Genomic DNA, 61160 nt, shown 5'->3' on the forward strand with positions numbered 1-61160 from the left:
GTATAAACGATTAAATCATCATTGCGATAACAAAAAAGGAAAATAACGCACAATCAAGGCTGCCAACAAAAAAAAAGTATATAACACTGATATTCGCCATCTTGGAGATCCCGAACCAACGGAGGTTTTGGAACTTACCCTAGGACCCTGGTGAAAATAACTTAGTTAATTAGTTAAAGTTTGCCAAAATCTTCAATTTTTGGCAAACATCGGCAAATTTTGACAAAATTCAACTAATTTTGGCAAATTTTGTCAAATTTTTTTTGTCAATATTTGTCAAATTTTGTCAATTTTAATAAATTTTTTCTTTTGATAAATTTTGGAAACATTTGACAAAATTTGTCTAATGTTGACAAATTTTGTCAAATTTTGTCAATCTTAATAAATTTTTTTTTTTGATAAATTTTGTCAAATTTTGTCAATCTTAATAAATTTTTTCTTTTGATAAATTTTGAAAACATTTGACAAAATTTGTCAAATTTTGTCTAATTTTGTCAAATTTTGTCAAATTTTGGCAATATTTGACAAATTTTGTAAATTATAATAATTTTTTTTTTTTGATAAATATTGCCAAAATTTGTCAATATTTGTCAATTATAATAATTTATTTTTTTTTGAAAAATTTTGAATACATTTGACAAAATTTGTCAAAATTAGACAAATTTTCTCAAACTTTGCCAAATTTTTTTTTAAACCGTTAATTTAGAAGAAACTATGAATTTGATAATTTTTTAAAATTTATCTATAAACCGGAAGATATCGTCGAATTGTTACCTTCCTTGCTACTGATGATATTAATTAATTAGAACAAAATAGAAAATAATATATTGATCAATGTTTCTCGCATGCAGGCATGTAATGTTCTGTTAATATATAGAGAAAATCATATATCCATCACTCATATGGTAATATTGAACAGATAGACAGATTTCTATAGATGATGTGTTAAACTTATGAAAATGATATATAACTGTCGGAAATTGGGTACATAATATGATTATGCAGACAACATAACTAGGTTTTTTTTTTTTTTCAATTTAAATAATTTTAGCAAAATTTGACAAAATTAGATTGTCCGTAAATTGAGGAGTCCCAATTTCCTCTCAAAATTTGCCAAATTTTGACTAAATTTGCTAAATTTTGACTAAATTTGCCAAATAATTTTTAACAAATTTTGTCAAATTTTATCAAAATTATTTTCACCAGGGGATGTTTTGGTTATTAAAATGGCTGTTACATGAATACGAAATGCTATCAAATACATGATTTTTTTTCTGTGTTTCTGTCCCGAACGAGCCCCTGGAATTCTAACGTGACCGTCATGTTTTTTTCTGGTCACGTCACAAAAACGTGACAGTAGTTTGACCGTCACTAACAAAATTTTTTTTTTTGTTACAATTTCTTCAATTTATAAAATATTTAGATAGACAGAATCGGGACCATTAGGATTTTCTCGGTCAAAAAACCTATTATTTTTACATATTTTTTGATATACTTTACATATTACTCGATTCATGTAATTATTATTGCTTAATTTATTTATTCAATATTTATACCATAGTATTCTAGAATAAATAAAACAGAAGACTGTGTTTCGTTGTCACTTTTTTATTCGTTTTTAGTAAATGAAACTGGCTGAGGATGTTCACTCACACCATGTTGTATGGGCAGTGATGACAACTGCGGTCCAATTCACGGGACAATTTGTTTACAAGTTAGATATATTTTTTTTACATGAAATTCACATATAAAAGCTTCACAAGCCTCGCCAGTGGAAGAAAAAAGCCCTCAATTGTAAAACCCTGTAAATTAGACTGCCGGGGTAGAGTTCTGCTGGACTTTATCTTCACCACCAATCTGGAGGTCATCAATCAAAGTACCTACTTTGTTAACGAGTGTAAGGAGATCGGTGATAGGCCAACGAAGAACACGCTTTAAGTGGGGAATAAGATTGAGATTTGGTGAGCATCGATGAGCCAATGCTGTCAGATCATCGATACATTCAATTTGAGTAGAGTGGGTATAATCAGAGTGGTGCCAATAGCGGGTTCAGTTCCGCCATATCCTGCTTTTTATATGTAGTTGGTATAGCAGAGTGACATCACTTCTGGGCAGCTTTTCGCCTTTGGCACCACTCGGCTTATACCCACTCTAAATTTGAGCTAACTGTAGTGACCTCAGCGGAGAGCACGTGCAGTTTCCATAAACTACGCAGGGCTGACTGTGCGTTTGAGCACAGTAAGGAAGTTGCTTACATGTTAATTTCTTTAGCTAAATAAATTCTTTATAAATTAACAGATAAGCAACTTCTTTTCCTTAGCTATTTTTCCCATAGCTTTTTTTTTATTGAAATAAATAAAAAGCTACGGAATAAATGGTAGCTAAAGAAAGGATGTTGCCTACCTGTTAATTTCTTTGGCTAAATTAATTCTTTAGAAATTAACAGGTAAGCAACATCCTTTTCTTAATCATTTGTCAGTAGTAATTTAATTTATTATAATAAATTACAAGCATAAAAAATTCATTTTATATAAAAAATATTCTATATCAATTCAAAAAATGCCGAGAAATGAAGGTAGGTAAAATAGTTTAAGAAAAAAGTCGGTCTTGTAGAAAGTATATATCGTCGCGTTTTGTCTTTCTGTCTGTCTCATTTTCTATCTCTTTCTACGACGAAAATTGGTTTTCTGCGCTGAAGCACGGTGCGTCTAGTAATAAATATAAGCCGCCTCCGATTCCTATGTAGTGTTGGCCCTGGTAGAAATATTCCTCCGACTTTTTTCCGACTTTTCTTCAACTTTTTTCCGCCATTTCTCCAACCTGAAATGTAGTCCAACTTTTTTCTAACTTTTTTCCAACCTTTCTTCAACAAAAAATTTACTCCAACTTTTTTCCAACTGCTTTCTAACTTTTCTCCAACCATGGGTCATTTTCGTAAAAGGGTGGAGAAAGTTGGAAAAAAGGTGGAGAAAGTTGGAAAAAGTGAGAAATATTTTTACCAGGGGGGGGGGGCTGGTTTGAGACTGAGATGGGAAAAAAGATCGCATTTTTCCCAGCAAAGTTAAACACCGCGGGCGAAATCGAGGACGCGGTGACATTCTTACAAGACGCAATGATTAAAGCGTACAAAAACGACGTTTCATGAACGTGATAAGGGATGTGAGTGAATGGTGGTGTAGTAATTTACAAATACTGAGAACCGAGGTCCGAAGGGCCTTGAACGAAGTACTCAAGACCGGAAAGCCTGGCGTGGGTGAGTGATATAAGGCTCTACAAAAAAGGTTTCATGGTGGATTCTCTGGCGATTTTTTAACTCCACTAGGTGTCCCTTCTTTTTTTTACCCCTTCTTTGAGCGTTTGAGCATAACTAGTTAAGAAGGGGAGCTCAAACGCTAGGAGAGGTGGAAATCCGCCAGAAAATCCGCCGTGAAAGAATACACCTAAAGAATTGAAGCGAGCTGTGTAGGCGGCTAAAAATAGGTGTATTCTTTCACGGCGGATTTTCTGGCGGATTTCCACCTCCACTAGATATCCCTTCTTTTTTTTACCCTTATTTTTTTTTTGTCATTTTTTCGTCACATTTCTCCGTCACAAATGGTATTTTTTTTAAATCTCCAAAATAGTTGTAAAAAAGACTGCACAAAATATTTTGTCATTTTTCGTCACATTTTCACCGTAACATGTGGTATTTTTTTTTTTAATCTTCAGAATAGTTGTAAAAAAGACTGTCACAAAATATTTTGTCATTTTTTCGTCACAAAATTTTCTTTTAAAAAAGCTAGATAAGAAAATTTCTTAGAGAAATGCATATTATTAAAAAAAAAACACATAAAATTGAAATTATTTTTTTTCTATCAAATCAAGTCAAAAATTTAATATACGAGAACCACCGGGCGCGCTTCGCGCGCCTGTTTTTTTTATAACGATGAGAAAATAGTTTTTTAAAAATAATTATCACAATCATACTCTCTCTTGTTGTCATTTTTCATTGAGCTTTTTTGTAAAAATAGTAACTCACATTTATTCAATTATTTTCATGGTTTTTTAGTAATAATTTTCAAAAAAAAACAACACTGTTCACACGAATAAAAGACAATTTCTAAAAAAGATAGAGTTGAAACAAAACTCACTTTTTTATGACATTTTTGTGGATGTTTAGTTTGAATATTTTTTATTTTACTATTTAGTTTTTCATGGCTGAGTATTTTCGATAACTTAATCATTCAGTTACAAAAAGAGCAAACTATAATTATGTTTTCTTGTGTCTTTTAAAAAACCCTTCTCACAATTTACCCATAATACTTCATTCATCAAAGTCTCGATCACTTTATTTTCAATTCTTTTATTTCTGTAATGCAATTGCAAATCAATTAATTGAATATTTCATTTCAAAATTACTCATGTTCATAATGAAATATTTCTAAATAGAATTTTCCCGAAATCATGATTCTTATACTCAAAAAACACTTCATGAAAAAAACTACAAAAAAAAAAAAAATGTAAATTTTATGAATTAATATGGTTAAGCTTGTGTGCCTATTTCAAAATCTTCTTTTTCAATTATTTTTTATTAATGTTGATTATTAATTTTCAAAAAAATTTCGACATCATATTTTCACGAATAACAGATAATTTATAAAACAATAAAATTTTCGGCAACCTTTGTTGAATAAAAATTCATTTCTTTGTAACATTTTTGTGCTTACTTCAAACATTTTTCATTTTACTATTCCGTTTTCAGGGGTATGTATATTTTTGATGAATTAATCATTCATTCTCACATAGAGCAAATTATTATGTTCTTATGTATTTCAAAAAAACCCTTCTTTATACATATGATCCCGAGTGAAAATCTGGTCAGGCTAGCCTGATTTGACTTCAAGTCTTGATCAAGATGTTCTCTTAACACGGGAATCCTGATCAAAATTTGATCAAGATGCTTGATTAAGGATAACTCGATCAAAATTGGATCAAGGAAACCTTAACTCATCCTTATTAAGGCCAGCCTGATCAAGAATTGATCAAGGAAACCTTAACTTATCCTTAATAAGGCCAGCCTGATCAAGAATTGATCAAGGAAACCTTAACTTATCTTTATTAAGGCCAGCCTGATCAAGAATTGATCGATTAATATATATTTCGGTACTTGTATCTTTTTGAAGATCACGATCGAGATTGGATCAAGGAAACCTTAACTTATCCTCAATAAGGCCGATTTGATCCAAACTTGATCAAGAATTGATCAGTTATTATATATTTCGGTACTTGTATTTTTTTATTGTTTAATCCATTAATTGTTACAATTACATTCACTAATTACATTCACATTCTTTCACTAATAAAATGATTTTTTTAATAAAAACGACGCTAAGCATGGCCTAAATATATAAACTCCTTAAAACCATCATGTGTATCGATTCCTTCCGTGGCCGAACGAGCCCCCTTAGTACGTACAATCTAATCTTTGTCCATCTGAAACCCGGTAGGTGCGCTTGTTAGGAAAAAAAAAATTGTCTCTTTAATTACCTCTCTCTCTTTTTTTTTCGCTGGGTAATTAGAAAAAAATGTTATAATTAGAAATAATATTATAATTTTTGTTTTTTGATCATGTAAACATCATCAAGTTTTGATTAAGCATCTTGGTCAAGAATGGATTTGAATTTAATGTTGCCTGATCAAGTTTTGATCAAGACTTGATTTCAATTTCCACTCGGGATATACTTCATTCATCAAACTCTCGATTACTTTATTTTTCAATTTTTCTTAGTTCTGTGATGTAAATAAATATTTTGTCATTTAATTGTTAAAAAAATGTTTGAGAACTTCATCGAAAAAATTGCCTATAGCTTAGATACATGAAAATCTTGTGAGACTAAAATATAATTTAAAAACTATTTTTTGTTCAAGCGATCTGTCAAATCGTGATTTCGAAATATATAAACAAATAAATTTATTGATTACCTTAACGACGAAAAAAAAAAATTGTGTGAGAGTGACTGAGAAAGAAAATTTGTTTATTTATTTTATTAACAACAGACAAAGAAAAAATGACAAATGACATGTGAGTGACAGAGAAAACAAAATAACCAATTAAATATTCGGAAGATCGATGACAACTGTCCTTTTTATATAAGGAATCAATATATATTTTTTATGTTTAACATTTAATATCGTTTTAATTTTTTTCATATTAAATGTAAGTTCATAGAATTGATATTTAATTCTTAAATGTTATTTAATAATTTAGTTGTTAAATTTAATATTTTATGTTAAATGTTTAACATTAAATATTGTTTTTTTTAAATTATATTAATTAAAAACTTATTCAATTGATATTTCATTTATTGTTTAATTAAATAAATTTATATTTGTATGAAAAAAGAAAAACAATAATAAATGTTGAACATTCAACACAAAATAATAAATTTTTACAATTAAATCTCAATTTGATAAATTAGTTGATTAAATAATTTTTTATTATTTTTTAATAGAAAAAAAATTGTTAGATGGCATTCTAGATGTAAAACTGACGGTCAGTCGATAAGTCGTCATAAATTTGGTCACAAAAGTTTGGTCATAAAAATGGTCACGATTTTGACGGCGTCACAAAACGGTCATGTGACGGTCACAAAATTTTTTCACATCCCTAAGTACACCGTTAATAAATTCATTAGTTATCCTAAAGTACTATACAATAAAATATAGTGTCGTTCTTTTAGAGCTGATAGAAACACTGAGAGTTTCAACTGCGTAGTGTATTGTGAAAACATTGGTTTTGAAATTATTGAAAGTATTGTAAAGTTTAAAGTCAACAAGGTCCAATGGATTAGCGGAAACACAATAAATTTATTAGAAAAGTCAAAAAAAGCTTTGCAGACCGATTTCATATTTAATGTTGTCGATGTTAAAAAAAATGTTTTGTCGATTGAGCCATCGCTATCAATTCGATTTTTGCTTTCAGAGCTTTAATGTTAAATAATTGTTGGAAAATTGATTGAATATGTCAGATGTACTGAATGTAAAAGAAGTTTTTTTTTATTCTTTTCATTTTTTTATTCTTTTTATTTTTTTTTTATTCTGCTTATTCGTTAAAAAAACTCATTTCTTCATGCAAAACAAATGGACAATGTCGTAACGTATCAATAAATACACCTATATGTTTTGTAAATTACAAATTGCAACAAATTATATGATATCGATAATTACTAATAAAAATTCTTGATTCCTACATTGGGTATCTACATTATTTTTTTCCAAAATAATCATAAACCCTGCATTTCTGATAACTCATAATTTCATAGTAACCGTTAAATAACCAAAAGATAACCATTACTTAATTGCCGAAAAAATTATCAGTTTGAACGGTTATGGAACCCTGAAATAACCGTTAGAAATTCGTTAAAAAACCGTTTAATAATGGTTACAATCACGCATCATGCATGGTTTATAGAGTTATTCAACAGTTTAATAATGGTTATTAAAGCATTAAATAACCTGAAATGAACCGAACCAACAAATAACCATTAATGAACCAAGAAAAATGTTTGCACCGTTGCGTCAGGGTATTGTTTAAACTTCAAGTTCTCTTTTTGATAAGAATTAAAAATTATATATTTTAGAAATTGGAATGTAAATTGCTAACGTTAAATACTTTTCGCGTTTTTTAATAAATAATAAATTACTATTTTTGAATTGTTCCATAAATAAGCATTCTTATTTTTTAATAAATAGAAATTTTCCATGAAAAGTTTGCCAATGGTAAAAATTAGTTGCCTCGAAGATTTTGAATGTATTTCAATACGAAGGGTTATAAAAGTGACCGGGTATGAATATACTAATGTAAAATGTGGATTATTATTTACACTATAACCCAGGTAGGAGTTCTCGGGCTTGAACAACTGTGCCAGGCTTGTGCGAGGGTCGTGTATCAAGCCTTGGGAGCACAGGCTTGACACAAGCTTGTGCCCATTGTTTTCCCTGGCCTCACACGAGCCTTGTTAACACAGGCTTGACACAAGACTGTCCCCGTTGTTTTTAACCAGCCTCACACAGGCCTCAATAGTCCAAGCCTGTGTCAAGCCTGTTTTTTTTGTTTTCCCGGCCTCACACGAGCCTCGTTAACACAGGCTTGACACAAGACTGTCCCTGTTGTTTTTCCCCGTCTCACACAGGCCTCAATAGTCCAAGCTGGTGTCAAGCCTGTTTTTTTTGTTTTCCCCGGCCTCACACGAGCCTTGTGTCAAGCCCGTTTTACCAAGCCTCACACGGGACTTGACTTGTGCATATATTCAATTAAAAAAAAAAAAAAATAATTAATTAGATCTATAAATTGTGAATAGAAATTTTAAATAAAAATTATTAGGTTTTGACTATTGTGCCAGGCTTTTACAAGGACTGTGTATTGACTCTCGAATAAATTCATTCATATAAAAAATTTTGACTGACTCTTTCATGAATCCCCCGTGGTCAACTCGATAGAGCATTGGAGTTCCACGTAGGAGACCTAGGATCGATCCCCCGTTATGCCGTTTATTTTCGTTCATATAATCATCGTTAATTTGAATTGTATCGCGTAAAAAATAATAATGATAACTTAATAAATTAATAATAATTGTTTATTTATATTTTTTTATAATTTTTTTTGCAAGCCGGTGTCAAGCCTGGGAACACAAGCCTGTGTCAAGCCCGATACACTAGTCCGACACCAGCAAATACATCGTGAACATTCCAGACTTGACACGAGCTTGTGTCTCAGGCCTGACACAGGCCCGAGAGCCGGGTAATCAGGCTTGTCCCAGGCTTGTGCCCGTCGTCACTTCCTACCTGGGGAAGTAAAACTTCTTTAGAATGGATAGTGAGAACAAGTGTTTAAGTTTAATTAAATTTGTTTGATGTATATACATACGTTAGTTATTTGATTCAAATCATGATTTATATTACAATCATATAATTAGTATTGCTTTTGTTGTTGTTTAGTTGTTCTAGCTGTCATTGAGAAACAAAATGGAAAAAAATTACTCCATCAAAATTTTTGTTATGTATATTTATATTTTTCAGGCTTTAACATGTCTGATTATAGAAGGGAGGTAAATGCATTATTCAACAATCTTGGAAGCTTGAGTGATCTGAAGATGATATATCGGAAAAATAGTAAACGTTATCATCGTGATAAAAATCTTTAAGATCCTCAAGCAACTGGAAGGACTCAGTATTTTTTGAACATTTATCAACAATTCGAGAGACATTTTTCGATTGGTAATTTTTTTTTTTTTAAATAATATTATAATTGAAATCGTCCAATACACATTTTATAATATGAATTGCTCTTCTTAAGATATTGCTCAGAGATTTCAGAGACAGTTCAATAAATAGATTCTGAATAAATTAAATTAAAACCACTTACCTCATTTTAGCTATTTTTTTGTTAAAACTTGTAGTTTTTTGGTCGGCCATCAAAAAAGTGCCCTCTAAATGGTCGGCCATTATTATTTTCTTATTTAGGGCATTATTACCAATCGATTGGGCCTATTTTGAATCGTTATGCGATGAGGTAAGTTAACTTACCTCATCCACCTACTTTGACCGTCAGCCACCCCCTGTCGTTCCACCAAAACGGTCAGCCACTGAAGCTGCTTATTGTACTCGTCGAGACACGTCGAATAAACGTATTTCAAATCGTTATGCGATGAGGTAAGAAAAAGCACGATGGGCTACCTAACTATTAATAAAAAAAAAAATAAACGACCAAAAAATTTCAAAAAAATATCGGAGAGTCTACAGATGAAGCGTCGTCGATTGAATCATTGCCGGATCCGATCCGTCAATATTTGAAATTGGGCCCTGTAGAAAAATGGCACTATCACAACTGATAAGGGCCAAAAATTGAAAATAAATATGATGATTGCTTTTGGGAAAAAAAATGGAACCTAATGGGCTTCATAGAAGCCAATTCGATTCATAACTTTTATTTTTATCGCGAAATAACAAAAAGTCACACGAAAAGTGAAAACATAAGTGTCCTACGGAACACTAAATATCCTAGTCATGTTGTCTGCATAATTATAATATGTACCTAATTTCCGACCGTTATATATCATTTTTATAAGTTTATCACATCATCTATGGAAGTCTGTCTATCTCTTCAATATTACCATCTGAGTAATGGATATATGATTTTCTTTATATACTAAATTACTAACAGAACACTACATGCCTGCATGCGAGAAACATGGTTGTAATCAGTTGGCCGACAATTGACGGGCTGACATAAAACTAATGATTGTAATCGATTGTAATCGATTTGTACTTCAATGTAACGTATTTGTAATTATTTGTAACCCCCTTCATTAATTGTAATTAATTAATTAAAATTCTATGTTGCACTTAGCCGACAAATTATAAGGAACAGCTGTAAAAATTAATTTATATGATTGTATTGTATAGGAAATCATTTGTACATTCCAAATATATATTTGTAATGTTTGTCCGAGGTCAACTTTTTTTCTAATTAATTAATAAAATAAATAATAAATTAATTTTTACAGCTGTTCTTATAATTTGTCGGCTAAGTGCAACATAGAATTTTAATTAATTAATTACAATTAATGAGGGGGGTTACAAATAATTACAAATACGTTACATTGAAGTACAAATCGATTACAATCATTAGTTTTATGTCGGCCCGTCAATTGTCGGCTAACTGATTACAACCGAGAAACATTCATCAATATATTATTTTCCATTTTTTTCTGTTTGATTAATATCATCAGTGGCAATGATGGTAACAATTCGACGATATCATCCAGTTTATAGATTAATTTTGAAGAATTAACAAAAACATATGGTTTCTTCTAAATTAACAATTTAAAAAAAAATTTGGCAAAATTTAATGAGATTTGATAAATTTTGTCAAATGTTTTCAAAATTTATCAAAAAAAAAACTTATCAGAATTGACAAAGCTTGAAAAAAATTGCCAAAATTAGACGAAGAAAATTTGTTAAACTTAGCCAAATTTCGTCAAATGTTTCCAAAATTTATAAAAAAAAAAAGACCAAAAATGCATTATTTTTTCATTTATCTAAATTATTAATTTTATAGGCTTCCCGTTAGTTTTCATTTTGGTAAGTTATACCTTAATAAACAAAATATGAAAAAAATGAATTACTTTTGTATATAAAAATTAAGAATTTTTGTTTTGACGTTATTTATTTTAGAGCTTTTTCTAGAGCACAACACTTGGCTGAAAACTAATTGACAATAATAAGCTAATGCATTTCAACACTGCCGTAAAATCATGAAGAATAGAAAACGGGAAGACGAACTCCATAAGCTAAATTGAAAGTTGAAAAATAGTCTCTAAATCTAGCTACTGCTCGTCCTTATCAATTCAATTTGTATAAATAAATGGAATGTATTTTATTTTTTGAATTAATAAAATACTAAGGACGAGCAGTAGCTAGGAAAAAGATGTAAACAAAAAAAATTATATGGTAAAAATTTGAGCTTCTGAGAGATCACGTGGGTTTTATCCATTTTATCCTATTTTATACGTTTTATCCATGGATAATTCTAAACAACTCAAAAACTCACAATATGCCCATCCCTGTCCGTGGCTAAGTTCCAAAACCGCCGTTGGGTTCGGTATTCCAAGTCTTGTGAAATGTTAAAAACAAAAATATTTTTTCCTCAAAATTCTCTTTAATAGTATGAATATACAACTTAGTTAACTAAAAAAGCATAGGTCATTTCAACATTGGCAATAAATTATTTTTGAGTTTGTGACCTCAGTCTACACATAAGATGATGTTTTCCTTCAAAATCCAGCTCATGTTCAATCAATATAAGATCAATTAATTAATATTATTAATATGTTTCATCACTGTTAAAACAGTTTTGTCAAACAAATTCTTGTCAACACTTTCATGATTAATACTGTCTATACAAAACTGGATCGTCACAAGTCCCATTATTAAGAAAATATCCGTGTAGGCTATATTTTGTAATTTTTTGTCGTAGACAAAGTTTAAATACTGAAAATGAACAAACTTAATACAGGTGTTCATAAGGTTGAGTATTAATAAATTATCGAGTGTGGAATCGATGAATATTACAAAAAAATATATGAAGGCGAATTCCGACGAATAGGGCCACAAATTGCTGGATGCCGGTAACCACTACCATTACATTGAAGTGAAGAAATCTTTTAAGAATACTCCACAAGTGGTATTTATTACAAAATTCTTAAATATTAAGGTCTAGTTATAATACAACATCGATAATCGTGAACAATATCTAAGTTAGAAACATAATCAACTTTTAGAAACTATGAATAAAATATGTTATTTTATCCATATACCATAAATTTGCTTTTTCACTTTCACTTTCAATTTTTTAGTAAATTTTTACTTATTCTGGCAGCTTATATGATTTCAACTTTTCTGCTACCAATACTTTTTTTAATGTGCGCCCAATCTGCGAGAATATCAACATCGTTTAGCATGTAGACAATATAAGGGCCAGCAACAGGAATAGCCCGTTTCTTTTCGTTATGGCTTTTTCTTCTTTTGCCACTAGAATTCAACCACAAGTCAGCATGAATATCTACGTTATTGCGATCCTCTTCTAATCGTCTTATTTTTTCTTGAAGATCACTGTGAATTGCATCCCAAACGAGTTCTTTTTCACTTTGAAAATTTTGCAATGCTGCCTGCTCTTCAGCCAAAAACTTATTTTGAATATTTTGTAATCGCAATTGCTTCAACACACCAGCAACTTCAGTTTTTGTTTTCATGTTTTCTTTGAGGCGTTCTAAAGGTACCAAATATTCTTCGGATTTTCCAACTCTTACTTCACCCAGTTTTGTATCAACTTGAGTAATTCGTTCTCGATAAAGCCTAAAAATAAATCAAAAACGATAACTCGTGTTTTTTGTTGTGTAGTAGAAAAAAAAGTCATAACTAGTCATGTGTAAATAGACTGAAAACATGAATATGCATGTTTCACAATATATGATAGGTTAACGTTGCAATGTTGCAGTGTCTTTACAAAGGTACAAATTCGCTGTCATAGAGAATAATTTAAAAAGCTTACTGTTCTTTTAAAAGAGAGAATTGTCTCTCAAGATCGAGAAGATTTTCTATGCATTCATTTTTCCTCCTTTCACATTCATCGTCATCCATCTCAGAAGAATCATCGCTATCACTATGATCTGCACTGCTATCACAGGAACCAGAGCTTTGGTCACTGTTGTTGCTATCATGTGACATTTCTTCGCCATCAGGCTCAGATTCATCTTTAACACTTGGCATCTAAGAGCAAAAGTATTTGCTCACCTAAGAAGAATAAATGTTAAATATTCAAAACGACCAAACTGAATAATCAAGAACGTAACTCTTCTCTGATTAATAAAATTCGATGTTTATCATACATCGTTTTGACGAAAAAACTCAGCATACTACTTAATAACAAACTTTTTTGAACTAGTAATGAAGTAATACTTACCCCTAAAATTGTCTAAATTGCAGTTTACCAAAATTAGTCAAGTAATGGTGCAGTTGTTAAATGTGATCGGTGTTTTCTTTTTATAATTACAATTAACTGCAATTAAAGTGGTCTTGGAAAAGTGGGGTTACACGCTATGTCAAATTTGTAAACAAGAAGACCAGTAGAGTTAACTTCTTGTAGCGGGGGATAGGCTGTACCAGTGATGGGTGATGGTCGATTTTTGAGGTTTCATACATTTACAGTAAGATACTGTAAGATACTGTAAGAAACTGTAAGATACCTCTGACGCCATTTTGAACATTCTTATTGACTGTCGGCTCGACAATTAGTTCTTATTGCTCGATATATATTGGTACATGTAATTTATTTGTTATATGAATATATATAATATCAAGGAAAACCAGTTTTAAGGAATTAATGTTGCTTGAAACATAATTTTTTGGCAACATTAATTCTTTAGCTCTATCTTTTCCTTAGCTACTGCTTTTCCTCGGATATTGTCTATTTATTAAATAAATAATATACATGTCATTTTATTTTTAAAAGATGGAAATGTCTAAGAAAAAGCAGTAGCTAAGGGAAAGACGTAGCTAAGAAATTATTGTTGCCAAAAAAATATGTTTTAAGGAATTAATGTTGCTTTAATTTTAAATAACTAATTTTTTAAATAAATAAAAATCCCAAGGAAAAATAGTAGCTATGGAAAAGATGGAGCTAAGGAATTACAGTTGCCAAAGAAATTCTTTTTGAAGCAACATTAATTCCTTAGCTACATCTTTTCCTTAGCTACTGCTTGTTTTTGGAATTTTTATTTATTTAATAAATGAATTACATGTATTTATCGAATAAAAAAAAATTGTAGCACGAAGGTTCCACTTTTATTCGTAGGAGGCGCTGGGAACGCAATGTAAGATACCTCGATGTATAAAAACGATGATGTAAGATACGGTATCTTACATGGTATTTTACACATGTAAGATACCAAGGTATCTTACCTACCCAACACTGGGCTGTACTGCACCCGTATTCAGAGGATGTTCTCATTAGGGCTTTTTTTTCCGATGGTGGTGCTTGTGAAGCTTTTCTATGTAAAATCTATATAAAAAGTTTACAAGCGAGATGTGAGTCGATACGGTACCGTATTTAATACGGTATTAATTAATTTTTATATACAAAAAATTAATTTAATAATTACCGTATTAATTATTATCTTCCAATAATACTAACTTTTTTTATTTGAAAAAACCTTATTTTTTTAAGGACAAATATTTTTTTTTTTTTATATTTTAATTTTGCTATATAATTTATTTACTGAATTTATTTATTGAATTTATTTATCATCTATAACTTCGTATGTATTTATTTTTATTTATACAATAAAATCAAGTTATGTTCATATATTTTTTATTTTTCAATACCATGAGTAACATCTCTATAGTTGTAAATATGGTAAATTACCGTATCAATACCGTATTTTGTACCGTATTTGGTATCAAAAATAAAATACCGGTATTTGCACATCACTAGTGCTGATAGGTGTGTTCGTTCACTTTTCACACCGAGCGTATGCACGGAGCGTATGCAAGGAAGCGCTAGCGTTTTGCGGTCATTTGAAGAAACTGTAGTAACTAAAATTTACTATTTATTTATTGGTATTCGTTTTTTCCAGTTCTTTCGCTCTCTTTCATTATTATTAATTGGTAATTTGTTCTTGCGTCTGAGAAAAAATTATTAAATTAACAAAATGAACACAATGACTGAAAATAACGAATGTTTTAGTAAATTTTAGTTACTAAAGTTTCTTCAAATGACCGCAAAACTCTAGCGCTTCCTTGCATACGCTCGGTGTGAATAGTGAACGAACACACCTAATCATGATGATGTAGCTGAATACAGGAACAAACTAATTGAATATTATTATAGAGAACTACGCATGCGTAAAAGGAAATAGAAAAAAAAATAAACCCAAAAGAAAGCACTTAGGGTCCGTTCACAAACTCTCTTTTTTCGGATCTTCAAGATGGCAGTGATTCAGCCCAGCAATTTAGATAGGCACTGATGACCGCCATGTTGAAGATCCGTAAAAATCAAATTTCTGAACGGACCCCTAATATGGCAAATTAAGCATGGGCGCGCCGATTTGTAATTTTTTTTCTGCGTACGTACGATTACAAGTGCATTCTTGTCTTTGTCGGTACAGTCACGTGAACTACAGTTGAGTTGAAACTATAATACGATTTACCAAAGTTAGTTTTTAGCCAAGGGAATAAGCTTTCCCGTACTCTTCCTTAAAAACATTTGATGCCGTGTCCCCTTCTCCCAAACTAACTTTGGTAAATTTTGCTTTACTGGAATATAATGTAATTTTTATATAGTTTTGAGTAGTGGGGTATTACTTTGTACATACGCTGACGGTACAATATTTGATGTGCGCAGTAAGAGAAAAATACACCCGTACGTATAAGCGATAGGTGCTTTCTTTTGGGTGTTTATTTTTTTTCCTGTTTATTTTTACGCATGCGCCGTTGAATGCGCAGTCAGCAAGAAGTCACTTTGCAACAGCGTAGGACATAAGGGGCTGGATCAGTCATATTTCAATTTTTATTTTTTAAGAATTATTTGTTCGACGCCACTGTTCTCTTCTTATGTTTGCATAATATGCGCATGTGCATGTTCATGCGCATTATCGTGAAAAAAAATAAATACACAAAAGAAAGCACCTTATCTCTGCAGTCCAATTCACAGGGCATTACAATTTAAGGCTCTTTTCTTCCACTAGCGGCGCTTATGGAGCTTTTGTATGTGAAATCTATATAAAAAAAATTTTACAAGCGCCAATACCGGCAAAAAAAAGCCCTAAATTGTAAAAAATTTGCCCTGTGAATTGGACTGCTGGCAACACGTCCGTGCATTGGGTAAGCATAGAAGTTCACCTTTCAGTTTTATTATATTTCAGTGGGTGAACTCCTATGTTTACTAAATCACGGTCTTGTTGCACTAAGTTAGCGATATACTGTGGTATTCTGACTAGCAGTTTTTTGGCCAAGTTCTGTGCTATAGCCAAGAAGACTACAGACTAGGTCAGAGACTATGTTATGCTGCAGTCCGATTTACAGGGCAAATTTTTTACAATTTAGAGCGTTTTTTTGTCGCTGATCGCGCTTGTAAATTTTTTTTTATATAGATTTTACATACAAAAGCTCCCCAAGCGCCGCGAGTGGAGGAAAAAAGCCCTAAATTGTAAGCCCTGTGAATTGGACTGCTGCCAAAAATTATATAAAATTTGCCCTGTGATTTAGAACTGTTAATTAATCAGTTATTTATTTTTTTTGACGGTTAATAACTGATTTAAAACCAAACGGGGGCGGGGCATCGGCGCGCATGCGCAAGATTTGAAGCTTCATGATAGATCCAAAATCAGAGACTTATTTCAATGTTTGATATAATTATTAATAATAAAAACAATACATTAATATAAATAAATAAATTGCTATAAACAAAAAAAATTCAATATTCATAACCAATAGAAAACTCAAGTTAAAAAAAAAAAATTTTTTAATACATATTGAAAATAAAAATAAATATGAAAAATAATAACGATTGGAAATAATAATATTAACGATAATAACAAGACTTGTAGATTCCATATTATATTTATTAGTAACAATGAATGGAAAAAAATTACGACTAATAATATTTTTAATATTATACAATAATATTGTAACAAGTAGAATCATATAAATTTTAAAATATAACATATTTCAACGTTTTTTATATTGTTGTATTATTAACTGATTAAAAACTAATAAGTCTTTTTTTTGACATTGGATTCGTTTGAATTTTATCCTCATAATTGTGGCATTCTTGTGCTTCTGATTTTACCAGCATTTTAAACATATTTATTGCCACAATATTCACAACTTTTTGTCCTGTATTTTCAGTCAGGATTTTTAACAACACTAAAATGTTAAAATGGTTCCAAACCTTAGATTCAGAACGACCCATTATGAAAATGGGTATCTATAAAATATATGAGCTGTGTTCGATGGGTCGTCTCGGCTCAGCACCCGTATTCAGAGGATGTTCTCATTAGGCCATTTTTTTTCCGATGGTGGCGTTTGTGAAGCTTTTCTATGTGAAATCTATATAAAAAAAACTTTGTCAGGCGCCATCAGCGGAAAAAAAAGGCCCTAATGAGAACAATTTCGCCCCGTGAATACGGGTGCAGTTCCGTCTCACTTGAGGCGCTTTAATTGGACGGTCAATTGGAGAACTAAAAGTATTGCGCTAATCAGTTCTTTCCATTACCCGTAGTTCTCTAATTGACCGTACGACAAAAGCGCCATAAGTAAGACGGAACTGAGCCGAGACGACCCATCGAACACAGGTATTTTTCTTTATATTCAGTAAGTTTTCCCTGATATTTCTCTGATATTTTCCCATATTCATCGGTTTTTTCTTTATATTCAGTAATTTTTTCTTTAGATTTACTGATATTTTCCCATATTTATTGTTTTTTTCCTAATATATTAAAGGAAGGGGAAGGGGGTCCAGAAGAAAAGCGAAAACAATAGGAAATAAAAATTCTCTAAAAAACACTGAATTGTGTTCATTATGTTGTCAGACTGATGGTGATAAACAGTGAAAAACCTGATAAAATTCCATTTTTTTGTGGATAGTTTTTATAATTACAGAGAATCTAATACTATTTGCCACAATAATATTGGTATTAAAAAAACTTGATATTTTTTTTTATAATTCAGTAGTTTTTAGGAAATCTGTAACTCCGTTTAACCACATTTGTTTATGTTCCAAATTATTTAGTAACACTTGCTCTCATAAGAGCCATGTATAACCTCTCTAAAACAGGCTTACTTTAATAATTAATATAAAAAAAACGAATACTATTACCTATAATTCTAAGGGCACATTAAAATTCGTTAATATTTCATTCATCTGATCTCAAAATTTCATAACATCCTCATTCCATCAAGTTTACTAGCGTACTATCAGTCGCAAAAAAAAGCCCCAATGAGAACAAATTTGCCCTGTGAATATGGGTGCAGCATTTTTTCAGAATAGAACTGCTAACTTCACAATAGTTTTTTTCGATACAGCCAACATTAAAAAAATACAACAATCATGTTAGTGTTGTTAATAAATTTGTTTGTTTATAATTTACACATATAGGGTCAGTGATGGGTAATTCGACGATTTTCGGGGTATCATACAATCATACGTATGATACGTATCATACGTATCATACTACATGAAGCGTATGATAGTTGAAAGTGCCCTCTTTTTTTATAAAATGAACTAAATGATTTATTAAACTCTCACTCACACTACTGTACAAAGCTGTCAAACTTTTTTTTTTATTACACGATAAATAATAAATAAATTCATCAACGTGTATAAAAAATTTTATTAGAATTAAAGCATTATACGAGAAAATAATTTAACAGTTAATATTATGACTTCTTTGAAAAATTGGCTCATGAGTTCGCCTGGAATATATTCAAGTATGCTATTATGATGAAAGAGGTCAACTTGGCAAATAGGTCTCCCAGATTCATATAATACGTTTCTCATGAAGAACAACAGGGAAAATATATTTGTGATATTGAGTGATGTTAAATTATCTGTGTGATTATAATCTCATAATTACTGTATTTATTATTTTTTTGTTGCAAGCTAATGAAACTATCTTTTTTCTTGGCATTTCATGATGTTCCTTAGAACTTGTCAAAACCCTCCTTGCCCACATATCATGTCTATTATCTCATTTTTTTATTGTAATTTTTGAGATTATTCAAATAAAATACACACAATCATTTTTCGTTAGTTGATTTATTAATGAATATTAATAAACTCTTGAGATTCCATATTATGTTGGATGTTGACATATTGTTTTTGGGCGCCAAATATGTGTATAATGGCGGATAGGCAAAATGGCGTCAGTAAAATAGTTTAAAAAGTGAAATGTAGAGGCGCTCTTAATGTATGATACATGACGTATGATAATGGAGATGTATCATACTGTATGATACAGTGTATGATACTGCTGTATGATACACCGGTATCATACCTACCCAACACTGTATAGGGTACATATATGTACAGATTGACTATCAAAATATCGAATTGTCAACAAATAAGAGAGGTTATATTTTTATTTATTTTTTATGTGTTTGTAAGGAAGTTGGTAAAGCTGAAAAAATTTCAAAAAACGATTAAAACGCCACCCTATAGCCGTTATACGTGAACTTTTTCTTTCATAGTGCTATGGCATAGAACTTGGTATAAAAACTATGCTAGTGGCCTTAACAAATAATTTTTTTGGCTACATCAATTTTTTAAGGTATAATCAGGGCAAAATTAAAGATAACTGACGGGTGTTTGCTATAAACATTATATATTATTCATGAGTGCGAAAAGAACAAGATATTAGAGAGAGAATATCGTTTCTCACTTCCATTCAAGTATTTAAACAAAGTCAACAATTTATTATCCTCTATTAATCTAAATTAATTATAGGAATCTAGATTCAATTTCGGTGATGTTTGTTCGTAATTTTCAAGTATTATCTGTTAGCTTTAGATAAATATGACACTATTTTTTAAACTATTTCGTTGGGATGTAAGTTGCACTCAAACATGATCTTCCATAAAAGCCTATGTTTAACCTCGAAAACATAGTATCGTTATTTCAATTATCTAGTTATAAAATTCGTAAAATCGACATTATATTTAATTTTCCCTGGTTGTACTTTAAGGTCAAAGACAGGTTGTCCTGTTTTACCGGTAAAGACTGTATGTTTTTCGAAGAAAATTCTATTGAATACTATTATTATTATCTTATTGGTATACCGCACGTCATAAAGACTCTTTTTTTTCGCTCTGCAATACCGGCAAAAATATTTCAGGAATAAACTCTTCTTGAGTGGCAACACCGGGCAGGGTTGCCAGACGTCCAGAATTGTCTGGATTCTTCCAGACATTTTAGTGGCTGTCCAGAATCCAGATTCTGTATCATTTTTTTCCAGATTTTTTAGATTTTTCATTTTATTTATTTATATTTTAATCTTTCGCTAAACTTTTACAGATACCGATAAAAGTTAACAACTAAAAATTACCTACAAATTAATTTGGACCAATCACAATCATTATTATGGTTTCCATGTTTGTAGCGGGATATTAAATGACCAGAAATTTTTGTCGAAAACCATATATTTTATTATTCATATGGTATCTAAAAATTTCAAAGGTTGATTTTGAATTGAAATTTTATAATATATATTCATTTAAATTTCTTATCTAGGATAGCTATAATATGTATGATTCTTTTTTATTAACCTTATCTACTTTACCATGTGGACTATATACTTATATTAAATATTAAGTAGCAATATTAAGGTACAACTAGGGCAAAATTCGAGACATCTGGCGGATGTTTGTTGAAAACACTATAGATTCATGAGTGCGACAAGAACGAGAGATTAGAAAAGGAATACTGTTTCTCACTCCCACTCATGTATTTAGCAAAGACAAAAATTTATTATCCTCTATTAATTAAAATTGAGTATTATAGCCGATATTAAATTTAGGTGAAGTTTTTTCGTCTTTTTTTCTAGTTTTATTCTTTAGTTTTTGGTGAATATGGCATTATTTTTTCAAGTATTTCGATGGGGTATTATGTAAAACCGAACATCGTTTTCCATAAGAGCCTATGTTTAACCTCGAAAAAAAGGACCATCTTTAACAGTTAATTAATCAAAAAAACATCTTATAACAAAAAATCTGATTAAAGAAAAAGGTGTATCGTTATTTCAATTATCTACTCTATAAAATTCGTGAAATCGTCATTATTTTTAATTTTCCCTGGTTGTACCTTAATATAATTCCGTGTTTTACAAAATAAAAAATTTAATAAAATGCTAGGGTTTTTAATTTTTTCTAAGCCATCCAGATAAATCCAGACTTTTGCTCAGCCCCCTCCAGACTTCTCTTTTAGACTGTCTGGCAACCCTGACACCGGCTATCATGTTATTTCGGCAAATACACAGTATACATACATGGATATAGCCTACCTGTGCTTATATTATTTTGACATAAACAAACAATTAGTTATTTTAGAGCATTTATAGAGCAAAATACTTAATGTGTTATCCGAGTAAATTCAAAATAGTTAGAGACCAATATAATTGATAAACGATTCTATATATACAAAAAGGTCCTAGATAACTTTGTTTATTTATAATAAATTATTGTAGTTTCTATTTTTTTCGAAGTTAAACACGGTGAGGATAGAGAGATTTTGTTTTTTTTTTTGTGTTCAACTTAAACTTTCATATAAAACTAAAAGTTTGAGAATTTCCATAAACTATCAGTCTGTAGAGGAAAAAAAGACGAATTTTTGAGTTGAATAATAATTGTCAGACCTAAAATATTTTGTTTATACAATAAAAAAAAACAACATGAAAAAACCATTTTTTTTGTTATTTTTATAAATAGGCTTTGTGACTTGGCAACGTCGATATAATGGCGGAAGGCGCGTAAATTCAAATGCAATATGTGTATGAAGTTTATTATAAGCAACTATTACTGCTCACTCTGTTTAATATGAGCTATCCTTGTCATGCATTCAGTATGACTAAGAAGACTAGAAATCTTTTGTATGTAGTATTTCTAGTCTTTTCGAGTATGACAAACCTAAAAACAGAGTGGTGTTGCCACGATTTTTACCGATTTTCAAAATTATAAATAACAATAAAACAAATATTAAAAAAATTTTGATGGATTCTTGAAGCAATTAAAATTAATATCACGTACAAATTTATTCAATAAACCTTTATTAATGACTGAAAAAATGTGATTAAAATTAAAAAAAATTTTTTTTTCGAATTTGGTAAACCTGACTCCGTTTAAATGTAAAAAGATAGGGCTTAGATTTTAGACCACGCCTCCAAAAAAAACACTCGGGTAACTCGTTAACTACAAACGAATGGACAAAGAGCCATCCGACATGGAAAAGTAAAATAAAGTAAAATATCGATATATTGGTGGAATAGGTTAGAAGACCTTTTCTATATAGAAATTTGATAATCAAGGAAAAAAAAAAAAAACGGCTTGGGGACCTGATCGACTCGGATAACTATTTCATCAATAAACTTTTAAACATATTAAAACATAATTAATAAAGAAAAATTATCGTCATTATATATCGATACTTTACGATACAATACGATAATGTCCACGACCATACGATAATAAAGAATTTTTATCGAACTTTGAGACGATGCGATACGATACGATACGTTAACGGGAATCAGTTTTATCGATACAATACAATAATTGGAAGATTATATCGCGGCATCTCTTATCAAGCGTGAATGAATGTTTAAGAAGGCAAATTTTTTTTGCGTTTGATAATCGCAGCTGCGATAAAGTTGGCATGGCTCTGGGACTCCACGCAGGAAGCATCAAGTTCAAGTCCGAGTGATCTTAATAGTGATGCCGCGATACGATACGATACGATATGAAGCCTCATATCGTATCGTATCGTGATTTTCAAGGGCCATATCGTCTCGTATCGTATCGTCAGGTGGTCATATCGCCTCCATATCGTATCAAAAATTCATCATATCGTATCGTATCGTATTGTCTTCATATCGTATCGTATCGTCATATCGACGATATTGTAAAAAAAAAATTCAGTTTCTGGGGTATTTTTTCGAAATTTTATATATTTTTTTTCTTAGTACAGAAATTCATGTATATGTATTTTATTTTTATTATTTCTACCATGTGTACTTTTTAGAATTTTTTCAATGATCACCAATATATTTTCGAGCAAATACGAAGTTCTCAAAGAGATAGAATTGAGAAACTTTAATCGATCTCAGGGTTAAGCGTTGCAAATTGGTTATCCGGCAGGAAGGCCCATTAAAATATTTTCAAACAATGGTGAAAAAAAGTGAAAAAAGAACCCTCCATTTAGTTCTTCGAGTTTATTTTATTTTATAATTTAAATTTATAATTTTAATAAAATTTGTTAAATATTATAAAAAAATTAATGTCATATCGTCGATATGGACGATATATCGGATATATCGTCTTGACCATATCGTATCGTATCGAGTTTGACGATACGATATGAAACCCCATATCGTATCGGATATCGTCACCTCCAATATCGTATCGTATCGTCATATATGATATATCGTCATATCGCGGCATCACTAGATCTTAATTATTTATCGCGAAAATATATGGTTCTTATAAATCATTTAATCTACAAAAAAAAAAAAAAACGAAATTCTTTAAACAACTGTAAAATACTTTTCATAATCACTTTTATTAAAATAATAATTTAGACCTAATTTCATCTGAAATTATCAAATTAGATCTGCCGATTTTTTTCTGGGTGCAGTTAAAATGAGACCATGCCTAACAACTAACAGTATAAAGAAAAAAGGTACAATTTATTAGTTAAATATCAATCATAAGATCGACAAAATTATTTTTATGCAATATAAAACACTACAAGAAGAAATGTTTTTGCTTAAAAAGTAGGTAACGTACATGTAGACCTCCATGGTAACGTAACATAAGTCATGGATTGCGCGTTAATTCAAATAGAACATTTTTCTTGACACTGCTGACAACAGACACATATCATACTCACTCTCTTCAACATCCACTTTCTTTGTCACGCATTCAGTATGGCTAGCTGAAAAATATTTCATTGCTGCCAAGTTTTTTATGGATTTTGAGTAATATAAAAAACGATTTAAAAAAAAAAAAAATACTGATGCTTCATGCAATGAAAATGAATAATATTAGAACTTATTCAAAAAATATTTACCGTCCATTCTAAAAATATAATTAAAATTTTGTTTTTTTTTTTCGAATTTGGTCATTTCGATTCTGACCAATATTAAAGCATATGGCTTGTATTTCAGCCATGCCAAAAAAAAACTGAGATAATATCTTAAAGTCCTAATTCTCTATCAGAGACCATGTTGAAAGTAGTCAACTTTGATAATCAATAAAAAAATAACGAGCTTCCAGATAATTTCCAGACAGGTATATAAAATAGAAAGATCTTTCAGGAATTGACTGTAAAATTTTAAAAATATTCTCATATTTGGTCAAGTATTGAAGCAGTCTTTGACCTTGAAGACCAAAGTTTCAATATTGCGTAAATTTAGTTTTTTTTTCAACATATTGAATCTTATAAAATGATAATCAACGTACATGTAAAAGATCGTTTAATAAATATAGTAATATATGAAGGAATCATGGTTTCAGGATATATTTATAATGTAGAAATAAAAACAAAAGTTTACTACTTTCTAGTTGAGATGCATTTTAAAAATAAAGTGTTTAAATTACAAACATGAAAAGTAATATGGCAATCCAAAATAGTCCTAATATTCTTAAAACTTACAATAATTTTCTTAAAACAATTTTTTTCTTTAATTAATACTTTCTTCTTATGAGACTAGGTTTTTTTTTGCTTAATATAAACTTTTTGTATTTTTCGAATTTCCATTTACTTGAAATGAAGAATTCTAATTTATAAAAAAATTATTGTTTTGAACAAATAATACAAAATTTTAAAATTGATACAAGTGGACAGAAATCAGTAGTATTCAACTTGGTATGCTAGACAGTTACTGCTCGCAGCAAGGATGAAACTTGTTTTCACGATTTTTTTTTCGTGTTTGTAGGGGATCAACGTAATTGCAGACTGCCAAAATTCTACACGAGGATACAATAAAAACGCGTCTGAACCCAGCATAATTTTTTTCGATAATAAAAGGCACAGTATACGGATGAATTGAATGCACAACATTCGTTAAAAATTTCAGATTCGAACTTAACAAAAACAATTTTTTTTGAACTTGATTGATTTCGGTTTGAGTTTTGAATTATTTTGTCATGTACGTGTGCTATAAAAAAAACCTAATGACAAACACAAGATGGACTGTAGAGTTATTTAATGATTATTAAAGCTCTAATAACATGCGAAATATTTTTTTATAATTCGTTTTTGCATTCTTTAATTTTTATAAACGGCGAAGGTTTCTTTTGCTCTGCTTAGATCCTACGATGAGAGGCGGTGTTCTTCGTTTCGTTGGTGTTGCAAGTTGTAGTGCTTTACAGGGTCCAGAATGTGGGTTTGACGAACAAAATGTGCAGAATTTGATACCACAGCCTTCTCTTGTGCATACTCCTACATTTTTGTCATTGTCAACGTGTGATGCAAATGAACATTTTGGACAAGAGAACAGTCGCTCCCATGGTGCAAGGCTACGTCCCGCCTGAAAATAAAACAATAATATTTTATTAAATCATAACAAATATTTTTTTATATTCATAGCTCATCAGAATCAGGTGGTATATCAAATGCGGCTGAAACTAGCACGAATAAGCTATAGCCCATCTGATTCTAAGGTACTTTCGACTATCGCGAACTAAAATTAGAAACTAATAAATACTAGTAAATTTTAGTTTTGAAAACGATTATCACGTACGCGTCGAAAGTATACCTTACGTATCGGCTGGGTAATAATTTGGTGGCTATAGTTTCAAACGCATCCCTCAAGTATACAGATAAGTTACTACAGTAAATGACTGAAAAAAAAAATAAATAAATAATGAAAAATCATCAAATTTCTATATTTAAAAAACTAAATTAATAAACAAAACATTCGTTATGATTTTTTATTTTTCCAACAAAGATATTTATTATATATTTTTTTTTCTTTGAGAACGGCTTCTTTTTTTTCCTGAAATTTAATGTTTAATCTGGTGGAAAATGAAATCAATTCCATGAAACGGTGTATCAGAGTATACAAATATATCGACAGAGCTGGACACAAAGCATATATCTTTGAAATTTGATATTGTCTGGGAAATCACAAAATCTCTTGATTGGTCTATAAATATATGTATAAATATTGAGTTACGAAAATATTACGAGTTAATTCAACTAGAAGGTTCAACTGAGAGAATAACTTACTAATCTATGTTAAATTCTTTTATAAGATATAGAACTAATAAGAAGGACCTGTCTTTTGAAAATTGTAAACAAAAAACTTAAATTTTAAGAGATGAATCTTTGGACAAAATTCGACTTTTTTTTCTATTGAACTCAGTAAAATAAAAATGTAAAATTCATTGAACATTTCTGAAATGCCGAAATAGGTATAGACTTTTTTAAATATTGAAGTATAATACTTTAAAAATATTGAAAAACTAATACTTAACAGAATATTGACTTAAAAATATATTAAGGAAGTTATTCACCAACCCTATGTTATTTTAAAATATGATGAGAATGGTCTGAAATTTCGCACACAGCTGTTAGATCTTTTAATGCTGAATGTGATAGTATAATTATTTTTTGTGTTAAATTTAAATCGGTTAAATTTTTTATAATTAATTATTAAAAACATCATTCAACATTGGCTCTTATGGAGATTTCAACCATTTTTTTCAGATAGAAAAAACGATGATAAAGCCTTGAAAAAATTACATATGTGAAACCGATTTTTTTTTGATCACGCGAAAAATTTTCATTTGTTGATCGGTCACAATCAATGAGTAATTAATTATAACATCAAAACAAAAATGATATATAACGAAAATTAAAATTTTCAATACTCCGGTGGGTTATGTGCAATTATTAATTAGTGTAATTTTATTTTTTTCAAATAAAACGTCGTTGTTTAGTCACAACACTACGAAATTTTATCATAAACATATGTTCATCTGTGAGAGTGAGACGAACTAAGCAGGGCTGCCAACACTGCGCGTCGAATCTCCACAAAACATGATATTGTTGGGTTCCAATGTAAATCGGGAAAAAAACAGCCACATCAAATTTTTCTATTAGAATTCTAATAACTCCGTGAGTTTTAAAGATATCGTTTTCAAAAGAGCGGCGATTTAAAGATCAAAATAAAAGGAAACTTTTAATTAGTCGGTGCAAATCGATCACGCTTACAGATAAAAAGGTATTTAATATTTAAAAAAAAAAAGAAAAAAAGGTTTTTAACATTTTTGGCACTGGCAACTCTGATAATTATTTGAGAAAAAATCGAAAATATACAAATTAAAGAGATTGAAAACACGCTTCTTTTGGTCCTAACACGAAATGTCTCTGACAATTACTTTGGAAATGAGAGCATTTTTTAATATTCGGTAGACAAATCCAATACGTAGGTGACGCGAAGCGTCCCACCTACGTAAAATTTTTACTTTTTATATACAAAAGTAACTCTTTTTTTTCCTTTTTAATATACAAAATATGTGAAATAAAAAATATGAATAAAAAAAATTAGGTGGTTATATCTTACGATAGTTTGTAAATTTGATTTTGTAATTTTGACACCATTAAGGAGGTTATGCAGCTAACACTTTTTCATTTTGAAGTATAGTGAGAATGTTCTGAAATTTTGTGCACAGTTAGACCTTTTTATTCTGAATACGACGATATAATTATTTTCTTATGTTGATCGGTTGAATTTTTTGTAATGAACAGCTCTCGCGGCGCAGGGATGCATAGGGTGCTAGTGCCCCGTTCCTAAAAATTTGATAATTCTCAACTATTAACACAAAATTTTTGCTTGAGAATACTTTGAGTTGAAACACATGTTTGAAGATTTTACCGATTTTCCCAAGATGGTCCTTGTAGGTGAAAAATCCGGAAAACAATTGATTATAAACCAAGGTTTGTTTTTTCTGAAAAACTTACACTTGCTACCTCTTTATAATGACGCTGAAGCTGGCCGCCAAACGCTGGAGAGTAAGGGACGTATAGGGGCCCCGTGCTTACAATAACGAAAATTGCTTCGTTCTCATGTTTCACTACTTAATCTATTATCTAAATCATAAACGAAGTAGATAAAACCTAGAAATACATTATTTACCCTCAGCATAGCGTTTAAGGGGGTAAAAAAGGGGTGAAAACGCGGATTCTAGACAATTTAATTTTTTTTGCTAATTTAAAATCGAAATTGGGGCATAAAAATATTTTGTAAATTAATAATCGACTAATTCAAAGCAATAAAAAAAATTTCAACCCCCAACATAGCGTTTTAGGGGGTGGTAGGGCGGATTAAAACTTGAATTATTTTTTTTACTAACTTTAAAATGAAAATTGGGGCATAAAATGCTTTCAATTATTACACTTTTAATTTAGAAAATATTTTCATGCCCCAATTTTCATTTTAAAGTTAGTAAAAAAAATAATTAAAGTTTCCATCCCCCCTGGCCCCCCCTAAAACGTTATGTTGGGGGTTGAAATTTTTTTTATTGCTTTTAATTAGTCAATTATTAATTTACAAAATATTTTTATGCCCCAATTTTGATTTTAAGATAGAAAAAAAAATTAAATTGTCTAGAATCCGCGTTTTCACTCCTTTTCACCCCCTAAAACGCTATGTTAAGGGTCGTAATTATTTTTTTAGGTTTTTATTAGTTGACTTTTAATTTACAAAATATTTTCATGCCCCAATTTTCATTTTAAAGTCGGTAAAAAAAATAATTAAAGTTTTAATCCCCCCTACCACCCCTTAAAACGCTATGTTGGGGGTTGAAATTTTTTTTATTGCTTTTAATTAGTACACTTTTAATTGAGAAAATATTTCCATGCCCCAATTTTCATTTTAAAGTTAGTAAAAAAAATAATTAAAGTTTTAATCCTCCCTACCACCCCCTAAAACGCTATGTTGGGGGTTTAAATTTTTTTTATTGCTTTTAATTAGTCGATTATTAATTTACAAAATATTTTTATGCCCCAATTTCGATTTTAAATTAGCAAAAAAAATTAAATTGTCTAGAATCCACGTTTTCACCCTTTTTCACCCCCTAAAACGCTATGTTAAGGGTCGTAATTTCTTTTATTGCTCTTAATTAGTACACTTTTAATTTAGAAAATATTTTCATGCCCCAATTTTCATTTTAAAGTTAGTAAAAAAAATAATTAAAGTTTTCACCCCCCTACCACCCCCTAAAACGCTATGTTGGGGGTTTAAATTTTTTTTATTGCTTTTAATTAGTCGATTATTAATTCACAAAATATTTTTATGCCCCAATTTCGATTTTAAATTAGCAAAAAAAATTAAATTGTCTAGAATCCACGTTTTCACCCTTTTTCACCCCCTAAAACGCTATGTTAAGGGTCGTAATTTCTTTTATTGCTCTTAATTAGTACACTTTTAATTTAGAAAATATTTTCATGCCCCAATTTTCATTTTAAAGTTAGTAAAAAAAATAATTAAAGTTTCCACCCCCTACCACCCCCTTAAACGCTATGTTAAGGGTTGATATTTTTTTCCTAGCTTTCTATTGTTCTAATATTAATTTACAAAATAACCGCTCAGTCCAAATTTCGTTTTAAAGTAGTTAAAAAAATTATTTTCAAAAAATTTCGCGTTTTCACCCCCCTCTCACCCCCTAAAACGCTATGTTAAGGGTTGATTTTTTTTTCTAGCTTTGTATTGTTTTAATACTAATTTACAAAATAACCGCTTAGTCCAATTTTCGTTTTAAAGTAGTTAAAAAATTAATTCACTGGTATACGCGTTTTTACCCCTTTTTTACCCCTTTAAACGCTATGCTGAGGTTAAATAATGTATTTCTAGGTTCTATTTACTTTGTTTATGATTTCGATAATAGATGAAGTAGTGAAACATGAGAACGAAGCGTTTTTCGTTATTGTAAGCACGGGGCCCCTATACGTCCCTGAGTATCCAGCGTTTGGCTGCCAGCTTCAGCGTCATCAACGTATGGCATGTTAAAACACACACACACATACTTGCAGTCTTATATATTGTATACAGAGCGCAGGCGCTTTACACTTTATTTTTTTACAGTGTAGCCGGGGTACGTTCCAAAAATCACTCGGAAGCCCGGAAACGGCGCAGTAGACAAAATAATTTAGGAATAAAATAAACTTAAAAGTTACTGGAGGTTACTGTTGATTGCAAACAACAAAATTAGCCATATTGCATACATGCCACTTGCTTTTGTTATTTATTACAGTTGTGAAAAGTATTTTTATAATTATTAATAATAAGTAAACAATAATATTTTTCTGACTTGGACCTATTAAAATTCATGGAAAAAAAATCATGTCTACCACAACAAAATATCAAAAATTTTCTATAATCACAATCTTGAACTTCCGGGCTTCCGAGTGGTTTTTAGAACGTACCCCTGATCTCAGTTTTGTCTGTGACGTCAGAAGCGCCCCGCAACGAATTTGTCCATAACCTCCTTAAGGTTGCTTCCCAGCAGCATAGTCGAACTGATATTTGTAGTTTGAGGGACCCGTATACCATATATACGGGTTATAACGTTATTACTCATGTCCATGTACCCAAAATTTTGTTGCTTTTTGTATGCATCTTTTTAATCACTACAGTTTTGTAGTAATTGAAGGTTTTCTAATTGCAAATGATCATGCTAAATATAAAAATGTGAGGTTCCCTCTATCCTCGTGTATAAAAGCTGTCTACTTGAGACTAGTTATCCCAAATTCCACGTCAAAAAAAAGATTTTAAAATTCACCAGATAGATAATTATTTCATTTACAAAATAAGCTTTAAAAAAAAAAAAATTCAATTGAAAGTCAATCTCTGGGAAGCATGCTTACGTTGCAACCTTAAGAGATTTAAATGTTAATCTTCTATTGAACAACAGAACAACGTCAAATTTACAATTTTCTATTCGTTCTTATATATTATTGAAAGCCAAAAAGTCTGAAAACTTCGTTCATCAATATATTATAAGAGATACAATTTTCATATAGTTTTTATATGAATATATAGTTCAATTCATAAATATATATGACTCGAAAGTTCAATGAAACGTAAATGATTTTTAGAAGACTTTCAACTTCATCTTTGATTGGAAACATTATGAAGTGGAACGTTAATTGTAGAATTAAAAAGATATTTTCTAGCGATCACTATATACAAAAAAAAAAAAAAAAATTAATAAGAACTAGCGTATCTGAAAAAAATTTAAAAATCTTCGAAAAAATTAAAAGTATAATCGTCGACTTCTTCGACTTCAATTATGGGTGTACGGTTTTTTTTTTTTATAATATTTTGTATTAAAGCATGCGTGGGATAGAATTCTTGAAGCGGACATGAAGTGAAAGAAATGGGGGCCAAATTTGAATGTAGCGTTTTCTAAAAAAACATTCACTTCTTAGAATTCATTATCAGAGATATAATATACATATATATATATATATATATAAATTAAAATGGTCTATTGGTATTTGACTAATTTTCAAGTACATAATATGTAGCGAAACCAAAATCATAATTTTTTGTTTTTTATTAAACTTTAAAAATATTAGAAATCGGTAGCACTTTTATAATCTTTAGAGGGAGTTGACGATGATAAGATACATTTTTTTTTGAAAAAGGTAAACATTCCGATATAACTATAATAAAATATACATATATCTATATTTTATCATTTATTTAATACCATAAAATAAACTGACAAATGTAAAATAATAAAATTGTACCACCGTCTACAACAAAATAACTTTTTTTTTTTCGATGTGGGCCAAGATAGTTCCCCTTCTATTTTATCATCGGTCACGCGTCGGATACATATTATCTCATATTTCGACCTCACTGTTGCTATGCAATCAGATTGTGTTAATCACATATGCGCTAAACCCTACTGTACGACGATGAAAATTGAACTTGGTTGTGAAGAAGCTAAGCTTCTCTTTTGTCTATCTTTCTTGACAACTTCTATTCAATTGCTGTGCCGTATATTTCTCATTTCCTTTTTTAATTCTTTTGACTAGTTTTTATTATGTTCATTCTATGATTTTTATTTTTCAAGGTGCGTCGCTGAACAAAAACGCCTGGCAACTGACGAAAACATAACAGCAACACTATAAACACGAGTATTAGTATGCTTACATCATCGTGAATACTAGTGCACGGAGAAATAAAACAAATTTTACTGTGCTAGCAAGGTAATGTCGTGCATAAATGTTTTTTCGAGTATATTGTTATGTAGTCCAATAAAAATTACAGTTTGTATTATTTAAATTGAGTTGAATCCAGGATTTTTTTCTTCTTTTTTGAAAACCCACTTTTATGTTTAATGAACAATTTATATCTCCCCTAAAATATAGTTTTTGCCAAGGAGATTATTTCTAGTGTGAAAAATAATTCTTATCTTCTTCATTCAAATACTTTCCCAGTGCATCGAAAACACTCTGGTTACGATTCTCCCATAGAATAATTGTTAACGTATAGAGGCAATATATTACTAAGAATAAAATTTATACGTTAAATTTTACTGAAATAATTTTAGTTACTAAATCCGAGTCTTGATTTTTTTTTATCCGTTCAAAATTCAAATCAAACAGACCTTGACACATCAAGGAATCAAATGAATAAATGAAAAATAAATTTAAAAAAAGTTTTCACGTGAAATATATTTTGTAAAGATGAAAATAATAACATGAGTATATATCATTTTCAATTTACTCTCACGAATTGTTGACGGTTAAAATTTTACAATAATAAATAATCAGAGGGCTAAATAAAAAAATATGTATATAGTGAAGTAATTTTTTACTTTTATAATTGTGTTAGAAAAAAAGAAGTAAAAAAAACAACAGCACAGTCAATGTTACAATAAACACAGTTAATACACCGTACAGTATTAAACAACACAGACCGTTATCAAGGACGTCAGGAAAAGATGTTGTGAAGGACGTTTGTAAACGTCATATAAAACAAAAAAAATTCTTTTTATAAAAACAGTTGCCAAGAACTTGTAGAATTACAAGATCTAAAAGTTGACACAGACCTCATAGTACAATTGAACAAGATGTTGGCAAGAATTATGTGCAAATTTCGGACAATTTGTGTTCACATACATATATTTTTTCATTAATGTCATATTAGCTAAAGGTTGTTTATTAGTAAATTCTCCTGTAATTTAATTTTGCGTTTTTATTTTCGTCAACCTCTAGATGAAATAATTATCTATTTAATAAATTAATTTCATAGTATTTGGTTCAAGTCATAGCTTTGTCAGAATTTGTAGAAATTTGTAGTGAAAAGATTTTAATTTGTAGTTCAAAGATTAAGGGTAGGTGATGAATAGTTAAGGATTTGGAGTAAAATATTTATTATTGAATAACTAAACTATGATATCTATTAGATGCAGGGAAACTCGGATCAATTTGTATAGTAAAAAAATTACAATTTGCAGTTGAACCGTTTTTTCGAAAAATAAGTTTCATTTTTTTCTTTTTTTAGGTAGGCGTAAGTCTACTAGTATTGTTTTCACTATATATGAATTTGATAAAATAGTCATATCTACTAAAATAATCTAGATAAAAAGTTCATATTAGAACCCAATTAAACGTTAAAAAAAATGCTGAAACAGAGTATATAAAATAAATTATTCTAATTTTTTATATATAATTAGTTGTCAGCAAAAAAAGAATCTCCAAAAATATTTAAAAAACCAAAAATAAATCATGGATGCGATTTTTCATCAGGATATTCGAAATTGTTTTTTTTTTTTTTTTTTTTTATTGTTAGTAATTTGTTAATAATTAACAAAAAAAAAAAATAAAAAATCCAGTTTTTTTATAATTCGTATAACTTTTGAAATAATTATTAACTTAGAGTCTTCTATCTAGTCTCAAATTGTTTGTCTTTCAAATACCGAGTGTCACACTTTCTTGATAAAACACGCACTAGTTATCAACTAGTTATTAGTTAATTAGTTATCAATAATTGTTATAAGTAATGTCCAGTATGTTCTAATAAAAAAATAGCCATGAAGGATTGTTTTTTACGATTTGTTAGAGGAGTGTGGCTCTCAGAAATTCAACCAGGAATTTTTTGAGCTTTACAAAATTTTTTTATGTTTATTTGTTCAAAATTTATGGAGAATATAAACAACTAATAATTTAATTTTTTATATCTTTTTTTTTTAACAAAAAAAGGATACGCACATGCGGCAAACTTTCTTTGCTGGGCGGTTATAATTCGCTTGATCGATAAAATAGTTATTTGTATTATTTTTTTTTTTGCAAGTGTAGTCATTGTAGTAATGTAGTAATAAGGTAATTATGCTTCATTGATGATGTCATTGTAGTTATGTTCTCAAGGTGCAGTAGGTGCAGTAGGTGTAGTAACAGAATTTTTTGACTGCATTTCTTAGTCATAGAATCTGACAATGAATCGATGTATCGTCAAACAAAAAGTATGTGTTTTTTTAGAAGTTTTCTATTTTCTCTTTGTACATAATTACAAGAAGAAGTGGTACCGGGTTACACTGATAAATATAAAAATTTTGCTCCGCATTAAGTCTGGCGACAATTTTGCCGGGCCCTAGTCAAATTCTGAGCGTGTTGTACAGTCTTAAAATGAGTATCTCGCTCTGTCTCTTTATACCCGCACTTTTATCCGAAACAAAATAATAATAATAATAATAATACGGATGTCAGTTTCGTGTATATCGGCAAGACCACTGCATAGCAACAGCGAGCAACGTTCTCTTCTTGCTGCGTCATTAAAGAATGGAACTGTTTTGATAATGTTGGCGGGACGAGAGCACGCATACTGAGAAATATAAAATATAAAATTCACAAAAAAAAAAGGAAATGTAAGTTACAATTTTAACAAAGTATGCGGGAAAAAAAATATATAAACCTAACAAATTAAAAGGTAGTACACATAAAAAAAAACTTCAAGATAAAGTACACAGATGTTGATTACCTATAAATACGCAAATATGAAAAACCCATATTTGTATCGACAAGAAAACATTGTTGTTGATCATATTGGACACATGAAAATTACGTACTTTTTTTTTTTTATTTTTTGTTATTTTTATTGAGTTTTTTTTTCAATTCAACATATTATTGAAAAATCATATAATAAAAAATATATTCATAATTTATGAAAAAAAGAGATGAATTAGACAAAGTTTTGCTGTATCGTCAAAAAAAAAAAAAACACAAATCTCAGTAAAATGGTACTCTTTATAATTATAAAACAGAAAAATATAAAAAAAAATCTAGTGACACATAGAATTTTAATAAACATACAATTTAGTACATTGAATTCGTTAATCGTTTTAAACAATAGTTTAAAAGTCATAAAATAATATTTATATTTAAAATAAATTATATGAATATTTTTCGGTCATTTTGTCAATAATTAAAAAAAAACTAAGTTCCAAGCCTCTTCAACTTTTGAACTAATATAAACAACTTTATTACTTTTGCAGTTTTTTCGCCTTCTTATTTTGTTGTTTGCTACTATAGTTGTTTTAAAAAATTATAAAAAATTCACTTTAAGAATTGACTGAGAAAATTTCTGATCGTTTTCAAATCATAGATTTCAAATAGGATCCGTGAACCTGGCACACAATAAAAGGTGATAAATTTGGTTTTCGATAAATTAAATATATAAGAAAAAAAAAATTAAAAGTGAGGGTGAAGATACAAAAATACTGTTTATAGAGTATGTATGTATATTTATTTTAATTTGACTATAGACGCTAGGGGAAACATGATAAAACATATGATCCTTGAAATTTCACCTTCCTGAGAACTTCTGACATATAGCATAAGTTTTTAACGGGAATACGCTGTTACCAGAATAAAAACACACTTGTACAGATCTGTGTGATCGTTACTTGGCAAACAAGCATATCGTGAGTTCATATATTTTATTGGGCAGTTTTTGTACAACTTTTCTCGAAAACTCGAATTCATGTCAATACTTGAATTCAATTTCAATATAAATTATGTTTTATTGTCGTAGGTTTTTTTTTTGTTTTGGCTTTGTAGAATTGGGTTTTTCTTTATTTTTTCTAGTCACGTAGTTAGTTATAATTTCTTTTCAGTCATTCTTATCGTCTACCGATGATGAAAAACCTTCAAAAGTAAAAAAGCAAACTTAAACTCAGACCAGGCAAACACCATATGCATTTATATAAAAGAGCCAGCTGTCCTGCATTCCGACTATCTTTTCCCCTTCTCATCGAAACTTTTTACCCTCTGGCATCGAAAATGAGCCCTGTAAGAGAGAGGGCGAGAGAAAGAGAGAGAGATACACAAAAAGAGTAACTCAAACAAAAATGAAATAAGTGTAGTATCAAAGCTAACAGAATAGTTTTAATTTCATTTCGATAAAACTTGTCCTATTTTATAATTAAGATAATTTTTTACAGATTCAACAGATTTCAACATATAGTTTATGTGTGAATTTTGTTTAAATAACTCTATATCATCCTATTTTTACTAAAAGATTGATTACAGATTTTCAATACAACTAATTTTCATCCATAAAACACAGGACTTGAAAGTAAACAACAAATAATAAAGTTTATACTTTTTTTATATATTAGGTAGTCAGTAGGATAGCATGACTACACACATTGATACTGATAGGTATTCTAAATTCGATTCAAAAGATCAAGTTCACTGCGGGAGATCATTCGCAAATGTTGTTATAATATACTAAAATATATATACCTTATGAATCATCATCAAGATGAGAAAAAAATTGCAGTTGTCTCTTCTAAATACACTTAAGTAATAATCTAGCTACAAAAAATAAACCTCATTAATACCGCAGTATGATTACTGTTTTTAAGGATAAGAGATAGACTCGAAAAAAAAACGACTAAAGCAATAACCAGCTGGTGGTAAAAAAACAATAAATAGTAATGCATGAATTCCTATGTTTACATAACACCTGGTATAGATGTTCAACAGCCAGATCGAATAAATTGCAACTGAAATAAGACCGTGGCAAGTAATTAATTTTTGGGCTCAAAATTGACTTAATTGGTGATGAGAATTAAGACTAAACGAAAAAAAATATATAGGTAGATAAAAAAGACCATGCTGTACAGTAATTTTCATTAGACTTTTTCAGAAAAACTTGTTTTCATCATTAAAAAACGTAAGAATAACGGATGAATCGATTGGTTTGCCTGTTAAAAGTTGACATTTTCAAAACGACAGTAAGTTGTTGTGTTGTGTTGAATTCAGAGGCTGTTGCTATGCTGAACAGAGCGCGGCAATTTTGACTATGATTGCCCTTCACTGAGAGACTGTCGAGATCAGTCGTAGAACTTTTGCGACTAATAGCGATCGTCTTTCAGTGTTGGTTCTCATTTGAATGTTTATATTGAGAAAAATTCATGGGCAACAAGTTTTTTCTAAAATGTATAAAATATGTAAATTAATCAATTTACAAATTTTATACACTGTTATAGTGATTGTGATAATATTTTTATAACTTTTTCATGTTTTTACCATAACACATCGTGGAAAAAACTTCAAATCAAATTACTTATATATATTGTGAGAACCGTGAAATGCATGATTTTTAATTTTTCTGAAAATAATATTTTTTAGTATAATTAATTAGAGATATAGGTTTCGTGAAAAATCTGCAATGTTTTATCTACTAATGAATCCATAAATAAAAATCTATTAATATAGTGAATCTATATAAGACTTCCGATATTTGTTTTGTAAAAAACACCTGTTAGATTAGTCTTATCGATCACCAGCATTAGAGGGTTTGATTATGTGACATCATAAATAAATAATCAATCAAATCTGATATTTTTTCCCACAAATATTGGGTATCTACAGTATTTTCGATCTTTAATTAATCTCTTATATGATTATCTAAAAAGTGCAACTTTTATTTTAAAAAAAACAAGTAGAGATATTGAAACTATATCCTGAAATTTTTTATTTTTTACTTTACTTCAAAAGAACTACAAAACGCAAACATCGATTTATTGGAAATATCTATTTATCAATTTGATAAACATCAAATTTTCATAATAATTATTCGAAACATATATGTATCACAGAACTAGTAAGCTTAACAGTAAGTCTTTCCAGAGCTTTGATAAAATTCATAAATGAATTCATACATTTAAATGTAAAACTATTGTAATAACTTCATTGCTATCAAAAAAAATGATAAGATGTCGCCCACACTTTTTTTTTTTTTTTTTTAATTAAAATTTTTTCCTCTGTACGCTTTGCTCTTCCTCACTTACAACTAGAAATTATGTATTGGATAGATCTCGTAAAATAAAACGGTTCACTCAACTTTTTTAATTCAAAATTTATAACTTAAAAACTAATTGTTATAAATAATATATCATTTTTATAAAAATAAGTGTTTATATCAGTAAAACTGTATAATATTGATGATAATATAATGACTAATTTATAATAAATGGCTTGTCATAGTATACGATCCTCAACAAAGATATAAAAGTAACAAAAGTGCCAACTGTGTGTAAAGGCTTGATTACATAAATCAGATCTCATTACACACAAAGTCGCGACTTAATCATAACAACCAAGAGAGAAAAATATTTCATTCAATTCAAAGAACAAAACGTATACAAGGTTAAAAAAAAAATTAGCTTCTTTTCAACGATTATACTTGGAATCATTATCAACTCCGTTTCTTTTTAATTTACCACTTATAAAGTGATTTTAAGATTATACTTAATAGATACTCATGTAAAAATAATATGCGTAATAATAAAGTTGGATTTAAACAATTAGTGATAGAGATGATTATTATTTATTCTTACCTTAAGAAATGAATGAAATTTTATTTTACTCGGTGAAACTGGTGGACTACTTGGTGTTCTTCTTCCTTTTGGTGATAGTAAATTATGAACAGGAATCAAATATCCTCTTCTACGACTCTTTGGACTTTCACTTATACTATTATTAATCTCAGTTTTATATTTTTTGATGAACTTGAGATTTTCTTTTGTATTTTGTCGATAATGTACATACTGTATTCTTCGTTTATTTGCAAAACTATCAGCAAAACAAATTCTTCTCCAAATTGTTGAAACCATACTTATTGAACAAAGATCTTTTGGACTCAAATATCCTAGTATTTTCGAAACAATCCAGCAATGATTTGTCTGTTCACCAAGTAAACTAAAAAGATCAGCTTTACTTTTTCCAATTAAATTAACATAGTTTGATCTTCGACGATGTTTTGTAAAATTTGTACGATCAAAATCTAAACGTTTTGGTTTTATATCAACTTTTATATGATCATTAATTTTAAGTTTGCTTAATTTTTTATTCCATGATAAATTAAAATTTTTGTTCTTATCAAAAGGACTAGTTTTACTGGTTGTAGGCGATGAGGTTATTTCAATTGTTGGTAATATAAAATTAATTTTTTTTGATGGAGTTGTGGTGTATGGAGTACTTTGAGGCATGTTGACTAGTTTTTCTTCGACATTTTCGTCTATTGGCTTATAAGCATTAAATGATGCTGAAGGAGTTGCTGAAGATGTAAGTGATGAATTAAGATTGTGACAATTTAAACTTGAGGCTGGTGTAACAACAACTGCACTACGTTGATTTTTCCTGGCACGATTTCGATGGTTTCTCAGTTCCATTCGAAATTCATGTCGATCCATAGGCATTTTGCTTGACTTTTCTTCCGAAGTTTCATCGCGACGATGATAGGTAGTTGACAGCGAGGCATTGATCAAAGAATTTAAATTTTTTGATCGATGTCGTTCTGATTGTCTTAACCAATAACATCTTTTAGGTGACGAACTATAATTTATTTTTTCTCTACTATTTGTTGTATTTGGTGTGTAGACAAATGAGTATGGCGTTCCCGACAAATATCCACTGTCAATACTATCAAATGCACCATCACCAGATATACGACTCGAATTTGTTACACTGTGAGGAGTTTCCATTATTTTAAAATTTGTGGATTGAGTTATTTCAACGTCTGTAGGATCAAACATTTTGTTTATTTTTGAAATGTTATTGATATATTATTTAGAAGTACTGAATTCATAACATTGTATAACAATTTTCATCATGTCATGCATTCAGTTCTAATGTTTGTCACACTTTAACTTTTTCTTTATTATACTTTCAATACACTTTTGTTTTTGTTATTGTAGAAACGAAATTAAAATCAACATGTCACCCTAAGTATAAAGCTACCCCTGAAGTGACATTTAACACACAAATATATATAAACCGAAAAAAAAAAAACGAATAAGATTTCAAATTCAAAATAATATAATTAAACCACAGTAAATATCAATAATTAACCAAACAAACAAAATAAAAAAAAAACAATACGAAATAAGTCTTAACAAACGGAATGTTATGTAAACTATAAACTGGCTAGAACTGACACGATACAGTGAAATGTGGTAAATGATCCCGCGCACACGACTCACACACGAGGAAAGTTGGAAAGTGGTGGTGGGTCGTTTTGCTTTGAAAAGCGTTGCTTGGACTTCGCAAAGGGGAAATAGACCAATAGGGCAATGTAATGAACGCGCGTCAGCCAGTTGCTAAGGAGACCTTGATTGGTCGAAGAGAGAGAAGGCTAAGACTTAAGTAGTGGTGGTGGCATCAGGTGGCATGTTCAGGGCTCCATATACTTGGCTGGCAGGATTATGAAAAATAAAAAACTAAGATATAAAATCGTTTGGGAATGATTTGGGAACGTTTGGGAAATGATTCTTATAATTTGGGAATGCATAGTTTAACTAATAATTAATAATAGGTGGTTTCTTTTGTGTATTTAGTTTTTTCGTGTTTATTTTCGCGCATGCGCAATTAAATGCGCAGCCAGCAAAAAATCAGTTTGCAACAGCGTAGGACATAAGGGGCTGGATCAGCTATGTTTTAATTTTTATTTTTCAAGAATTATTTGTTCGACGCCACTGTTCTCTCCTCAAGTTTGCATCACAGGCGCATGTGCATGATCATGGGTGCGTTCCGCACCCGTATTCAGAGGATGTTCTCATTAGGGCTTTTTTTTCCGATGGCGGCGCTTGTGAACTTTTTATATAGATTTTACATAGAAAAGCTTCACAAGCGCCACCATCGGAAAAAAAACGCCCTAATGAGAACATCCTATGAATACGGGTGCTGGAGAGGACCGCGGTCCACCAAAAATAGGCGTGGTTTATCATGGTGAATTTAATTTCGTCGTAGTGTCAGCACCAGTCAGCACTGCTATGTATTACAAAACGTAAACAAACATAAACAAAAGTAAGCACCGAAAAATATAATTAACATGATGGCCAGTCTCGGCGAAATTCATAAAACTCGCACCCCCACCATGCTACTCACTTCCGAGAATAAAAATTTAGTTTCGTTCTGCATTTATAAGCCAGTCTTAGCAAAGCCTTTTTTGAACCTAAAAAATCAATAATTATGTACTTAAATGAACATTTTACTAAAAATTTTTTTATAATTATTAATAATTTTGTTTTGTTTTTATTCATTTATTATATTTTAATAAATTTTTAGAGTTTCAATCAGTCACAAATTTCAATAAAACACAGTAGCTTATAAATAGAGGAGAGAATTATCTTGACGTTATACGAACGAAGGAGAAATGAGCCGGAGAGTGGGAGTATAGGTTTACCGAAAAATTTCCTCTCCTTTTACCCATTGACTATCTTATAAAAAGAGTGTACTGTACGAAGAAAAAAATAATTTGGCATAAAAAAAAATTGTCAATTAAAATGCTAGGTGTATATTATTATCTCAATTATTTAGCCTGTAAATTGTATTTTTTTTCAAAGTAAATGCTTCGAAACATATCATAACTCAAATGTAAGGTTAGGACAGCACTTATATTTTTGTTATCTTCCAGGATCTTAAACTGGCTGCTGTTGCTGTTCATTTTCAACAATAACATTACCGTCTACATCAGTCAATAGATAATGTGTTCAAAGTGAAATTTTTTTTTTCCATTTCGTTGACTGTTATTGACAAATTTATTGTCTTAATTATTTTATTCAGTACAAAATTCAGTAAGCATCACAAATCACAATCCAAAACAATAACAATATATACATAGAAAGGTGTAAAAAAGAGTATACAGAGACTGGTTATTTTTTAGGGATTCCTAGGGTGATTTTTAATTTTTATGGATCCACTCTGATTAAGGCCAAAAAGGACCGCGGTCCCCCTACGGCACCCATATTCACATGGCAAATTTTATACAATTTAGGGCTTTTTTTTGCCACTGATGGCGCTTATAAAATTTTTTTTATATAGATTTTACATATAAAAGCTCCACAAGCGCCACCGGTGGATGAAAAAAGCCCTAAATTGTAATGCCCTGTGAATATGGGTGCTGAATGTACCCCATGCGCATGGAAGTGAAAAAAAAATACACAAAAAAAGCACGTAAATAGGTGCTTGCTTTTGTGTATTTATTTTTTTTCACTTTAATGCGCATGAACATGCACATGCGCATATTATGCGAACATGAGAAGAGAACAGTGGCGTCGAACAAATAATTCTTAAAAAATAAAAATTGAAACATGGCTAATCCAGCCCCTTATGTCCTACACTGTTGCAAAGTGACTTTTTGCTGACTGCGCATTCAACTGCGCATGCGTGAAAATAAACAGGAAAAAAAATAAACACCCAAAAGAAAGCACCTATTAAAGAATGGGTTAAAATTCACAATAAGTATGCGCAACAGCCTATTGCGCATGATGCATGATTTAGATCAAGGTCCCTAGATGAGTTACTGGATTTAGACAGGTCATCCGAAGCTAGAATTTGGGACGCCATATTGGGGATCAGTGGTTGCGTGCATGCGTATATGTACACAAGATAGGTATGATGAAACCGGCCAAAGAGAGGCGCGACAGCTTTCATGTAAACCATGTATAGTATTAGCTTAATTATATCTCTGTTCATGGTTTACATGAAATAGCTGTCGCGCCTCTCTTTGGCTGGTTTCATCATACGTATGTATGCGTGGATAGTCACACACATTCACACATATTTGACATTGTCTGACGTTGAATTGAATTTAATTTGCTAATTATAGATACTTGATATTTAATTATAAATGCAATTTGTGTAATAATATAAGTACTCCTATATTCAAATAGACAAAGTTAAATTAATATACTATCATAATTATATTTTATTTAAAAGAAAAAGAAAAAAAAATTTCGTTCAGGTTATTTTATTCAATAATATTTTAGAAAACATTAATATTCTTATTATTATTTTATTTCATATTAATTTATTGATCATTAATGATGATTACAGATGCAAAAAAAAATTTTAATCATTTATTTTATGACTGCAATTCATATAACTTGACGCCGTAGCAGTTTGAATTTGCGCAGCTCCGCCATATTGGGGATATCGACGATTTTACTTCGGATGACCTGCACCCGTATTCAGAGGATGTTCTCATTAGGGCGTTTTTTTTTCCGATGGTGGCGTTTGTGAAGCTTTTCTATATGAAATCTATATAAAAAAAATTTTGTTTAGCGCCATCAGCGGAAAAAAAAAGCCCTAATGAGAACAATTTTGCCCCGTGAATACGGGTGCAGCAGTCCAATTCACAGGGCATTACAATTTAGGGCTTTTTTCCTCTACTGGTAGCGCTTGTAGAGCTTTTGTATGTGAAACCTATATAAAAAAAATTTGACAAGCGCCGTTACCGGCAAAAAAAAGCCCTAAATTGTAAAAAATTTGCCCTGTGAATTGGACTGCTGTATATTGGGAATCATTCTAGGGACCTTGATTTAGACTGGCATCAAGCACTGCCATCTTTCTTTGCCGTTAAGCGGTGTCTCCACGCTATAGAAATCTCATGCAAGTTCTTGCACGAAAAAATGGAACATGTTCCATTGGCTGTGATAGTCTTGCAAGGCTGATTTCCACCAAAATAATAGTAATTATCTAGTGATGAAAGATCTTGCATTTCTATAGCGTAGAGACACCGCTTAATCCACTCTTGTCTTTATTCTTCACTGTTCTTTACGAATCAACCAGCACCCGTATTCACGGGGCAAAATTGTTCTCATTAGAGCTTTTTTTTTCCATCGATGGCGCTTGACAAAATTTTTTTTATATAGATTTCACATAGAAAAGCTTCACAAACGCTGCCAGTGGAAGAAAAAAGCCTTAAATTGTAATGCCCTGTGAATTGGACTGCAGGTGTAAATTACATATAAATTAAAATGGGTTTCATACTTATCCAACACTTACTTGTTAATTTCTTTGGCTAAATTAATTCTTTCCTAAGAAATGCACCCAAGTATCAACTGACACTAATCTAGGAAAGTAAATAGGGATTTTTTAAATTTTTTGAATTTGATCTGAATCGCTACCATCTTTGAGATCACGAACCAACTGAGGTTTAGGATCTAACCACTGGAATATAATAAAACTGGAAAGAAGGAGAGTCAACTCCGTACATTAGAAATGGGACAGAATATGTCCTGTACCTACAGCTTCTCAAATTTGCCAATTTGGCGCTGATTGTTCTCAGCCGTACTCATGCGCTAACTATTTTGAATTAATATTGTTATAGCGCAGATTCGTTTGGGATAGCGTTTTTTATTTTTTTTTTTTCTGTCATGTAATTTATATACATGTTTTATATCAAAATTATACGTAAATATTCCACGAGTTTGTTGCATCAAAAAGTGCTCGGAAAACCAAAAACAAGAGTGATTTGACGGCTTTTTCAGATACCAAAAGTAAGTAAGTTCAACATCGTTAGACCAACACTTTGATAAAAAAGAATTCTTGCCAGAATTTAATTGTTTTTGTTTATGTTAACAGTTTATCATTAATTGATGTTTAAAAAATCATACTTCTTACATGCTTATAAAATCATTGATGTATTTGTTTTTGTTGAAACCCTATTTATTAACTTTTCTACTGATAATCATTGAATTTAAATTTTGTTTACTATTTTCATGTTTCTTATTTTCTGCAGGATGCTCGTGTAACATGGCTTAATGAGATAGTTGTTAACAATTTTTGTGAACTATATTTTCAAGAAGAAGATATAATTTGATTATTTCATACAATAAATCCCAAACATTGTTGATAATGTCAATAATGAGACCAAAACGTAGATGTGCAGCAAGACAAACATAATCATAGTTTTGATGATCCATGTGCTGTATTAGCTGTGTTCGATGGTCGTCTCGGCTCAGTTCCGTCTCACTTACGACTCACTTATGGCGCTAGCGACGTACGGTTGTTTGAAGAACTACAAAGGCACAAAATCTCAATACAGGTGCCTATCTATATCATCACTGTATCAATGCCCCAATAAATATTGTTGATTGACGAAATGACGATTGTTGTTGTTGTTCGTTGTCGTTTCAAAATTTATTGTTATTTATTAAAACTTTAATTTTGTAATAACAAAATGAGTTCATAATATTATTTTGATTGTTTTCATCTATTTCCTATGTATGAAAGATAAAAAATTATTGTTCAATAGCACAGATAATAATTCCATCTCCAAAATTTGTATTTTCATTTTTATTTCTTTCATTCACTATTTGCTCTCACCTGAATTATATTTTCTATATTCATTTTGATTATATATTTATCAACTCATTGTAATAAATTATTATGATGACACTGTTTGCATAAAGTAAATAAACAATATTTATTGAAGCATTGATACAGTGATGATATAGATAAGCACCTGTATTGAGATTTTGTGCCTTTGTAGTTCTTCAAACAACCGTACGTCGCTAGCGCCATAAGTGAGCCGTAAGTGAGACGGAACTGAGCCGAGACGACCATCGAACACAGCTATTATCTAAGTCAGCAACTCAACAATCGCGTGATGCTGCAGATGAAAAATAATTAATTTTTGTAATGTTGACAAACAAAATTTATTGTCAAGTGAACAAGTTGATATGATTTTATTACAGTAATATTTTTTATGTTACTTGTTAATTTTTAAAAACGTTACTTATAGATCATCATCACCCAGTGAATTTTTTGTCTGTTTAATATGGATCAACAAATTGATAAACCTGATATATTCCTTTGACATTGCTCTAAGATGATCGAATAATAAACCTGTACGACGATTAATAAAAGAATTTCTTTGGCAACTGTAATTCCTTAGCTCCAACTTTTCCTTAGCTACTATTTTTCCTTGGGATTTTTATTTATTTAAAAAATAAAATGCATGTGATTTTATTTATTAAATAAATTACAATGTCCAAGGAAAAGCAGTAGCTAAGAAAAAAAGATAATAACTAGAAATTAATGTTGCCAAAAAATTATGTTTTAAGGAATTAATGTTGCTTTAATTTTAAATAACTAATTTTTTAAATAAATAAAAATGTATGGAAAAATAGTAGCTAAGGAAAAGATGGAGCTACAGTTGCCAAAGAAATTCTCTTTTAAGCAACATTAATTCCTTAGCTACATCTTTTCCTTAGCTACTGCTTGTTTTTGAAATTTTTATTTATTTTATAAATGAATTACATGTATTTATCGAATAAAAAAAAATTGTAGCACGAAGGTTCCACTTTTATTCGTAGAAGGCGCTGGGAACGCAATGTAAGATACCTCGATGTATGAAACCAATGATGTAAGATACGGTATTTTACATGGTATCTTACACATGTAAGATACCAAGGTATCTTACCTACCCAACACTGCTCAGGAGTTTGTCTGAAATATATTAAAGTATGCCAATATGATGAAAGAAGTCAACTTGGCAAATAGGTCTATAAATTACGGAAGCCGGGTGGGGACATTCACGCTTGCTTGCCTTACTTGCCTGCTCGTCGCGCTAGCAAGCAGAGAAAGCAAGCAGGAACTAATAGAACTAATATTCTCGCGTATAATAAAGGCGTATATCATATATTTTTCATCATACATACGCCCTTATACTATTATAAATTGAGTTTATCGGCCGGGAAGGGACATTCACGGCTTCCTGCTTACTTGCTTGCTTTGCTTGCTTGCTCGCATAGGAACAAGCAGGAATGAACCGAGCAGAAAAATAATTATAATATTTTGAGGCAACAGTTCCGTCAGCTGTCGATCTGTCATATATATAACCAATAATCCAGTGACTCAAATATTTAACACAATAAATTTATAAAACTAATAATAAAATTACTACAATAATTATTTTGAATTTATGATAAATAACTATCAATTATCTTCTAATTAATTAATCATTTGGAAATTTTAGCAGAAAGGAGAAAATAAACGCATAAATAAGTAAACAAACAACAATGGATAACCGTGCGAGTAAATAAAGTGCTTTAATTAATTTTCAACAAAATATAACATTTGTTTTTTTAATTATAGAGATGTCTTTAATCCATTGTTTTTTTCTTTTTTTCTTTTTGAAGGCTGTAACAACAACGAGAATGTTGATATGGAAAATTCACCAGCTGTCAGTGACTATAAAAGTAATTGAAAAGCTTAATTCTGAAATTCTATCATTAATTTTTATTATCTTAATTTCTTTGTAATTTTAACGTATTATTTAAGGCATCCATTCAAGCTGTGGTGAGGATCCAATTTTGATTAGGAACACACTGATTCGTTTTTATCATGGGGAAGGTTATGGGTATCAACAAATTGTGGATTTCTTATTGCATGGTCATGGCCTTTCAATATCTATACGACATTTAAAGCGTATTTTGGTAACATTGGGTCTCAAGCGGAAAATGATGACTGCTTCTCCAGAGCTTGATGTTCTTCAGGCGATTCTCATTGAATTACAAGGGGCTGGCGATTGTTTAGGTTATAAATCTCTATGGCTTAGATTGCAACAAACTTATGGCTTGAATATTCGTCGAGATCGTGTTTTAGAAATTCTGCGAGTTGTTGACCCAGAAGGAGTAGAAGGACGGAAAATACGAAGACTTCGTCGACGACAATACATAACACCAGGTCCTAATTTCTTGTGGCATCTTGATGGCTATGATAAATTAAAACCTTATGGATTTCCGATTCATGGGTGCATCGATGGTTGGTCTAGAAAACTTTTGTGGCTCCAAGTTTCATCTACAAATAACCACCCTGATGTTGTAGCCCATTTTTATTTGGATACTGTGCGAAAATTGGGTTTTGTTCCTCGAGTGATTCGTTCTGATCGTGGAACAGAAAATGGTACAATTCAATCTTTACAACAATGCTTACGATTTTATCATGATGATCAATTAGCTGGATTAAATAGTTTCATACAAGGAAAAAGTACTGCAAATCAGCGTATCGAAAGCTTTTGGTCTCAGTTGCGTCGAGCTGGGATTGACCATTACATTTCACTTTTTAAAGACATGCGTGATTCTTTTGTTTTTGATAATTCAAATCCAATTCATATTGAATGCATAAGATACTGTTTTGGACCACTGATCCTCTATGAACTACAACAAATACTTGAAGAATGGAATAAACATTCGATTAGAAAGCAAAAAAATCGTGAAGGTCCTGTGGGAAAACCAAATCATTTATTTGAGTGTGCACCAGCATTAGGCTCAAGAAATTTTAAAAAAGAAATTAGTTTAAGAGATGTTGACATACTTATACATAAGCATACCATTGAGCCTGCTCTTATTCGGCCAAGTTTTGTTAATATTGTCAACTTATTACTTCCAGATTTAAATCAGGCAACAAATGACGAAGAAGCCTTTGAAAATTACATGCAAATTCTTGATGTTATTGATAAATATCAAAATAATACTGACTCAAATACAGAAGAATAATTTTTAAAGTTATAGAAGTAATGAATAATAATTTGTGGTTGTTTTTTTTAAACCATAAATTTAAATTAAGAAATTTTTTTTTTTCAATTGTATGAGTTAACAGTTAATATTGATTATTATTAATTATTTTAGAATGAAATTAAACCTGCAAGACATTTCTGTACTTTAATGACAACAAAAGCAAAAAAAAAAAAAAGAACATAATTTTAGATATTTTGTACGACTATGATATATAAAGAAGATAATTGTAAATAATTTGTTTGACCATAATAAAAAATGAAATATGAATTTTAGACTGTAAGAGGATAAAAATACAAAAAAAAATAAAAGTTAAAATTTAATGAGTCAAAATAAGAGTAATACAGTTAATATTTTGTATGACCAATGACCATGAACATTGTATAATAAATAATCAAATGTGAATTTTTATTTGTTTTTATTAATCAAAATTTTATTTAGAAAAACATAAAAATAATTGTACATTTTTCAACAAGTATGACGATGTTTGCTTATTTATTTATTTTTTTTTTTAAATATAAAAGTAATTGTATTATCATTTGTTCGTTGAAATATATTTTCACGTCATATATTATATAACGAAAACAACGATTTATTTTCTTTTAAATATAAAAATAAATGTACTATGACAACAATATGTAATCTTTTTTTTTTTTTTTTTTAACTTTAAAAAGAAATGTATTATTATTAATTTTCTAATATATTTCATGCAATATATTTTTTGTCTTATAGTAATAAAATAATATACTTTAATAATAATACTTTTAAACAGGAAAAAGTCTCCAGTTTTGGCTTGCATCATCATAAATTTTGTTAACTTCAACAACTGATGGTCGTTTTGACTGATCAAAAGAGAGAAAACGTTTGACAAGTGATCGAAGACGTTGTGGTATGCTATCTAAACATAAATGTTTAAAATCTCCTGTTGAATTCATCTGTTTAAACCAGCCTCGTAATTCCATTTCACTTTTGGCATTCCATGTTAGTTTTTCTAGGTACAATTCATTTAATGTACAGCCAACAGCCCATACATCTGAGGCAATAGAATTTTTAAAATTGTTCAACAATAGTTCTGGAGCCATATAGATGTACGTTCCAGCAGGAAGACGAACACTATTTGTCATTCTCGCAAAATTAACCAGCTTACTAAACCCAAAATCACAAATTTTTACATTCAATCCTTTACGAGTTATCATTATATTGTCAGGCTTGATATCACCGTGGATGATGTTTGATGAATGCATGTAGTGCACTCCACTAGAAATTTGTGATGCAATATAATTACGTTTTTTAATTGATAAATCGTATTCTTCTTTAACATTGTCATTAAAGAGAATATTACTCAAAGACAGTCCATCAATAAGATCCATCACAATGTTGAAATCGTCTCCAATTTGAAATATACCAAGTGTTTGAATAATATTAGTGTGTTTTACAAATTGAAGTACTTTCATTTCTTCCATCAACGATGGGTAATTAGCTCTTGTTATTTCGATTGTTTTAACAGCCACATATAATGAATCTTTCCATTTTGCTTTAAAAACTTTTCCTTGGCCACCTTTGCCTAAAACTTGAGATGTAATTGTTATTTCTGATTGCTTAATTACAGGAAGTTGAAAATCTTCCAACTTTATTTCCAAAATTGGTGATACATAAGATGAATAACTGTTATAGTTGTTATACGTTGATGATCCAGGGTTTATACACACTTTTTTGCGTGAATTACACAAAGATTTTGGTAGGTCAGGAAGTTTAAATTGTTTATTTGATTTGGTTTTTACGCTAGATGATGAAGGTATACATATTAGTGAATTATTTTTTTGAATGACAGGTGTTTGAAGCTCAGTAAATTTTGAATTTTTATGAATTTCAGACATTTTATTTGCAGAACAGGATAATATTTTTGATTCTCTATTCAATTCATTGCACGTAACGATGCACTTCCAGTCATCCAACCAAGGATGCTTATCTTTGTCACACATGATCCAAAACATACGTGTGCCTTCTTTAAATTTTTTTCCATTTTTATACCATGCACAGGATGTATCTGCTTCACCACAACAACTTGGGATGACACCAATGCCAAATTCACCATTACACATCCCACGTAACTCTTCGCAGCTGTAGATAATTTTATGTCCATCTTGTCTCATATTAGTTGGAAATTTAACATATGTAGAATCAACTTCTAATTTATCATTGAAAGTTGTTGTGATGAGAGCTACACCATTTTTTATAATGTTGGAAATGGGATAACCTGATAACACAGGATCAAAATTGTGGTAGTCTTCATTTATCATTTTTGTTCGACGAAGTGTATCATATAAATCTCTTTTTGGCATATACTTATATACGTATTCCTTGCCTTCAGTTATCGGTAAACAATATAAAATTGTAAAACTTTCAACAGTATCAGGCATTTTATTTTTAGGCAAGTTGATTACATGTTTTGTCTGAGATAGTGACAACGATGGATTGAGAGTTGATTGAGAATTTTGGGATGAATTAACAGGTGAAAATTCGGATATATTAGAAGACTGATTACTATCCGAATAATAGTTTTCTTTACTTGAAGAATTATTTATTTTTCTTGATGACGTTGGTAAGTTTTTATTCTGTTGACAATCAAATACTGGAAAATTCTCAAGTTCTGTTGAAATAGTAATTGGATTTTTAGCCTTAGTTAATAAAATCAAAACCATTCTAGATGGTGACGTTCCTATTGATTTTAAATATTGGAATATATTTTCAAAACTTGGAATTGTTTGAAATTTTAAATTTGCTAATTCAATTGTAGAATCATCAAGAATAGGCTTAGTGAAATCATCATAAAACAAATTTTTAATTTTTTCAGAGATTTGTTGTTTATCGTAGAGTTGATTTTCATAAATATCTAAAGTTTTTGTCTTTATATTTGTTGAATCACTTTTTTGTAAATAATTTTCACTGTCATAACTACAATGGTACCAGCGTGACTTAATGTGTTTTTCATTTATATTAGCCTTAACAGTCTCTTGATTCATTGTCACATTGTCTTGAATATGCTAAAAAAAAAAGTTGATTATTTAAAGAATTTGAACCGAAGAACAAAAAAATTACCTGGCTTGGTAATACTGATCGTGTTGTTTCAGAAACTTTTCGTTTTTTTGATGGTTGTAAATCTTCAAGCATTGTTTTTAATTGAATCCCTTTAAAATTCCTGATTCCATTATGAAAATCTAATTTAAAAAATACAAAAGAAAAAGAGAATATGAAATTGAAGATATAAAATAAGTAAGTAAAACATAAAAAAAATAGAACATACTGTTATTTTTGTTGACACGAATGAAACATGTTTTAACTCCTTGTGGTATATAAAATTTATCATTTCCAAGTGGTACAAGGGCTGAGGTCCCATCAGGTTTGTTGTATGTCATCCCAATCGTATCAGGAACAAAAGACTTCAAAGAAATCATGCTTACAGTGCTATTTTTGTCCAAAGGCACTTGAAGTGCTTCACCATCATGATGCACTGTGATTTCAGCAAGCTGCGTTTGTAATAATAAATAAATAGTAACGTTTCAATATTTATATTTATGTATATTCAATAAAGCAAATTCCGAAAAAAAATTATAAAAAAAAAGGTTATGCGTTTGTTTTAATGAAAATAACTGTAATACTTACTGAATGTGTTAATGAATCCATTGTTTATTCTTTTTACCACAATTCAAATGCACATTGTTTATCAAAAATGGATATATTTAATTTAAAAAACAACTAATTTTACAGCAATGTATGAGACGTGGGTTTGTTATCATTTATATTTCATAAGTATTGTATGTAACAGCTGACGGAACTGTTGCCTCAAAATATTATAATTATTTTTCTGCTCGGTTCATTCCTGCTTGTTCCTATGCGAGCAAGCAAGCAAAGCAAGCAAGTAAGCAGGAAGCCGTGAATGTCCCTTCCCGGCCGATAAACTCAATTTATAATAGTATAAGGGCGTATGTATGATGAAAAATATATGATATACGCCTTTATTATACGCGAGAATATTAGTTCTATTAGTTCCTGCTTGCTTTCTCTGCTTGCTAGCGCGACGAGCAGGCAAGTAAGGCAAGCAAGCGTGAATGTCCCCACCCGGCTTCCGTAATAAATAGCAAATAAAAGTTATCACGAGAGTGACGCTCCTTAAAATTAAAATAAAAAATATTCCATTAAAAATTAATTGTAAAGTGGGGATGAAAAGTGGTGCCATTTCTTGAGCCAATCAAATTAAATGGTTCCCATAGTAGTCAGCATTATTCTAATTGTTTAAACATTTAAAAAATAATAATTTAGTAACTTCAACGGATGTGGCATCTCGCGTTGCAGAGGTGACTTTGAAAACTGCTTACAAAAATTTATAAAAAAAATATAAAAATAAAATATTTTATAAAAATGCAAAATGTGAATTTTTATTTCGTGTAAATAAAAAAAAATAATTTATTATAAAAAAAGAAAATTTTTATTGCTTATTCGGCATTATTGTATCTGTTGAATTTATTAAATTATTATTTATTATTGATTTTTAATTCTAAATTATACCAAGACGTAACACATGTAATGATTAATTATGATTAACAATAATAATTATAATACATGCAATGAAAATAAAATTAATACATATATTAAAAGTCAAATCAAACATAATAATTTTAAATTCGGTGATAATAATTAATTTTTATTATATTGAATAAATATTAAATATATTAATATTATATGAAACTTGTTAAATAATAGTTTTAATATTGCATAAGAATTCAATATATTAATATCAAATTGAATAAAGCTTGTTTCATATGTGGCGACGTAAAATCTCTAAAAATGGCGCGCGTAGTTTATATAAAATGGCATCATTATAAAAAAAAAACCGAAAATAAAAAAATTATCCAAAGCGGTGTCTCCACGCTATAAAAATCTCATGCAAGTTCTTGCACGAAAAAATGGAACATGTCCCATTGGCTCCGATAGTCTTGCAAGGTTTTTAAAGGCTGATTTCCACTAAAATTCTAGTAATTATCTAGTGATGAAAGATCTTGCTGTAAGAACTTGCATGAGATTTCTACGGAAGCCAGCCATGGAGTTTAACAAGGAGGGTAATCTGTGACGTCACACTGTGTATTGGCATAGGGAGCTGTTGAAGCTCACGGAATGGAGCAAGTCAGTACATTTTTTTGCCAGTGATGACGCTAGTGGGACGAGTGCCCAAAGTCACATGTTGTTTTTGTTTATATATTTTTTTTTTTTTTTGTGTAGCTCAGTTAGAGTATTCCTTCATTATGTAAAAAAATAATACAACTACATAATACATTATTTATTTAACAAATAAAATTAAAGCAATTTATTTTAATAAAATAAACACCAAGGACAAGCAGTGTCTAAGAAAAAGATAAAGCTAAGGAATTAATGTTGCTTACCATATAATTTCTTTATAATCACATCAATTCTTTAGCTTCATCTTTTTTTTAGCTACTGTTTTTATTTGGTATTTTTTTTATGATAATGAATTACTTCAATGTTAAATAAATAATTTTTTATTAAAAAGATCATTCCAAATAAATTTTATTTCAATTAGGTACATGTGATGCAAATGTTGACATAAAAAATAATAATATAGTCCAATTGAAGTACTGAAAAAAAATATAAAAAATAGACAACTTATTGAGGATGAATATCAAAGGTGTGTTGTACAAAATTTACAAAATGTTTATGATGACATTAATGCATAAAAACCAGGAAAACCAAGTTTTTTAGATAAATTAGTTATATGCTAAATAAATAAATAAATGAATAAAGAAAAAAAGTCAAAAAAAAACACCAAAGGGTTTGTATTTGTATGGTGCTGTTGGTGATGGAAAAACCATGTTGATGGATCTCTTTTAGGATTGTTGTGAGATAATTTATATCATAATTATTTTAATAATAATATAAATAAATAATTAATAAATATCATTGTTTACAGATTGAGAAAAAAGAACATGTACTTTTTTTTTATTTATGCTAGATGTACATAGTAAAATTCATCAAGTTAAAAAAACAATAAAACGTGTTAATAGTAGTACAAAACTTTAACCATTTGATCCAATACCACCAGTTGCTGATATGATTATTGAAAAATCATGGCTTTTATGTTTTAATAGATTTCAGACAAGACAAAATTAAATTTAAAAAAATCATGATGAATTAAAAGCATTAAATTTAATATTTGATAATCATAGGTAACTGATATTGCTGGTATTTTAATAAAAAAAAATACCAAGCACAAGCAGGAGGCTAAAGAAAAGATGAAGCTAAGAAATTATTGCAGCAAAAGGAATTATGTGGTATAAGCCACATCAATTTCTTATAGCTACATTTTTTCTTTGGCCACTGCTTGTTCTTGGTATTTTAATTTATTATAATGTTTTAATTTAATTTTATTTGTTAAATAAATGAGTAAAATTCCAAGGACAAACAGTGGCCCAAGAAAAAATCGAGCAAAGGAATTAATGCAGCCAGAAAAATTATTGGATAAGCAGCATTAATTTTATAACTCTATTTTTTCCTTGGCCACTGCTTGTCTTTGGTATTTATTATTTAGTAAACAAATAAAATTATAGCAATATATCTTAATAAAAAAAATACCAAGGGCAAGCAGCGGCCAAGGAAAAAATAGAGCTAAGAAATTAATGATGCTTACCACATAATTTCTTTGGTCACATCAATTCCTTAACTTTTGGTCTAATAGTAGCATTTTCCATTTTCCAACCAAATCATCTGGGTCTTGTATTTTGATAATATAACAGCGATTTTTACCTTGTCCAATTTTTAATCTATAATTAATTCCTGAATCAAGTAATAAAACTAAACAATAATTTTTTAACACTTATATAAATGGAATAAAATTTCCTCTTTGTAATCCACTTTCGTGTAAATCATCTGGAGCTGTATTACTTGTTGTAACAATATGTTAATGATTGCGATAATTACACGATCAAATAATTCAGTAAATAATGGTTTCAATATCGTTGCATCAGCAACATCATCAAAACATATATTAGCCATGATTTTTCAATAATCATATCAGCAACTGGTGGTATTGAATCAAATGGTTAAAGTTTTGTACTACTATAAACACGTTTTATTGTTTTTTTAACTTGATGAATTTTACTATGTACATCTAGCATAAATAAATAAAAATGTACACGTTCTTTTTTCTCAATCTGTAAACAATGATATTTATTAATTATTTATTTATATTATTATTAAAATAATTGTGATATAAATTAGCTTACAACAATCCTAAAAGAGATCCATCAACATGGTTTTTCCATCACCATACAAATACAAATCCTCTGGTGATTTTTTTGTCTTTTTTCTTTACCAACTAATTTCTCTAAAAGACTTGGTTTTCCTGGTTCATATCCATTAATGTCATCATGAACATTTTTGTTTTTTTTTTTTCAATACTTCAATTGGACTATATTATTATTTTTTATGTTAACATTTGCATCACATGTACCTAATTGAAATAAAATTTATTTGGAATGATCTTTTTAATAAAAAATTATTAATTTAACATTGAAGTAATTCATTATCATAAAAAAAATACCAAATAAAAACAGTAGCTAAAAAAAAGATGAAGCTAAAGAATTGATGTGATTATAAAGAAATTATATGGTAAGCAACATTAATTCCTTAGCTTCATCTTTTTCTTAGACACTGCTTGTCCTTGGTGTTTATTTTATTAAAATAAATTGCTTTAATTTTATTTGTTAAATAAATAATGTATTATGTGGTTGTATTATTTTTTTACATAATGAAGGAATACTCTAACTGAGATACACAAAAAAAAAAAAAAAAATATATAAACAAAAACAACATGTGACTTTGGGCACTCGTCCCACTAGCGTCATCACCGGCAGAAAAACGTACTGACTTGCTCCATTCTGCACCCGTATTCACAGGGCAAATTTTATACAATTTAGGGCTTTTTTTTGCCACTGATGGCGCTTATAAAATTTTTTTTATATAGATTTTACATATAAAAGCTCTACAAGCGCCACCGGTGGATGAAAAAAGCCCTAAATTGTAATGCCCTGTGAATACGGGTGCTGTGAGCTTCAGTGAAATTCGAGAGATTACCCTCCTTATACACCTCCATGAAGCCAGCAGTCCAATTCACAGGGCATTACAATTTAGGGCTTTTTTCCTCCACTGGCGGTGCTTGTGGAGCTCTTGTATGTGAAATCTATATAAAAAAAATTTTACAATCGCCATCACCGGCAAAAAAAAGCCCTAAATTGTAAAAAATTTGCCCTGTGAATTGGACTGCGGGTAGGGACAATGATTGCACGAAAGCACTCTGCCATTTTGAAGTTCGTACCGCGTACGGACTGGGTAGCCACGGAACGCACCCGATGTCCCTACCCGGCTTCCGTAGATTTCTATAGAAATGCTTGCAAGATCTTTCATCACTAGATAATTACTAGATTTTTGATGGAAATAAGCCTTTAAAAGCCTTGCAAGACTATCACAGCTAATGGACATGTTCCATTTTTTCGCAAGAACTTGCATGAGATTCCTATAGCGTGGAGACACCGCTTAAAAGCATATGGCACTAGGATAGTTTTTCGACCAAGTTCTATGCCATAGCACTTGTGTCACTATATCTTACTAGAAATTTACTAGAAAATGGTTTATATTTACACATGTATAGTACATATATGTAATGATTGACTGTCAAAATATCAAATTGTCAACAAATAAGAAAGGTTATATTCTTATTTATTTTTTATGTGTTTGTAAGCAAGTTGGTACAGCAGTCCAATTCACAGGGCAAATTTTTTACAATTTAGAGCTTTTTTTTGCCGGTGATGGGGCTTGTCAAATTTTTTTTATATAGATTTCACATACAAAAGCTCTACAAGCGCCGCCAGTGGAGGAAAAAAGCCCTTAACTGTAATGCCCTGTGAATTAGACTGCAGCTGAAACAATTTCAAGAAACGATCAAAACGCCGCCCTATAGCCGTTATATGTGAACTTTTTCTTCTATAGTGCTATGCAGTGATGGGTTTGTAATTTACAGTGTAAATTACACGTGTAATATACCGTGTAAATTACAGTTATTTACAGGGCTTGGTTCCTTCCATGAAGTATCCTACACAAAGTTCACTGCGCCATCTTACAACAACCACGAAACCTTGATTCCATGGTAGAAATCAGTGTTGGGCTCATTTTATCCGGCCGTATTATACGGCTCTTATTTTTGGCGTCGTATTGTACATTTTATCCGCAGATCGATAAAAAAGAAATTGGTAAAAATGAAAATAATAAAGTATGTAATTTATTTATAAAATAAAAAAAAATGTCCAGGAAAAGCAGTAGCTAAGGAAAAGGGTTGTAATCAGTTAGCCGACAATTGACGGACCGACATAAAACTAATGATTGTAATCGATTGTAATCGATTTGTACTTCAATGTAATGTATTTGTAATTATTTGTAACCCCCCTCATTATTGTAATTAATTAGTTAAAATTCTATGTTGCACTTAGCCGACAAATTATAAGGAACAGCTGTAGAAATTAATTTATGATGGTATTTTATAGGAAATCATTTGTACATTCCAAATATATATTTGTAATGTTTGTCTGAGGTCAACTTTTTTTTTAATTAATTAAATAAACATTTAAAATTAATTGCCTAGTGAAAGTTGTACGGCGCATGCGCGTAGATTTTTTTTTCTATAGTGTATCAATTGAGATGACAGCTGTGAGATAGCAGCAGATGTTTATTTACAATAAAAAATTTTCAACAAAAAACAGCAATTTACTAAAACAATTTGAACATTATATTGTTGAAGAGTAAATTTTAAGCTGTTTGTTGTTTTTTTTGGTGAAAATTTTTATTTTAAATCAACATCCGCCGCCATCTTTTACAGCTGTCATCTCAATCGATACACTATAGAAAAAAAAATCTACGCGCATGCGCCGTACAACTTCAGGCACAAATGTTTTATTTAATTAATTTAAAAAAGTTGACCTCGAACAACACAAATATATATTGAAATGTACAAATGATTTATAAAACAATCATAATAATCTACAACTGTTCCTTAATCGTATGCAGGCATTTAATTAATAATTACAATAATGAGGGGTTTAAATAATTACAAATACATTACATTGAAGTACAAATCGATTACAATCGATTCCAATCATTAGTTTTATGTTGGCCCGTCAATTGTCGGCTAACTGGTTACAACCAAGGAAAAGATGTAGCTAAGAAATTGATGTTGCTCAAAACATAATTTTTCTGGCCACATTAATTCCTTAGCTACATCTTTTCCTTAGCTACTGCTTTTCCGTGGACATTTTTATTTTTTTAAAACGAATAATATGTATTTTATTTGTTAAATAAATAAATGACTAAGAACAAGCAGTAGCTAAGAAAAAAATGTAGCTAAAAAAAATTATATGGTTAAAATTTGAGTTACTGAGAAATCACGTGGGTTCAATCCGTTTTATCCTGTTTTAAACGTTTTAAACGTTTTATCCATGGATAATTGTAAACAACTCAAAAACTCACAATATGCCCATCCCTGTGCTCCACATATAAAAAATATACAATAATATGAAAAATAGATATCAAAACAGTATGTTAGAGAGAGAGGCTCTTATAATAGAGATTGCGTGTTAGAAAGAAAAGCAAAACAGTTCGATGTACTTCTTCAGTAATTCGAGAAATTCGACATTTTTTTATTAAATTTGGCGAATGGCTGAGAAATTAATCTTAAGGCATGTGGCCACTAGCATAGTTTTTCGACCAAGTTCTATGCCATAGCACTTGTGTCACTATATCTAACTAGAAATTTACTAGATAATGGCCGCCGAGGACTATGTTGAAAAAATGCTGCATGCAGCATTTTCAGCATAGAACCGCTAACTTCACACTAGTTTTTTTTGATACAGCCAACATTAAAAAAATACAACAACAATAGTTAACGTTGTTAATAAATTTCTTTGTTTATATTTACACATGTATAGTACATATATATAATGATTGACTGTCAAAATATCAAATTGTCAACAAATAAAAAAGGTTATATTTTTATTTATCTTTTATGTGTTTGTAAGCAAGTTGGTACAGCTAAAACAATTTCAAGAAACGATTAAAACGCCGCCCTATAGCCGTCATATGTGAACTTTTCCTTCCATAGCGCTATGGCATAGAACTTGGTCGAAAAACTATGCTAGTGACCACTACTGGCCACTAGAAACATTTGCCATAATTAAATAATTAAAAAGCTATTGGCAAGAAGACTAGAAATACAGGAGGACTTACTCCCTATCTCGTCTGTATATAAGAACCGTTCCGCTATGTGATCGCCGCATAATTGAGGGGCGCTAGTAGTACCACGGTAACGTGCGCGACTTGTATCGCTTTTTTTACAATGCGCACAATACAAACATACTCTGCAGTCCAATTCACAGGGCAAATTTTTTACAATTTAGGGCTTTTTTTTGCCGTTGATGGCGCTAGTAAAATTTTTTTTATATAGATTTCATATACAAAAGCTTTACAAGCGCCGCCAGTGGAGAAAAAAAGCCCTAAATTGTAATGCCCTAATGATTGGACTGCTACTAATAGAGCATTATACACATGATGTTTGTCAGAGTATGTTTGTATTGTGCGCATTAACGATACAAGCACGTTACCGTGATACTACTAGCGCCCCTCAATTATGCGGCGATCACATAGCGGAACGGTTTTTTGAGGCAAGTTCGTCCTCCTGTATTTCTAGTTTTCTTGGCTATTGGCAAATGTTGTTGCCAACTTGCCACCGGTTATTGGTCAAAGTATGTATTCATGTCCGATATTGGCCAAAAAAATATCGAGTACCAGTATATCGGGAGAAAAAAAAATATCGAATAGTTTGGTACTCAGTATACCGAGATACTCGTGTCTCCGGTATATCGCTCAATGTCGCTCAATCCGCTCAATCAATATCGAAGACATGGTAGAAA

The 61160-nt window shown here is 30.2% G+C and overlaps 4 protein-coding genes across 6 annotated transcripts; 1 reads left to right on the forward strand and 3 right to left on the reverse strand.

Annotated features, from left to right (window-relative positions):
* Positions 1-12208: 12208 nt before the first annotated feature.
* On the reverse strand, positions 12209-13703 carry LOC122849194 (breast cancer metastasis-suppressor 1-like protein). Its single transcript, XM_044147817.1, has 3 exons — positions 13502-13703; positions 13091-13332; positions 12209-12894 (listed from the first exon to the last, which is right to left on the reverse strand). The coding sequence occupies exons 2-3, from the start codon at positions 13306-13308 to the stop codon at positions 12420-12422; spliced, it is 693 nt and encodes a 230-aa protein (XP_044003752.1). The 5' UTR covers positions 13309-13332; positions 13502-13703; the 3' UTR covers positions 12209-12419.
* A 10138-nt stretch (positions 13704-23841) lies between these two features.
* On the reverse strand, positions 23842-41146 carry LOC122848981. Its single transcript, XM_044147485.1, has 2 exons — positions 39169-41146; positions 23842-25832 (listed from the first exon to the last, which is right to left on the reverse strand). Exons 1-2 carry the CDS (start codon positions 40363-40365, stop codon positions 25578-25580), a joined length of 1452 nt encoding a protein of 483 aa, XP_044003420.1. The 5' UTR covers positions 40366-41146; the 3' UTR covers positions 23842-25577.
* A 5991-nt stretch (positions 41147-47137) lies between these two features.
* Positions 47138-49345, forward strand: LOC122849012. Of its 3 annotated transcripts, XM_044147551.1 has the most exons (4): positions 47138-47653; positions 47758-47817; positions 47900-48154; positions 48224-49160. In XM_044147551.1, exons 1-4 carry the CDS (start codon positions 47638-47640, stop codon positions 49114-49116), a joined length of 1224 nt encoding a protein of 407 aa, XP_044003486.1. In that variant the 5' UTR covers positions 47138-47637; the 3' UTR covers positions 49117-49160. The 3 variants fall into 3 exon arrangements, with proteins under 3 accessions (XP_044003486.1, XP_044003471.1, XP_044003479.1); XM_044147536.1 differs by having other exon boundaries at positions 47900-49345; XM_044147544.1 differs by having other exon boundaries at positions 47138-47662; positions 47900-49209.
* A 106-nt stretch (positions 49346-49451) lies between these two features.
* Positions 49452-53270, reverse strand: LOC122848846. Its single transcript, XM_044147228.1, has 4 exons — positions 52798-53270; positions 52439-52661; positions 52234-52352; positions 49452-52178 (listed from the first exon to the last, which is right to left on the reverse strand). The coding sequence occupies exons 1-4, from the start codon at positions 52816-52818 to the stop codon at positions 49899-49901; spliced, it is 2643 nt and encodes an 880-aa protein (XP_044003163.1). The 5' UTR covers positions 52819-53270; the 3' UTR covers positions 49452-49898.
* Positions 53271-61160: the final 7890 nt, after the last annotated feature.

Source organism: Aphidius gifuensis, linkage group LG1 (genome assembly GCF_014905175.1).
Source record: "Aphidius gifuensis isolate YNYX2018 linkage group LG1, ASM1490517v1, whole genome shotgun sequence".
NCBI lineage: Eukaryota > Metazoa > Arthropoda > Insecta > Hymenoptera > Braconidae > Aphidius > Aphidius gifuensis.

What these genes read in the sequence shown, in the direction of transcription:
- LOC122849194 (XM_044147817.1), bottom strand. Translation starts at nt 13,308, where the DNA reads ATGCCAAGTGTTAAAGATGAATCTGAGCCTGATGGCGAAGAAATGTCA. An exon ending in TTCTCTCTTTTAAAAGAACA is followed by an intron (nt 12,895 to 13,090) that starts GTAAGCTTTTTA and finishes ATTTATTTTTAG; the next exon opens with GCTTTATCGAGAACGAATTA.
- LOC122849012 (XM_044147536.1), top strand. An exon ending in AGCTGTCAGTGACTATAAAA is followed by an intron (nt 47,818 to 47,899) that starts GTAATTGAAAAG and finishes GTATTATTTAAG; the next exon opens with GCATCCATTCAAGCTGTGGT.
- LOC122848981 (XM_044147485.1), bottom strand. Translation starts at nt 40,365, where the DNA reads ATGTTTGATCCTACAGACGTTGAAATAACTCAATCCACAAATTTTAAA. An exon ending in AATTTCATTCATTTCTTAAG is followed by an intron (nt 25,833 to 39,168) that starts GTAAGAATAAAT and finishes TTTTATTTTCAG; the next exon opens with GCGGGACGTAGCCTTGCACC.
- LOC122848846 (XM_044147228.1), bottom strand. Translation starts at nt 52,818, where the DNA reads ATGGATTCATTAACACATTCA. An exon ending in TGGATTCATTAACACATTCA is followed by an intron (nt 52,662 to 52,797) that starts GTAAGTATTACA and finishes TTACAAACGCAG; the next exon opens with CTTGCTGAAATCACAGTGCA. An exon ending in GATCAGTATTACCAAGCCAG is followed by an intron (nt 52,179 to 52,233) that starts GTAATTTTTTTG and finishes TTTTTTTTTTAG; the next exon opens with CATATTCAAGACAATGTGAC.